This window comes from Lolium perenne, chromosome 1, assembly GCF_019359855.2.
Source record: "Lolium perenne isolate Kyuss_39 chromosome 1, Kyuss_2.0, whole genome shotgun sequence".
Taxonomy (NCBI): domain Eukaryota; kingdom Viridiplantae; phylum Streptophyta; class Magnoliopsida; order Poales; family Poaceae; genus Lolium; species Lolium perenne.
In genome coordinates this window covers 149,198,818-149,270,906 of record NC_067244.2, presented here as the reverse complement: position 1 = coordinate 149,270,906, position 72,089 = coordinate 149,198,818, and the positions used below count along the sequence as shown (strand labels likewise).

Here is a 72,089-nt window from a genome sequence, read left to right as displayed (position 1 = left end):
TAGCACGCGCCAATGCCGCCGCCATGCAGCTTTAGAATCAATTCCACCGCCCAGTTTCCTGCCGCCATCGAACCCAAATTAAACTCCAATCAGTTGAACCCAAACCTCATAGACCCACCCCCTGCCCTACGATGGTGGCATCGAACAAGGAAAATGATGACTCTGAACAGTTTCAGAAGGTCTTTTCCGAAGGTCCCCTTGAAGAACTCGTAACAAGATGCGACGTCATCACCGCCGCGAGCCTCGTCGGTTCGTCCAAACTATTTTTCGACTCTGCAAATGATAGTGCAACTCTATCTGTTTCTCTCCCGTTTGGGCTCCCATGTGTTCTTCATTCTCACCCGACGAAGGTAGCACGGGATTGCAAGCACACGCCGCTCGACAGGTTCTCCTGCGACGCTGTGATGCCAGACGGTACGGGTAAGCAGTGGGTAGGTGCCAATGGAGATTGGGTTGCCATGGTTGACACTGGCTTTCCTGCTTGCAAATGGAAACTTGTCAACGTCTACACTCGCCGTGAAATTCCTCTCCTTGTGCCGTTTGAAACCACCCACATTCCAAATATATACCACCACAACCTTCGTGCTATTATATTTCACAAGATATATATTTGCCAAGTTCCCACAGCTGCTGGGGGGTACACAAATTTCTCTCTTGTTGCTGTTTTTGACATCAGAGTTGCCCTCCTTTACGGCACTGATTCTGAATGGACAGTTCTTACAGAGCCCAGGTCCCACATCTTTTACAATTACAGCGATGCAATTCTCCACAATGGGCTTGTGTTTGCCACAACTCATACTGGCACTGTTCACGCATGGAAACCTCAGCAAGCTGGTAATTTTCCTCCGGACGTGGTGTATGATGAGCTTCATTATTCATGGCTGTAAAGATAATTTTAATGCACAAACTTATTAATTTTCAAACCTGACTGATCTGACTTGGGGCATATTTTCTTCGGATGAAATTTCATTGGTATTTAGACTTTTTATTCGAGATGATTACCATAGAAAAATTTGAGGATTGTATAATTAGGAGTTTTATTCTCATATTGAATTATGTTGGATTTTGACCTCTACTTGAACTTCTTGAAATGAATCCTTTGGTTTCCCATGTGATGTACTCAAATACACCAATATGCTGTATTATTGAATGGAAATGACATTATATCATCCCATCTGAATCCTAATGCGTTTTCCCAATTCTTACGTTTTCAGATTTGTGCAAACCAAACATGCCCTTCTTAACAGTAATTTCGTTTTCAAGCAGGTCCTCCGCTGATTGTAGAGCCACCATCCATTGTGTTTGAATGGCGGTGTGCACTTGATGATGCTCTTGGCCATGATCACGAGGTCGATTATGGTGTGTGGTGGTTAGCAAGATCTATAGATGGTTCTGATCCATACACTGGGCATTGCTGATGAAAGGGAATATTCATGTAAAGTGTGCCATACTGCTTCTGATCGTCATGTTCATCATGGTCGCACTGTTGGCAACTATGCTTCTGGGTTTGGTTGCCTGGTGTTCACGAAGGACACTAGTAAGTTAAATGAAGGTATTCCATGGGAAAAGATGGATGACCTTGGAGAATATTCTCTTTTCCTTGGAGTGAACTATCCGATTATGCTGCCATTAGGCGGTGCAGATGTTGTCCCAGGATGTCTGACGAGAAGAAATTGTGTCTACACCTTGCCGAATGAAGCATGGCTTCGCAATTCGCAGCTGCCTGAAATATGCCGATTCTCGCCCGAATCGTGAAGATTGCGCCGTTGGTTTCCAAACCAACGCCTTGGAGAAAACATGCAAAACAAAAAAAGATAGGTACCTGGTAAAGACACCGCTTTGGTTCATCCCAAACTTCACCAACGCCCCGGATTGGAACAAGTGTGATGTTTAATTATGAAACAGGTCCTGCAGCCATTGTAGCTACTGATAGTATGTAATTTCATAGCTAATGAACGAGGCACTTGTGGTCTACTAATTACAACTGTTTTGTAAAGAGGTGGTCTATAAGTAATACCCCTCTCTTCATTGATGCATTTGTGGTCTACATGATGGTACTCTTAAATATATGGGTGTGGCTCCTCAACACATAATGTGGAGGTATTATTGTGTTAAAGTTGAAGGCTTGATCAACTATAGGTTCACTTCTCTAGTTACACTACTAGGTACTCCGGTTGGCTATGTTGTGATGAACACATTGTGTTCTATTGTTTGGTGAAGACAAAAGTAGAACTATGGTATGATTATGTTTAAGACCAAGCGAGGGTTTTGCTTGAGATGTTAAAAGTCAAATTTGAACTATTTTTTGATATGGAAATTTGAAATATATATGGTACTGCATATGATTATGTATAGCAACAAGAGACGAAAGGGCTGATGCTCCTATTCCTTGTCGGCGGGAGGGTTATGTGTGCGGCGACTTGAGCCAAATTAGAAGGCCATAGCTATGTCGATTGGTCCTTGAAGTTGGAGGGGCTAGGATTTCGGATGAGCGGAGTGGGGGAAGTTGTTGCTCATGGAACAAAAGTCCTTAAAATAATAATATTGGTATATACAAGGTATATACTTGTACTATTTTAGTACTATAATAAGTATATCGGGTTCATCAAAAAGAAAATTATCTCGGGTCACAACCACGTGGGGTCAAGGTGAGGGAAAGTTGGTCAATACCTCGGAATCTGTTACCACTATATCCCCGCCCCAAGTTCTAATGAGCAAGTGCGGTTATTTTTTTTACTCCGTAGAGGGGAAATAGTGGTTCCTCTCCCCCGGAAACATATGCCCCGCATCTCCACCTCCTAGTATCATAGTACTACTGCATCTTCTCCAAAAAAAACCCTCTTCTGTCTCTTTCTCCCATTCACCCCTCTCTCCCTTGCATTAGATTACCGACTCCAATGAAGCAGAAGCATAAGGTTGAGGAGATTCCTGATTGCTACCACCAGTCCATGGGGTGGGGCAACCTCCACTACCCACTGGTGGAGAACATAGCCGAGCGGGCGGATATCCTCAGCACTGGTCGCCTCGCTCGAGGCATGATCGGCATGCGGCATGCCATCCGCGGAGCGCATAAGGTTCCGTTCGGTGTACCGAGCCTGCTCCACTGCGACCCCGAGACATGGCCAGACGACCGCGACAATACTGTAAGAGTATTTATTTATTTACTCATCTCGTTTCAGTTTGTGTTTTTTCAATCAATTTTTCTTACTGCCAAACATCATGCATATATTTAGACTCAACATCATCACCTAATTTGGGAGTACTGTAAGGTTTGCTGCCTTCACTATGCACATGTACTCTTCGGAATTGCTTTATTTATCCATTGCATCTCGTGCGTCGCCTCTGCACAATCCGCTCTTCATTCTCGTCGAATACCTTGCATGCATAGACAATTTTAAAACAAATCCTATTTGCAGGGCATTCACGCGTTGCTGATGCCATTAGACAAGCCGACAGTTCCAGCATTTATCCATACCAAGGAGGAACTGGATGGACATGGACCCATGCACTGGGTGGGTTGTAACGGCGACTGGGTGGCATTTGTCCAGCAGGACGGGCACTTGACGATTCGCAACATATACATATCAGATACTATTATACCTCTTCCATCTCTGCAAGATGCAGGAATTTCTTTGGGCCCTACTCGTGAATGGTGGAATGCCAGCCCACCATTCCTCTTCAAATACAAAATAGATAAAAGTTTGGAACTGCTCAAAGTACGGATCGTCAAGAGGCCGTACAAAGATGATCTAGCAGGGCCATGGCATTACGAGGTAATCGTTGTATTTGACTACTTGATCGCTATCCTACAAGCGCCCCTAGAAAAGGAGTGGAAGATCCTGGGAAACCCCAAATTCTTTGAAGGAACCAGCTATGTCGATGCCATGGGCATTCCTGTATATGGTACAAGTTCACACCTGCATCGTGTATACGCAGTTACATATCCGTATGGAGATGTTCTGGTTTGGGAACCATATACCTGGGGTGAGTCTTTGTTTTATGTCTTAACTAGTAAATGGCATGCTGCACATGTTGGACCAATTACGATTCACAATACTGATGTAAGTTGCGTTCTAAATGTTGTTCAAACTTTCAATACAACTAGTAATTTGGTTATACCATCAAAATAAGTGTGAGCATACAGTTTAGAAATATGAACAAAAAATTGGAACCTTTCTTAATCACTATCAAGTGGGACGTGTGATATCGGTGTGAGACTGCTCTGATTTTTCTTCATAATGGAAACATGACGGTTCTAGAAACACGTGGACACTGGTGTGGTATTTTTTCACGCGAATACCTCTAATCCCAACCGTTAGATTTTGGACACCAACAGTTGGAATTGCTGCTACATGTCTTGTTCAAAACTGGTGCCTTATAGTAGTAGAAGATAGAAGATAGAAGAGAAGAGATAATTTACAGTGTAGTTCCTACTTGCTGCATTGTGGTTGATCTTTGTGCATTGCAGGGACACATGCAGCCCCGCGTCTCATTGACGCCCCTGTCATTGAAGATGAAGAAGCAGAAGCGGCTGCAATTTTGGCTCAAATCGAGGGAGATGCTGTCATGGAAGATGATGAAGAAAATGTGGCTCAAGGCGATGGAGGTGCTGATGAAGATAATGATGCTGATGTAGAAGAATTAGAAGAAGAAGAATTAGAAGAAGAAGAATTAGAAGAAGACGAATTAGATGAAGAAGAATTAGATGATGAAGAATTAGATAATGATGGTGATAATCATAATGATGAAGATGTATTTCTTGGATTTTCTGACCAGCGCACTTGGTTCCTGGCACCAATGAGAGCAGAGTCCATTACTGGTGAATCTGATCTCGCGTGGATTCAGGTTAAGGGTTATCGGCCCATCCTCGGTCCTCCAATATTACATATGGGTAACAAGCTAAGGTCTTATCCTTTGGTACGGTGCTACGTTTTCTTGAGATCTGCCCATATCTTGGACACTGTAGAAGAGGCAAGGTGGGAAAGATTGAACAATTTGAAGGGGCATTCTTTATTTCTTGGACTCAATCACCCAATTTTCATGCTACCCCCGCCAATCGACGCAGAGGCTGCAGAACCAGATTTCCAATTGTTCAAACCTGACTGTGTCTTTGCTACCCACAATCGCGCCCGTGATACATGGATACGTCCAAGGCCAAATTGGTGCAGAATGCACGTCAATGGAGGTCCTGCCATAGGCTCAAGATTGCAGTACAAAAAAAGAGAAGATTGAACATAGAGCTGAAGCACCCATGTGGTTCGTCCCAACACTTCCACCTGTTTTTCCTTGAGAAATAAGAGACGGATGGTGACCTTATTTTATAGAGAAAACATAGTGTTCGTGAGCTTAACCTCATGAACATTCGCTGTTCGGTTTTTGGTGAAATCAAAATTTTGCAGAGATGAAGATCTTTGTTTGAATCCCGTGCTGAACATATTTTTCACAAATTAGCTACCCGTATTGTGATGAATACATGCTGGTCCTATGTTTGGTGGAGTAGCAGACATGAAGATCTTTGTCCTGAATACCACAATGGACATCTTTTTTTCTTAAAAAATTAGCTAAGCTCGCGCTATTAGGCGCAAATGCCTAAGAGATTTGGTGCTCTTGGGCACCAGTGCTCCTGCTATTTTAGAAAAAATAAAAAACATATTTATTTGTTTAAAAAAAATTAGAAAAAATCATGGTGTAGCTAATGAATTGTCCCATAAGCGTGCAAAATTTCAGTTTCAAATACAAAAAATTCTGGGCTACACAAAAATAACAAACGTATGGATCTGGGTATGCATATTTCAGATCTCCAAATTTCAACAGATTTTGTCTTTTTTGTGTAGTCTACAATATAAAGAATTTCATATTAAAATTTTACACGCTTGTAGGTTACTTTATTTATTATGTCTGCATTTATTTCCAGATTTTTTTGAAACAAATATGTATGATTTTTGATTTTTTTTAAACAGCAGGAGCACTGGTGCCCATGAGCCAAAGACACTTTTCGCAGATGCCTTCAGTAAAGGAACGGATGGTGACCTTATTTTATAGAGAAACCATAGTGTTCATGAAGTTAACGTCATGAACACACGCTGTTCGGTTTTTGGTGAAATCAAAATTTAGCAGAGATGAAGATCTTTGTTTGAATCCCGTGATGAACACATTTTTCCTAAATTAGCTACCCGTATTGTGATGAATACATGCTGGTCTGTTTTTTGGTGGAGTAGCAGACATGAAGATCATTGTTTTGAATACCACGTCGGACATCTTTTTTTCTTCAAAAATTAGCTAAGCTCGCGCTATTAGGCGCAAATGACTTCAGTAACGATCAGGGTTCCAGCGCTGCTCCATGTACCACATATTTTTTTTGGTAAGGGTACCCCTAGGTACCACCTTACCAATAAAAAGTTCTCAAAAAAAAAAACCTTACCAATAGAAAAAGGGCACGTCTAGCGAGCACGCGCGTGCTCGTTGGTTAATCTTGGCACACCCTTAAATAAGGAAAATTCATGCCCCATCCTCCAAAAGATATAAAAGAAAAGATTATGTACACGGTGGTAAATGTACCAGAAGGAAAGGCGTGAAATAATTTAGATTAATTTTCCTTTATAAATGTTCAAAATCATATAATTTTGCACAAGATGTCGAAATTAAGATCCGCTTTCACTTTTGAATTTCTTGCGGTGAGCTCTTCAAAACTAGATCTCATTTCTATGTATTTTGATAAAGTTTTTTCTAAAGCAACTTCTACGTGCGACAAAGCAATTATAATGCAAGACGATGCAACTTTAGTGCGGGACGAAGCAACTTTGCTGCACAACGTAAATCTATATTCACAATGAAAGTTGCATCGCTGGATGCCAAAGTTGCTCATCCATACATCAAAATTTATTCGGTGGACACCAAAGTTGCTTTGATGGACGCCAAAATTAGACCATCACAAACCAAATTTGCTCTCTCGAGTACCAAAGTTGCTCTGCAGGACACTAAATTTGCTCGGTCGGACGCCAAAGTTGCTCTGCAAGGTTAAAAAACTACGTCGCCGGGCGCCAAAGTTGCTATGCAGGGCACTTAAGTTCCTTCGTCACACATTGAAAATGCTCCGATTGACACCAAAATTATTGTCGGGCATCAAAGTTGTGACTTCGTGTACCCAAAAGTGCATATGTTAGTTGCTTATCAAAGTTGCTTTGTCACATACCAAAGTTATTTTGCTGCATAACAAAATTGCTTTGTCGCGCATCAAAGTTGCTTGTTTAAAAAATTCGTCGAAACATATGAAAATGTGGTCTAGTTTCGAAGCTCTCGTCGTGGGGATTGTAGAAGTGAAAATGGATTGTAATTCCGCCGCACGGTTTAAAAGTTACATTTTTTCAGAAAACGGCACCTGATATCAGATAGCTTACGCATCAGTTGTGCCCGGGACGTACGTCTGGCACGCGCCCGCCGGATAGATTTCAGGATAGAAAAAAAGTACTCGTACTGTACGGCAATCGACCTGGTAATTTACGTGGGCCTACTAGCTCAGGAGATAACGGCCCAATACCTGCGTCCTCATCATTGAAATGCAGCCAGAGATCGAAAGAAAAAAAAAATCCAAGAAAGGAAACATTTATTCTACATAGAGGATGACATGTGGGACCTATTTTGCAGCAGTGTCCTCAACGTTGACAAGGCGGCAGGGGATCGAAAGAAACGGCAAAGTAGCCCGAAATTAGGGGTCAAATATAAATTCGAGAAAGGAAACGTTTATTCAACAGTCAGGCTGACATGTGGGACCTATCTTGCAGCCGCGGCCACAACATTTATCATTCAGAGAGGATGACATGTGGGACCCACGAACCAGCATCGTTCTCGACGTTTCTCAAAGGGGGCAGGAGATCGAAAGAAAAAGGCAAGTAGCTCGAAATCAGGTGTCCAAAAAAAATCCAAGAAAGGAAAGGTTTATCGCACATAGATGCTGACATATTGGACCCAATTTGCATCAGCGTCATCAACGTTTCAAAGGCGGTGGAGCTCGAAAGAAAAAGGCAAATAGCCAGAAATTAGGGGTCAAAAATAAATCCAGCAAAAGAAACTTTTATCGTACAAAGAGGCTGACATGTGGGACCCATGAGCCAGCAGCGTCCTCAATGTTTCTAAGGCGGCAGGCGATCGAAAATAGGCAAATAGCCAGAAATTAGGGGTCAAAAATAAAGTAGCCAGAAATTAGGGGGAAAAAACTCCAAGAAAAGAAAGTTTATTGTACATAGAGGATGACATGCGGGTCCCAAGGCGGCAGCTTACTCAACGTTTTCAAGGCGGCAGGGGAACAAAAGAAAAAGGAAATAGCCAAAAATCAGAGGGTGAAAAAAAATCCAAGAAAAGAAACTTTTATAGTTCATAGAGGATGACATGCGGGTCCCACGAGGCGGCGTCCTCAACGTTTCCAAGGCGGCACAGACCAAAAGAAAAAGAATGTATCCCTGCTGGGGCTGCATGGCCATCTGGGCTTTCTAACCTGCTGGACGCCTTTTGACTCGTACAATTTCAGCCCACTCCAAAAACAGGAAAGTCCTATGCTTCGCAAAAACAAAACAAAAACAAGGAGATTCAACATATTAGTTTGTTTACGTAAAAATAAAGATATAATTTATCCGTTTGCAATAGCTCAGAGCGAAATACACTTTTTATTGTCTGCAAAATAAACAAGATATCACATGTTTCTTGTACGGGGAGGCTGACATCGGGACCAATGAGCCAGCAGCGTCGTCAAAGTTTTAAAGGCGGCAGGGGATCGAAAGAAAAAATAAATCAAAAATCAGTTGGTAAAAAAATCGAAGAAAAGAAACATTTATCGTTCTGAGGGGATTGACATGCGGGACCCATGTGGCAGCAGCATCCTCAACGTTTCCAAGGTGGCACGGGATCCAAAAAAAGGCAAAATAGCCAGAAATTAGGGGTCAAAATAACTCCAAGAAAAGAATTGTTTATCGTTCATAGAGGCTGACATGCGGGACCCATGAGCCGGCAGCGTCCCCAACGTGTTAAAGGCGGCAGGAGATCGAAAGAAAAAGGCCATAAATCAGTTGGTCAAAAAATCAAAGAAAAGAAACATTTACCGTTACGAGAGGCTGACATGCGGGACCCATGAGGCAGCAGCATCCTCAACGATTCCAAGGCGGCAGGGGATCAAAAGGGGTCAAAAATAAATCCATCATAGGAAACTTTTATTGTTCATAGAGGATGTGGGACCGACCAGCCAGTAGCGTCCTCATCGTTTCAAAGGGGGCAGGGGATCAAAAGAAAACGGCAAATAGCCAGAAATTAGGGGTAAAAAATAAATCCAATTTAGGACACTTTTATTATTCATAGAGTATGACATGCGGGACCCATGAGCCAGTAGCTTCTTCAACGTTTCTAAGGCGGCATGAGATCGAAATGAAAAGGAAAGTGACCAAATATCAGGAGCCAAAAATAATCTAAGGAAAGAAACTTTATTGTGCATAGAGAATGACATGCGGGTCCCATTTTGCAGCACCGGTCTGAAGGTTTCAAAGTCGGCATTAGATCGAAAGAAAAAGACAAGTGCCAAATATCAGGAGCCAAAAATAATCCAAGAAAAGAAACTTCTATTGTACATAGAGGATGACATGCGGGTCCCATTTTGCAGCCGCGGTCTCAATGTTTTCAAGGCGGCACATGACCAAAAGAAAAAGGAAGTAGCCAGAAATAAGGGTGTCAAAAAATCCAAGAAAAGGAATATTTCAATTGGGCTGCTTCTGGCCATCTGGGCCTTCAAACTATCTCGCTGGATGCCTTTTGATTCGTACAATTTCAGCCCATTCCAAAACAGGAAAGTCCTATGCCTCACAAAAACAAAAAAAACAAGGAGATTCAACATATAAGTTTGTTTATGTAAAAATAAAGATTTAATTTATCCCTTTGCAATAGCTCAGAGCAAAATACATTGTTTATTGTCTGCAAAATAATCAAGATATCACATGTTTCTTATACGGGGAGGCTGACATCGGAGACCCATGCGCCAGCAGCGTCATCAACGTTTTAAAGGCGGCAGGGATGGAAAGAAAAAATAAACCAAAAATCTGTTGGTACAAAATCCAAGAAAAGAAACATTTTCGTTCTGAGAGGATAACATGCGGGACCCATGAGGCAGCAGCATCCTCAGCGTTTAATGTTAGAGGCTGACATGTGGGACCTGTGAGCCAGCAGCGTCCTCAACGTTTTAAAGGCGGCAGGAGATCGAAAGAAAAAATAAGCCAAAAATCATTTGCTATTCAAAATCCAAGAAAATAAACATTTACTGTTCTGAGAGGATGACATGCGGGACCCATGAGGCAGCAGCATCCTCAACGATTCCAAGGCTGCAGGGGATCAAAAGAAAAAAAGGAAATATCCAGAAATTAATTAGGGGTTCAAAATAAATCCATCAAAGGAAAGTTTTATTGTTCATAGAGGATGGCATGTGGGACCGACCTGCCAACAACGTTCTCATCGTTTCAAAGGGGGCATGAGATCAAAAGAAAAAGGCAAGTAGCCAGAAATTAGGGGTAAAAAATAACTTCAAGAAAGGAAACTTTTATTGTTCGTAGAGGATGACATGCGGGACCCATGAGCCAGCAGCTTACTTAAATTTTCAAAGGCGGCATGAGATCGAAAGAAAAAGGCAAGTGCCAAAATATCAGGAGCCAAAGATAATCCAAGAAAAGAAACTTTATTTACATAGAGGATGACATGCGGGTCCCATTTTGCAGCAGCGGTCCCAACGTTTCAAATGCGGCTTGAGATCAAAAGAAAAAGAAAGTAGCCAGAAATTAGGGGGTCAAAAAAATCCAAGAAAGTAAAGTTGATGGACATAGAGGATGACATGCGGGTCCCATGTGCTAGCAGCTTACTCAACGTTTCCAAGGCGGCAGGGGATCAAAAGAAAAAGGAAATAGCCAAAAATCAGAGGGTGAAAAAAACAAAGAAAATGAACTTTTATAGTACATAGAGGATGACATGCGGGTCCCATGAGCCAGCAGGTTCCTCAACGTTTCAAACGTGGCATGAGATCGAAAGAAAAAGGCAAGTGACCAAATATGAGGAGCCAAAAATAATTCAAGAAAAGAAAGTTTTATAGTACATAGAGGATGACATGCGGGGTCCCATGATCCCGCAGGTTCCTCAACGTTTCAAACGTGGCATGAGATCGAAAGAAAAAGGCAAGTGACCAAATATCGAGCCAAAAATAATTCAAGAAAAGAAACTTGATTGTACATAGAGGATGACATGCGGGTCCCATTTAGCGACGGTATCACCGTTTGAGAGGCCGCACGGGATCGAAAGAAAAAGGCAAGTGACCAAATATCAGAGCCAAAAAATCCAAGAAAAGAAATTTTATTGTACGTAGAGGATGACATGCGGGTCCCATTTTGCAGCAGCGGTCTCAACGTTTCCAAGGCGGCACAGAACCAAAAGAAAAATGAAGTAGCCAGAAATCAGGGGGTGAAAAAAATCCAAGAAGAAAGATTTCAATTGGGCTGCATCTGGACATCTGGGCCTTCGAACTATCCTGCTTGGCCTTTTGACTCGTACAATTTCAGCCCACTCCAAAACAGGAAAGTTCCGAATTGTCTAAAAAAAACAGGAAAGTCCTATGCTTCGCAAAGACAAAAAAACAAGGAGATTCAACATATAAGTTTGTTTATGTAAAAATAAAGATTTAATTTTCCGTTTGAAATAGCTCAGAGCGCAATACACTGTTTATTGTCTGCAAAATAATCAAGATATCATATGTTTCTTGTACGGGGAGGCTGACATCGGGGACCCATGAGCCAGCAGCGTCGTCAACGTTTTAAAGGCGGCAGGGGATGGAAAGAAAAAATAAACCAAAAATATGTTGGTACAAAATCCAAGAAAAGAAACATTTTCGTTCTAAGAGGATGACATGTGGGACCCATGAGGCAGCAGCATCCTCTGCGTTTATTGTTCATAGAGGTTGACATGTGGGACCCGTGAGCCAGCAGCGTACTCAACGTTTTAAAGGCGGCAGGAGATCGAAAGAAAAATTAGCCAAAAATCATTTGGTAAACAAAATCCAAGAAAAAAAACATTTACCGTTCTGAGAGGATGACATGCGGGACCCATGAGGCAGCAGCATCCTCAACGATTCCAAGGCGGCAGGGGATCGAAGGAAAAAAAAAGGAAATATCCCGAAATTAATTAGGGGTTCAAAATAAATCCATCAAAGGAAACTTTTATTGTTCACAGAGGATGACATGTGGGACCGACCTGCCAACAGCGTCCTCATCGTTTCAAAGGGGGCAGGAGATCAAAAGAAAAAGGCAAATAGCCAGAAATTAGGGGGTCAAAATTAACTCCAAGAAAGGAAACTTTTATTGTTCGTAGAGGATGACATGCGGGACCCATGAGCCAGCAGCTTACTCAACATTGCAAATGCGGCATGAGATCGAAAGAAAAAGGCAAGTGACAAAATATCAGGAGCCAAAGATAATCCAAGAAAAAAAACTTTATTGTACATAGAGGATGACATGCGGGTCCCAATTAGCAGCAGCGGTCTCAACGTTTCAAATGCGGCTTGAGATCAAAAGAAAAAGAAAGTTGATTGTACATAGAGGATGACATGCGGGTCCCATGAGTCAGCATCTTACTCAACGTTTCCAAGGCGGCAGGGGATCAAAAGGAAAAGGAAATAGCCAAAAATCAGAGGGTGAAAAAAAACCTAAGAAAATAAACTTTTATAGCACATAGAGGATGACATGCGGGTCCCACGAGCCAGCAGGTTCCTCAACGTTTCAAACGTGGCATGAGATCGAAAGAAAAAGGCAAGTGACCAAATATCAGGAGCCAAAAATAATTCAAGAAAAGAAACTTGAGTGTACATAGAGGATGACATGCGGGTTCCATTTAGCAAAGAATGTATCACCGTTTGAGAGGCTGCACGGCATCGAAAGAAAAAGCCCTGTCACCAAATATCAGGAGCCAAAAATAATCCAAGAAAAGAAATTTTATTGTACATAGAGGATGACATGCGGGTCCCATGAGCCTGCAGGGTCCTCAACGTGGCATGAGATCGAAAGAAAAATGCAAGTGACCAAATATCAGGAGCCAAAAATAATTCAAGAAAAGAAACTTGATTGTACATAGAGGATGACATGCGGGTCCCATTTAGCAGCAGCGGTATCACCATTTGAGAGGCTGCACGGGATCGAAAGAAAAAGGCAAGTGACCAAATATCAGGAGCCAAAAATAATCCAAGAAAAGAAAGTTTTATTGTACATAGAGGATGACATGCGGGTCCCATGAGCCTGCAGGGTCCTCAACGTGGCATGAGATCGAAAGAAAAATGCAAGTGATCAAATATCAGGAGCCAAAAATAATTCAAGAAAAGAAACTTGATTGTACATAGAGGATGACATGCGGGTCCCATTTAGCAGCAGCGGTCTCACCGTTTGAGAGGTGGCAGGGGATCGAAAGAAAAAGGTAAGTGACCAAATATGAGGTGCCAACAAAATTAAAAAAAAAGAAAGTTTTATAGTACATAGAGGATGACATGCGGGTCCCATTTAGCAGCAGCGGTATCACCGTTTGAGAGGCGGCAGGGGATCGAAAGAAAAAGGCAAGTGACCAAATTTGAGGTGCCAAAAAAAACTCCAAGAAAAGAAAGTTGATTGCTCATAGAGGACGACATGCGGGTCCTAATTAGCAGCAGCGGTGTCAACGTTTCCAAGGCGGCAAGGGATCAAAAGAAAAAGGAAGTAGCCAGAAATCAGGGGTCAAAAAAAATCCAAGAATAGAAAGAATTTTGGTTCATAGAGGATGACATGCGGGACCCATGATCCTGCATCGTAAACGGCTCGATCGGAGAGCGTTGAACGAGATGGCGCGATCGAGAAAAAAACAATGCCAGAGAGGCTGCCATCTGGGCCCTACATCCCTCGGCGGTGCGGATTTGCGTTGACTCGGCCGGCGAACCCGAGAATTCGAGATGCACCACGTCCCGGGCCACCATACGCAATGTTTTGGCCGGTTTCGTCGGGCTAGGTGGCCTCAAAAACGAGAAAAAAAACGTTTTGACATGCACAACGGACAGACCCAAAATCGTCGGCCATGGTACACCAGCAACCACGGCGCGACTTCAACTTCGTCGGCCATGGCAACTTTTCTTGTAGTGCATCCTGTGCAGTCTGGAAGCCGATCTTCAAAAACGTTTTGAGCACCACGATCCTCATGAGTTGGTCAATGAGCTGAAAGCTATATTTGAAACTCATGCGGCCGTGGAATGCTATGAAGCATCGAAACACTTCTTCAGCTGCATGATGGAAGAAGGCAGCTCCGTTAGTGAGCACATGCTCGCCATGACCGGGCATGCGAAGAAACTCAGTGACTTGGGAATAGTGATTCCTAACAGACTGGGGATTAATCGTGTCCTTCAATCACTGCCACCAAGTTACAAGAACTTTGTGATGAACTACAATATGCAGAACATGAACAAAGAGTTACCTGAACTCTTTGGCATGCTAAAAGCTGCTGAGATTGAGATCAAGAAAGAACACCAAGTGTTGATGGTCAACAAGACCACCAGTTTCAAGAAACAGGGCAAGTCTAAGGGAAAATTCAAGAAGGGTGGCAAGAAAGCTGCCACGCCTCCTATGAAACCTAAGAACGGCCCTAAGCCTGATGCTGAGTGCTATTACTGCAAGGAGAAGGGACACTGGAAGCGTAATTGCTCCAAGTATCTGGCTGATCTGAAAAGCGGCCTTGTCAAGAAGAAGAAAGAAGGTATATCTGATATACATGTTATAGATGTTTATCTCACTGGTTCTCGTACTAGTACCTGGGTATTTGATACTGGTTCGGTTGCTCATATTTGTAACTCGAAACAGGAACTAAAGAATAAATGAAGACTACTGAAAGATGAAGTGACGATGCGCGTTGGAAACGGATCCAAAGTCGATGTGATTGCTGTCGGCACACTTTCTCTACATCTACCTTCGGGATTAGTTTTAAGCCTAAATAATTGTTATTTTGTACCCGCGTTGAGCATGAACATTATATCTGGATCTTGTTTAATGCAAGACGGTTATTCATTCAAGTCTGAGAATAATGGTTGTTCTATTTTTATGAATAATATCTTTTATGGTCGAGCACCTGAAAAGAATGGCTTATTTCTGTTAGATCTCTATAGTAGTGATACACATATACATAACATTGATGCTAAGCGAATTAAATTAAATGATAATTCTACTTATATATGGCACTGTCGTCTTGGTCATATTGGAGTGAAACGCATGAAGAAACTCCATACCGATGGATTACTTGAATCACTTGACTTTGAGTCACCTGATAGATGCGAAGCATGTCTAATGGAAAAAATGACTAAGACTCCATTCTCTGGTATGATGGAGCGAGCTACTGACTTATTGGAAATCATACATACCGATGTGTGCGGACCAATTAGTGTAGCATCGCGCGGTGGTTATCGTTATGTTCTAACCTTCACAGATGATCTGAGTAGATATGGGTATATCTATTTCATGAAACATAAATCCGAAACTTTCGAGAAGTTTAAGAAATTCCAAAGTGAAGTAGAAAATCAACATAACAAGAAGATTAAATTTCTACGATCTGATCGCGGAGGTGAATATCTGAGTTATGAGTTTGGCATGCATTTAAAAAAATACGGAATACTTTCACAATTGACACCGCGGGAACACCACAACGAAACGGTGTGTCCGAACGTCGTAATCGAACTCTCGTAGATATGGTTCGTTCTATGATGTCTCTTACTGATTTGTCGTTATCATTTTGGAGTTATGCATTAGAGACAGCCGCATTCACTTTAAATAGAGCACCATCAAAATCCGTAGAAACGACACCGTATGAATTATGGTTTAATAAGAAACCTAAGCTGTCGTTCCTTAAAGTTTGGGGTTGCGAAGCCTATGTAAAGAAGTTACAACCGGACAAGCTAGAACCCAAAGCGGAGAAATACGTCTTCATAGGATACCCTAAGGAAACTATAGGGTACACTTTCTATCACAGATCCGAAGGCAAAATCTTTGTTGCTAAGAACGGAACCTTTCTTGAGAAAGAATTTCTCACTAAAGAAGTGACTGGAAGAAAAGTAGAACTCGATGAGATTGATGAATCTTTACTCATTGATCAGAGTAGCGCAGTACCAGAAACTGTTCCCGTGCCGCCTACACCGGCAACAAAGGAAGCTAATGATAATGATCATGAAACATCGAACGAGGAAACTACTGAACCTCGCAGATCGACAAGGGAACGTGCCACTCCTGATTGATATGATCCTTGTCTAAATGTCATGATTGTGGACAACGACCGCCGGAGCACCGGAACCCCACCAAATCTTGCATGTGGGCCTATGCTATGTGTCAAAGTGTGGTGCAAGGTGTAATGGTGAAAAAGTAGCTCCCCTAAACCCTAGACCCTAGCCCTAACCCTACGCCGAACCCTAACTAGTAGATCAGGCACACCGTCGATCGTGTGATAATGGCTCGAGCTGTGGGTGTATGTGCCAAAGGGTCCCAATCTTTGTTCTCCATGTGTATATGTCCTAAACAAACCTAAAAGAATGAAAAAGTACATTGGTGCACCCTCGCGCGGAGAAATCTAGGGGGGTAGACCCGCCGGGGCACGCATACCGCTGTTTTGGGGGGAGAAGGGGAGAACGACCGCCGGAGCACCGGAACCCCACCAAATCTTGCATGTGGGTCTATGCTATGTGTCAAAGTGTGGTGCAAGGTGTAATGGTGCAAAAGTAGCTCCCCTAAACCCTAGACCCTAGCCCTAACCCTACGCCGAACCCTAACCAGTAGATCAGGCACACCGTCGATCGTGTGATAATGGCTCGAGCTGCGGGTGTATGTGCCAAAGGGTCCCAATCTTGGTTCTCCATGTGTATATGTCCTAAACAAACCTAAAAGAATGAAAATGTACATTTGTGCACCCTCGCGCAGAGAAATCTAGGGGGTAGACCCACCGGGCCACGCATACCGCTGTTTTGGGGGGGGAGGGGGAGAACGACCGTCGGAACACCGGAACCCTGATATATGTGGGGGGATGAACATGGAGAGTAATTTTGTATTGCACATTGTCTTAAGTAACACTAATAAATAGTCATCAAAAAGTAAAACTAATTAAAAAAATAAATAAGAATGTTAGATGAAATAAAATTGAAAGAAAAAAAAATGAATGGTGGCGCACGACAAAGAAAGATTCGGACGGCAAAGGAGCCTTTGCTGTGCATATTGGTTGGCCGCACGGCAAAGGGAGCGCCACGGCAACGTCCAGACCCTTTGCCGTGCAGCGTTTCGTTGCCGTGCGGCCTGCAGGGTCTTTGCCGTGATGTGTTTCTTTGCCGTGCGTTCTGCTCAGACTTTGCCGTGCGCATGTTCTTTGCCGTGCGCCACTGCTGAGTATGCCGTGCTGTTTTTCATTATCGTGCGCTGCTCTAAATCTTTGCCGTGCTTTTTGTGTTTGCCGTGCGTGATGTTTGCTGCGCATGGCAAAGATTTCTTTGCCGTGTAGAGGCTCACGGCAATGATTGCCTGCACGGCAACGACAATTTTTCCCGTAGTGAGTGTACGCCGACGGTCGTCTTCCGGCGGTGCCCTGGCGAGGAGGTAAGCTGATGGCTCCGATAAAAAGCCCTCGGCGTAGAGTCTGGCCGTCGGCGTCTAGCTCCATTCCTATAGTGGTGTGTCGGTGTTCAAAGTGCCGAACCAGGAGGACCTGTTGTGTGGCTGCCTAATTTCGGACACCCACTTGCGGATCGACCTGCGGGACGTCAGGTGCTTCAGGTCCTAGCGCGGCCGCTTCCTGCTGACCACGACGACGCCGTCGTCACCGGAGCTCGGCGTCGAGAGAGCTCGATCGAACACTTATAGAAGATACCCCCACTGCAAGTGTAGCTACCGTTAGAACTTAGCACGTCCTCCTGCTCCATTTGATCGATGCGACAACCCGCAAAGACCACCAAGCTGCTGGCTTGCTAGAAGCTAGCGATGACCACCATCAGCTGGCTAGTACAACGTCTACATGCAAGCTTAGAAGTAAGATCGACTGAATTGGCGAGATGGATAAATGATTGCGAGCCCCGCTTTTCCACGCTGGCAGCCCCGGTGATATACGCTACTCAAATGGATTAGTTTTGTGAAATAGTTTCGAGTAGAGTTCATTTTATGAAGGAAAACGCTCCTATTCGGCCGACCGATCGAAGCGAAAGATCGGTCGTTGATGGCGTGGCTCGCTCGCTCCACGCTGCAGCCCACCAACACCAAGCCCAGCTACCGCACCAACACCAAGCCCAGCTACGTTCAAGCCCACCAACACCCAGAAGCCAAAATACGTATGCGCGTTTTTCTTACAGAAGACATGGGTGGGCCTCAAAAATCCATTGGACCTTTTCTCTTCTGGCTGTGTGTCTATTTGTGCACCATTTTTTTTGTTGTAATTATTTGTGACTTTCGTAAAAAAATAGATGCCGACTTTTATTGTAATTCAATCTATAGCAAATTAATTATTGCTTGACCACTTTTGATTGTTTGCAAACATATGAATTTTTGTTGTATTTGATTCTAACTTTTGTAAAAATAGAGGATGATTTTTGTTGTAATTCAAGTTGTAGCAAATTAAATTATTTCTTAACAACTTTTGAATTATTTGCAAAAATATATATTTTAGTTGTAAATAGTCTGCGGTTTTTGTGGATGATGTTTGCGACTTTTGTTGTAAACACCCAAATTATTTGTGGCATGTGTTGCTAATTATTGTTGTAAATATTTTACTGGTTTGTTCTAAAGATATTTCTGGAACGAAAGCAGACTTTTATTGTAAACATCCAAATAAAATAATGTTGGTTTTTTTTATTAATTATTGTTGTAAGTATGTTTCCGATTTGTTGTAAAGATATTATTGCATGGAAACTGACTATTAGTGTAAACACCCAAATAAAAAATATTGTTTTTGTTCTTAATTATTATTGTAAATATATTGATAATTTGTTTTACATATATGTGAAGATTTACTGTGAAAATTTTGTTGTAATACTTTTATTTTTTGTACACAAAGCGGCGGGTTTTGTTGCTATACTAAACAACGGGTTTTGTTGTAAATATCTGAAAGTTTGGGTGCAAAGGGAAACACGTGTTCGGTTTAAACTGATAGGCTTAGGACCACGGGTTGATTTTCCAAAAACCAGGAGCAAAATGCAAAAATCGAAATGCTGCTAATTCTGCACGCCGGATTACGATGGAACGGCGCAGGAACGACCGATTTCGCCCAGTTATCAGTCGACCGACGCGTAGCGTTCCCCTTTTATGAAATAGTTTGTCGTTTTCGCCTGTTTGCGAGGGCTCCCATGCTTACTAGAGGAATTGTTGATGGCGAGGACGCCGAGCAGAATGCGCTGGATATGTGTTCTCCTCCCGTCCTCCGTCTCTGCCAAACCGGCAGCTACGACGCAAATGACATCGCCGTCCATGTGGGATACGGCGGCTTCCCCTCTGGTGCTACCATGTCTCTCGGTTGTCAAGCCACAAGCCACAGCTCGGAAGGCAAATGGCAAGGCAGTCGGACTGCTGTGTCGATGCGGGGAGGGTGAGATTAAGGTATCAAAGCTGAGTCATTCCACAGAGAGAGCAGACAAGAGGTGGATAAGGTGAATTGGTGGAATAATGGGAGAACCGTGTACGCATCCAACAAGCTTGATCTCAGCTTGTCCAAACAGCACGCGTGCACTTTTTAGCACTTGGGAAAGACAATCACAAATTTCAACCCAGCCTATTTTGTTCTCAAAAATCTTGAAAAGACAAACAACCTACATTCATATGGGATCTACCAGAACGAGCAAACTCATTTCCAAAGAGATGACGATGCTGATAATAGTACCCCAAGACGAGCAAACAACAGGCTGTATAAAATGGTTGCATATGTTCCGTCAAAGTTTAAAATACTGATGACTAAGTCGATTCCGTGCATGATGTAAACATCATTGCACATACTACAAGCAATATATTAGTACCAAAAGTATTTATATATATGCCCTCCATATAGAAGATGCATCAAATAGATCATAGATGTTAGAATGAGAAGCGAATGCAGAAGGCCTTCTCCACGGTCATGCCTTCCTCTCAATCGGAGTCATCCTGAAAATGTGAAATACATTATAGTGCATACTATAGAAAATATCTAAGGCAAAAAGCAGAACAAAAAGATGTCAGCTTGATTTACAATACCTCACTGCTACTCTCCAAAATAAATGGGAACTGGCCCTCCTCATGACCTCCAACATACAGAGCCTCATCAGCTGGATGCCTCATTTTCACATAAGATTGATGATCCTCACAGCTAAGGCAGCGTCCTTCAAAAACGAAACAAATTTTAGATGGTATACGCTTTTGATTTCTAAAAAGTCTAGACTTCCTAATACATATTATTTCCCAAAAAGTAGACTGGGGTGCCTGTGTACATGGGATCCATCCATGGCATACTGATCTTCGAAATAACAGGATAATAGCTCTGGCTTCTCTAGTATGACCAGAATACTAGAACTGAAGTCCTGATTTAGCCAGTCTCGTCAGCTCAGTATATGATTAAAATAATGAAAGTACGAATACATGCCTCCAATGAATACACAAAATATATGGAGACCACGTGATTTACCACATGTGCTTTGTGTGATAACTGAACAATTAGAAATTTGAGAGATTAACATGCCATGAACCTCTATCAAAAACCCTATTATGGTGCTTCAGTAAACAGAATTAATTGCACACTCCTGCTTCTGGTAGGCACCACACAAGCCAACGCTGAGGGGTTTTGGTAGAGGGCCTGTGCCTGGACAGCGGTAATTGGGAGCATGGTGGTGCTGGTGTCATGGTGGGTGGAAATTGGGTGGTCCCGGTGGTGGTTCTGGGTAAGGAAAAGGAGGGATGGATGAACAATGCAGAAATGCTGGCGGACAGCAGGAGGCGGTTGTGGGAGGATGACCAGTGCAAGGTGAGGCCAGAACATCCAGCAATGGGCTCAAAGGGTACCATCTAGGTGGCCCAATAGCCGATGCGCTCCATGACTCCTGCACCTGCTGTTGATTCTGGAGGGCGCTGTTCCTATTGCCTCCTCCAGAACTGCATGCCAGGCATTATCTCATCCATGGCTCCTTGATTTGAGGGCATAGCCCATGCCGGTAGGAGCTTGAGAACCAACAGGATGCTGGCAGGTAAGTGTTATCGCTAGCGAACAGAACCAGGAGGATGATTGTTTGAAAAGCTTGAGAACCAACGCGATTGTGACCTTATATGAAGAATGTCTTTACGCAAGACTATCAGAAAACAAATAGAAGTGTGCCTATAGTTTGATACAGATTCAATCTTATGGAGGACACTTGCTTAAGAACAAATCAAGTTGAGTAGCAATCAGGTATTAATCATGACTAAATATGAACGCAAGGCCTGGGCAAGGTAACGGACCAATGGGGACCTAACCAGGTATGCCACATCAGCTGTAGGTTAATCCCCATATGACAAAAGATCAGTTTACAAGGTTAATTGCCACATGAAAAAACATCAGCTTAGGGTAGTAAATTTACACAAACTTTTCAAACAATTCATATGAGTGGAATTCCTACTTAAGAAGTCATTTTTGTAAGGTTTTACATATTTAAGATTAACAATCCACTCTATAAGCACGGCAGTGGACAGATAAATAGATTAACTATACAAACTAGCCTGCCATTAGTCAAATAAAGTTCCGAACATATTAAAGATAAATCACCTGCCCCGTTCATGCAACAAGTCATTGTATAGCACTACCATACTACTACTAGCCATAGTAAAATTTAGAAACATACCATTGTCATCACAATCCAAAGGCTTGCAGCAGAGAACATTACAAGTGTCTCCGCTGGGGATCACTTCAGCAAAAAATAAAACCATGGAACCAGCCTGCTTAGCTGTGAAGTTGAAATGTTCATAGAATTTCAGGCATTCTTCAATAACGTAAACTTCTCCTTTAATTTCATCGAACACAAAGCGCATCTCCTGAAAACATTTCTCAGATTATAAATGGGAATGTGCTCAAATAAAGAAAAACAAATTAAAAGGAAAAGAGCACAAACCCCAGCAAGATCCTCTTCATCGTTATACTTCTGTAAAGCATATTCCATGAACTTTTGCTTACGATCATTATCAAGCTTTAGTATTTCTTCCTTCGTTTTCTTTTTTACTTCTACCTTCGGTTTACTTGCTTCATCTTCAAGATGTTTTTCGAATGCTGCCTCCAAATCACTCAGCCTCCAAGTTGTTACCTTTCCATAACTATCGGTAAGAAAAGGATTCTCGTCGTCATCACTCTCATCGTTAGAACTGAAACAACAAATTAGGAAACATAATTAATCATATAAGCAACACTAATGATAAATTAGGAAACTTGAAGTGACTTCAAACAAGCCACCATAAAGATTCAACGATTAGTAAATATAACATGCGACAACTAATAATAACTGGCAATTTGATGCTGGAGCTGCAAATCTATGGGAGATTCCCTGTGGTTATCCTCTAGTGGGTATTTGGGGAAGCCTCAGTCAACATTCTCAAGTTGATTCAATGGAGCTATCCTAGACAGATGTTTTACTGGAGTGATGTTGAGCTGGAGTAGAGTGTCACCTAATTCATTATTTCATTTTAATGGAGCTGAAAGAAAAAGATCACAAAATTGCAAATAAATTGTAATACCAAAAGAGAATGATTATTTTGCAGCTATGGATATATTGATGTAAACTGTACAAAAAACTGTATGTCCAGAGAGCAATTGTTAATCTAGTGGTCATAAATGTCTATACAAACTTGACAGAACTTTTACTTCCAGAGAAGAATGGTTCATAAGGTACTTTATGATCATCTGTAATAAACCGGTGCACTAACTCATCTGTGATCCAAACCTGAATTATCATGCCTGAGCGGAGTGGAGAATATTTCTTTGTGTTTACTATTACCATGTGTGTGGGCTTGTAATTTGTGATCTATTGTGTCATAGTAAAAAAATATTTCTTTGCGCTGCATTGTTCACAGAAATCTGAAGGTGAATTGTCCACACATCACTCTGTATGTGTAAAGGCAAGACAGATCGCTGGACAGTGCTGATAGTACAATCAAGTGATTGATCAAGAATAACTTTTCATTTGACACACCAAGATATCAGTTGCAGTTGCTCACTGGTGCAAACAAAGATCTGATCTCATGTTATACCTACAATTCTAATTGCAACATCCAGAATTCCACAAATTCGAAGTAAGTGAATTCAAGCATAGTACTTGTTCCAGTAAACGCATGGGGCGGCATGTTGGTGAAAAGAATTACCTGTGATGACTAACAGCAGCATCTTCACCACGATTTTGCCCATCACTGTTATCAGCGCCGTGCCTGAAATGATCCAGCAACCGTAAAAAATAGCTAGTGACACGCACGAACAGATGGAGAAAATGATAAACACCGCCCATACTGTGGTTTGAGTAAACAAAATCTCGGCCATATCGAGAAAAACTTTATATAATAAGTATTACCCTGCAGATGATTCAGAAACAGAAGGTATATCCTCGTCGCAATCAAGCAGCGATAGTGCCTGGTATCTTCATTGGTCAACACAAACTAGTCATCAGATTGTTATGATGGAAAAAATTGCAAAATATACACAGTATCATTTGATGTCTAAGACTAAGAGGTTTGCTAAATGTTGCTGCATGGGCAAATATACCTATTTACTGAATTCAATGTAAAATGGGGACTTGTGGGACGCGAGCGCCAATAAGTGGGGCGCTCCCTCGCGGACAACTGCAGCAGCGGTGATTGGCGAGAAAGAGGTGGACGGGGATGAGGACGGGGAGGAGGAGGAGGTGGTGGTGGTGGTGGAAAAGAAAGATAAAGAGACGGCGGTAGTGGACGATTAAGAGGAGAGGAAGGTAGTGGACGAAGATCGCGAGGATTTCCCCCTACGACTCGGGCTGGTGCTGTTCGACGACTCCATCGATTGGGAAATCGGAACAGGTGCCGCCGCCCAGAGGGATTGGGAGGGGAGGGCGAGGCGAGGCGGCGGCGGCGGCGGCGGCGAGTGCGAGGCTGGACTCCGGAGAGTAGTTTGGTCGAGTGGGCGCTTTGCGGTATTTTTTATTTATTTATATTACTACTTCTATGATGTGGCTCGGTCGATTTGGTTGGAAATTTGGAACATTTTTTCTTTGAGAAAATTATTACTCAAAACCACACACTTCAGGGACCTTATATCCGTTCAGAGCATCTCCAATACATGTTGCATAGTACAACAGCTAAAGAAAATTTAGGGCACCAAAAAAAAAACGTTAGTTCTCAAGACGGTCAACCGTGGTGTCTTCTCTTTTCGGTGTTCTGTGTATGTCACGTGAGTTGTTAGGGTGGCTCTGTGTGCCACCGTGATTGTCATTGGGGCACTTGTTTAGGTTTTCGGCCAGTTTCATGCTAATAAACCAGCAAATCTCTTTACTTCCACTCTATTAATAAAAATATCTAGTCTTTTACTATGTTTTTTTTAAATTAATTATCAAGACACTACAATATTTTCGGTAGATGATATGAAATATGGCGCCCAACATAAGATTCAATTATGAGAAGAGACGGACGAAGTACCAGTTGGTCGTTCGGTTGTGTGGCTACAAATTTCTTTAATGACATGTGTTTTAGCGCCTGTTTGGTTTGTGTCCCCATCTCACCCTGCCAAAAAAAATTGACGATGCCAAATATCCTCCCACCTATTTGGTTTGTTGCCAATTATTTGGCTGCCTATGGATAATTTCTTGTTTCCTTCATTGATTCCAACCAAAATTTTGGCAGCCTATGGGTGGCATAATCCTGTGCCAAAAAATTGGCTAGGCAGTTTCGGTAAGGCTGGTGTAGGCGTAATCCAAACACACCCTTAGTGCCAAATTTACATCGTTGGAGGATATAATAATAGAATTGCAGATTCTAAATCTCACTCGAGGCTCTATCCATTGGATTTGCTTCGCGATTTGTTCTGATATGATATTTGTGGGTTGCGACTGATATTTTTCTATAGTTACAAATAGGTTGGTTGAACAAAAATATTCAGACAGTTGAATTTGCTTACAGATTTATGCTAGCATATATGAGTCATACTTGAATAACGTCACAATTTAGTTAAATCTAAATTTACTGAGATCTAGACGTGCCCATACGGAACTCACAACCCTGGAAGTGGAAGCTTAGAGCTAAAAATTTACAGCATCAAATAGGGAGACCACATCTATTGAAGCACCCTTTTCTAGAGCCTTCTTATGTCTACGGTGTAATGCTTCCAAAAGAAAAAAAGAGCGAGGAAAAACTGATGTGACCAACTTAGCATCTGCATTTCCCGCAAGAAAACTGTAGCATCTAATTTTGAGGTGCTGGTAGCTTGGATTTTTATGCAAGGTTCCTTCAAGATAAAGTTTACTGAAAAACATGAATGCGGCATGGGGGAACAAGAGATCGTAGATCAGCTTACCTCTGGTTCACCTCTTCATCAGCCATAATCCCGTCACCTCGATTTCACGATGTTTGGAAACAGGATATGATGTCGCTTGTTCAGGCCGGTTGTGTGCTATTGTGATTGTAGAAGAGGCAAAGGCACGTGTATATATATGGCCCGCCGTGGCTATCGAAGTTGCATCTAATCGTATACTGATTCGAGTTTTAGTCGGGCTCTGAGTGCAGTTTGTTTATTGGACGGAAGATATAGCTAGAGCTGAATCGGAGTTGAATCGAAATAACCCAAAGACCATGAGGCTCGCTCAATAGGAAACAACGCCGTGCTGCCGTTCATACCATAGCAGCAAATCCAGAGCCCGACTCGAACCCATTCTCAAATGAGCTTTGCTATACGTACGACAATACGTGTACGATACTTGTACGATCAGCCTGGCAACAAGCTCCCTTCACGCGGGCGAAAGACCATGTGCCTTCCTTTGCTATTTGCCTACTCCTACTCGGAATTAAAGCCGGCCAATCTACACCACCAAGTCTAAGATAAAATCGTGTTCTTTCTTCTCGTCCTCCCCGACGGTTGCCCTCGCCACCACTCGTTGTTCATGTTTGTGACAGATTTGCTCAACATTGAGCATGAAAGTGTCTATATATGCAAAACTTTGTTCATTTGTTCCATGAGATTTCGGTAGCACCTTAATCATCAGCTTCGTAAGGGCATCTTCAGTGGAGCGACCCATAATGTTCTGTGCTTTTCGAATCGGTTCACGCGGACAAGTAGACCGGTCACGCATACGTATTTTAGCGAGGTGACCCAAACGGAATTACCCGTCCGGCGACCTATCGGTTCACCAAATTTAGGAAGCCGATGCGTCTCCATGAACAGGTCGCGGACAACGCGCGTGTCCTCCTACGAGTGATGTGGCCCACATGGAAGCGTCGTGGAGGGAGAGCTCGACGGCGCGAAGAATCTGCGCCTCTTCGCGGGCACGGGCGGCGTCCTGGAGCGTTGAACGCCGCTACATCCGCCGCGTGCGCCGCCTCACGCTGCTGGCGGGCTCGAGTGCCTCCCGCTGCTGCCGACGATGTGCACGCCAGTTCTCCATCCCTCGCCGCCGTCGCTCTTCCCGGGCGGCGACGTCGATGTCGAACTGCGAGTCCGGTGCTGGAGAAGACGACGGTGGAGGGAACTGGCCATCGTCGGGGCGGTTCGCCGTTGCCAACTGGTGGTGGAGGAGACGACGGTGGAGCGACGAGGGCTGTGCTTGTGGCGGATAAAGGGGTGCCGGCGGCTGTGGTGGCTGCCATTGAGTCGGGAGGGCCTTTTATAGATGTCGGCGTCGGGAAGAAAGCGGTGGAAGAGGCGAGAAGAGGCTGGAAGAAAGCGCGGGAATGGACGGTGGCGTGCGAACGCCGGCGACCCGTGGAGGCTCGGCAGCACCGACGAGACGTCTCGCCTGCCCCTCCGTCGCCATTAAGGCAAAGATACCGTCGTGTGTCACTGCGCGCGAATAACTTCCGCCACGAGGTAGGCGACGGTTAGGTCCAAACTTGAATGAGTCGCTGACGCGTCGGGCCCGCGTCGCTTCGCCTCGCTTTTCGTTGTGTCCGGCGTGCCCGGTGCGTCCCCTGTGGGACGGGGACGGGCTCGGGGCGCCGGACACCATACCGAGATGCGCCGAACAAAATTGGGATTTGGGGAACGCGGCTGGAACGGTTTTTTATCCGGCGCGCCCCAAAAAGCTTTGGGGACGGTTTGGGGGACGCGACTGAAGATGCTATTAAATCGCCGGTTTGTGTCGGTCCGCTGAACATACCCTAAAAACCACCCAGATATTTAATGCTCATACCGATTGATCAGACTTGTCGAGCTGGAGCAGGATACAACGATGCTGAAGAAGCCAAGACAGGGATTACTACGAGTGTTGTTTTGTTTCGGGCTGGAACTTGGCGTAGGGCAGTGGGGCTGATGTTGATTAGCTTGGTGGGCCAGAGCAAAATTAGTGCTGTGGAGAAACATCGTACGTGGATCGTACGTGAATTGTCGTGTGTGGAGCAATTCCGTTCTCAAATCCTCAGCCTAGCATAGCAGGTCACGGCGGGGGAAATCTCCAGCGGGCCTATTGGAATCGGTTCGCGTGGATAAACGGATCATCTGCTCACGTTTCAGCTGGGCTACCTACCTAAATGAACGGATCCATTCGCTGCAATCTATTGGCACACCAAATTTAGGGTGTGTATGGTAGCCTCAGAATAACTATCTCCCCTCACACAAGGTGACCTCATACATGCTCAACTGAGATTTGTTACTTGTTTGGTAGTATCAGTTGAGAGATGATGAGTTCAGATGTTGTTTGGCATAGGTTGTATGTGTTGAGACGTGTTGGGCCAGAAAATTTACGCAAAGGTCCTTGAGCAGAAAAAAAAGCAATCAGGTCCTTTCTTCTTCAAGGTGTGATGGCGGAGCATCCTGGCCCGATGCGGGCCGACCTGGCGGCGCGTCCTGGTCCGATGCGCGGCGACCTGACGGCACATCGAGGTGGCGTGCTGGCGGCGCGTTTTGACCGGCGTGCCGCGTCCTGACTGGCGCGTCGAGGCAGGGTCCGGGCGGCGGTTCGAGGCGGTTGGCGGCGCGTCGAGGCGGCGTCCTGGCGGCCCTTCGTCCTGCTCCTGCTCGGCCGATGGGAGAAGAGGACGGGAGGGAGGCGGCGGCGTGGTTCCCTGCTCCTGGAAGGCCGACGGGAGAGGAGAAACCTTGGGCGCGTGAGAAAGGTGGCCGGGGCGGGAGAGGAGGTTGGGGGAAACGAGGGAGAGAGAGAGGTGGGGGTGGGGGTCTGGGGTCCGCCGGGTCGCGCTACAGTGTTCTGCGGGATGTGCTTAGCCTGGTCGAGTTGTGAAGCTCGATTTGAGCTTCGCAACCCGGCCTGGCTGAGAGGCTGTTTTCGTATGAGTTCGGCAGCGCTAAGGTGACCTGACCCAGTCTAACAAACAACATTTTGTTGGTTGGGCTGGGATGAGAGGAGAATATCTGGGTTTGGCCGGGCTACCAAACACACCCTTAGAAAACCAAAGCGTTCACGTGTCCGATGCTTGCGCTCCTGCTCTGGCCGTGCCACCCGCCCACTGTGATAGTCGTATTCCTTCTATCAATGCCGTCGTTTCGTTCTACGCACCGGCATCCAATGCCCTGACCATTTTAAGAAGGCCAGCGACGGCTATTTTCTTCCACAACCTCACTTCTTACATTCCCCACCACCACCAAAGGCATCTCCGCAACAACGGATGGTGGCATAGGCTAAAGGGGAGGGCATCTAGGACGGCCTCCGGGCCGTCGGCCTGGCCGAGGTCGAGGTCGCCGAGGAAGGCGTGGTGGGAGAGACCAGAGTCAGCCACCACTGTCCCCGTCACCACTACAATCGCCACCATCATCTCTCAGCCACATGGCCATTGACCTCTCCGGTTTCGAGTTCGTCGTCACCATCCACGTGGCCACGGACTGGGATAGGATGGTTCGCGTAGATCGTCTATGGGCAAGAGCCCCACCATGTCCTCATGCATGTGTCCAGCGGAGCGATCGGTCTATGGTCCGCGGAGGTATTGTTCGACATTGAAAGGCAGATGTTCGACGGTGAGCGGCCTATGGTCCCACGTCATTAAAGTTGGGCACTTTGTCGTCTTCGATTACGACGGCCACGGTGTCTTCAGCATCAAGGTCTTCGACGAGACCATGTGCCGCCACTACCACATCGACAAGGACAACTAGGAGACAAAAAGATGAAGATGATGTAGTCTTCTACTATGCTTTTATTAAGTTCTACCAATTTGCTTTAAACAATTTTGTCTCCAAATATGTATGTAGTTTCATAATTTTCTATGCAATTTAGATTTGGCCAAACACCGGACCGAATGGCTCAGCCGTTGGGCGCACTGTCCTGGCCGGCCAGACCGATGCCCAAATTTTGTCTACGGGTCAACCTCAATGGACAGAAATGTACCATTTGGGTCATCGTTTTTTGTTGGCCCGCTGAGATGGCCTCAGTACGGACTCAACCCGAATCGAATGGACGGTCCACCCATGATTAGAGCTGCAAACGAGTCGAGTTCGAGCGAGCTACCCTAACCTCAGCTCAGTTCATACCAAAATTCGAGTGCAGTCCACTGCGTCGAATTAAAGGTCGAGCTTTAAAATTGGTTCATATTTGATACATGCATTTTACATCATCATTATTGTTACATATATGTTTAGTTTTCATTGATATATACCATCATATACCATTTTTATGTATTTTTTATTTCTGGGACTTTCCTATAAAGTCCATTTCATTGGTATTTAATTCCTGGGATGCAGAACCTCCTTTTCATTTTTCTATTATTTTAGGGATCTTCTGCACACCTAAACATCGAGGCAAAAATATTTGAACAACGTTTCACCCGAAAAAGCACCGTGGGCGAAAGAATCACGCAAGAGGGGCCACGGAGGCCAAACAAGGGCAGGTGGTGTGCCCTACCTGGCTGGGTGCGCCACCCATGCTTGTTTGAGCCTCAGGCATCGTATTGGGCCCCCCTTTTAACCGAAGCCTCCATTTCTCCCAAAAACCTAAGCCATATTTTTTCGAGATTTATTGAGGTGGTGGCGGAGGCGAAAGTCCTATCCTACTCCAGGAGAGGCGGATCCTGTTGCACTGGTGCCTCGGTGAAGAGGAAATTGACGCCATCGACATCACTGATTTCTACACACGCTTCTATTCTTGTAGACAATGTTGGGCCTCCAAGTGCAGAGATTTATAGAACAGCCGCAAGTTTCTCTTAAGTGGATCACCCAAGGTTTATCAAACTCATGGAGGTAGAGGTCAAAGATATCCCTCTCAAGCAACTCTACAATTACGATACAAGAAGTATTTTGTGTCCCCAATACACTCAGTACACTTGTCAGGTGTATAAGTGCACTAGTTCGGCGAAGAGATAGTGAAATACAAGTAATATGGATGATCATGAGTGGTACTTGCAATCTGAAATAAAATGGCACCAAACAAACATATAGAATTGGTTGTAAACGATGTTTCGATGCTTGGAAAACAAGACCTAGGGATCATACTTTCACTAGTGGACACTCTCAACAATGATACCATAATTAAATACATAGATATTATCACTTCACTATGCTACTCTAAACCACTCTCTGGTTTGATAATAAACACAAATTTATTGCGTAGGGCTGCATAAGCATCTTACGCTGTCACTTTGAGCATACAAAGATGGTACTAACTAGTCACCATGATTCATAAGTATTTCTACAAATTAAGCATAAGAAACAAACACGGTGTGCACACTATCACCTTCACACCGTTGGACAAGGTGTCCCCGGAAATCACATAATAAAACCACTTGAGTAGCACAATAGTTGAAGAATAATATCTACTTATTCAACTAGATTACAAAGCTCATGATCACATAAAGATCATACATGGAGAGATAGATAGACCACATAGATATCGGTAAAGTCATCAGCCTTGGGGGAGAACTACTCACTCCTCATCATGGGAGTCAGCAACGGCGATGAAGATGGTGGTGGAGTCGATGGAGATGGCTCCGGGGGAAATTCACCGTCCCGGCAGGGTGACGGAACAGAGACTTCTATCCCCCGAATCTTGTCTTCGGCGGCGGCGGAGCTACAAAACATTTCATGGGCGGAGCCTGATTGATTTAGGGTTCTCGCGTCGGGAGGCTTCTTATAGGTGGAAGGGCGAGGTCGGTGGAGGCCAGGTGGCCCCACACCACCCCTAGGCCTAGGCCATGGCCAGGCCGCGCCTAGGCATGGTCTGGCCTCCCTGTGGCCCCCCTTCGTCTCTCCTACGAACTTAGTCTTCTTTACGGAAAATAAGATCTTCAGCTTTTCTTTCGTCCATTTCCGACAATATTTTATGTACATTTTTTCTGAAATACAAAACAGCAGAAAACAGGGAATTGGCACTGTGACATCTTGCCAATAGGTTAGTGCCGGAACATTTATAAAATTGCAACAAAGTGTAAGCAAAACATATATAAATTGGTGTAAAACAAGCAAGGAGCATAAAAAATTATAGATACGTTTGCGACGTATCAATCACCACTCCTCCTTGGCTTGGGGGAGGGCATCTCCATTAATATCTTCATCAGGACCATCATCACCACCATCTCCATCTACAAGATTGACTTCATCCCCCTCATGGCTTGTGTAGAATTAAACCCTGGATATTGTTTTGAGGCTAGTTGCATGTTTGTGATTGATACTTTATCTTTATTTGGTGGAGAGATTATATATTCAGATTGTGTTGCCCACGTTCCTGAGGGCATAGGATGATCTGGCTATGATTCTATATCATGTGCAATGTGTATTTGGTCAACAAAATTATCTTTTATGTCGTTCTATGATGGTTTTATGCGAACGTCGACTACATATTATTTCATCTATATGGGCTCATGGGGGTACTTTAATGTAAAGAATGTGTGTTGGCTCAAGATCAACTCATTTTTTGATTGAGCTATAAAATACACTCATACTCGGTTCATTTCTTTTTTGGTCAATCTCAAGTCGAGCTAAAAGACGAGTCAATCTTGTGCCATGCACCAGTCTTGAGCTTCTCTTGCATCCCTAGATACGGTATATAAGCTTGTGTTTTGTTGCTGATCAAAGGATGGATGGGATGGGATCATCTCTGGTTTTTCATTGTGTTTGGGTTTATTTGAGGTTGTTGATCAAAGGATAGATGGGATAGAATCATTTATGTCTACGCACGATTCTATTCTTGTAGATAGTGTTCGGCCTCCAAGTGCAGAGGTTTGTAGAACACCAACAAGTTTCCCTTAAGTGGATCACCCAAGGTTTATCGAATTCGGGGAGGTAGAGGTCAAAGATATCCCTCTCAAACAACCCTGCTATTACGATACAAGAGGTCTCTTGTGTCTCCAATACACTCAATACACTTGTCTGGTGGGTACATTCTGTTTTATCTTAATTCTATTCTTCTTCATAGGACGAGTTACTCAAATCGCATTAGCAGATTAGGTACATTCTGTTTTATCTTGAAGTTTCATTGCTGGCTTTTGCTGCAGGGACGAATTTAGACTGCCTGACAGATTGGAAAGTAGTGGTATGCCTAGTCAGGACTTCTCTTTGTGATCAAGAAAATGAGTCGGCAGAGCACATCTCTGTTCTCTGCCCTTTGGCCAAAGAGGTGTGGCATGCTGCATCAACTGAGTTCAGTCAGATGGCTGTGGCTATGTCTTCTTCCACCTCCCTTTCATCGTCGTGGACTGAGATCTTGAAGCTTAAATGCTTAATAGATCCAAGGAGCTTCGATGCCAGGCATCTGCTGCCATGTATTTTGTTTGGAATGTCTGGAAAGAGCAATAGGCGTATTTTTGAGTCCAAGAGTGCAACTGCCAGTGCTCTTGATGAGTTTAGAGTGTTTTCTCTGCCTTCCAAGGATTGGTCATGTTGCCTCCTTTTTGTTCGTTCTGCAGTTTACTGCATTGTAAAGTTTTTCCTTCTACTTTAATGAATCGGCATTGCCCGTAAAAAAAAAAGGAACTATAAGCTGGCAACAATAGTGTGCTTTCGTTGGTTTATAGATGCTATCAGCTGCCTTGGTGAAGATGGACACAGAGTGATGATAACTGCTCATGATGTAACAACAAGGAACTTCAAACTTCACAGAATGTCCCTTTTTTAGGCGTTCATGTTTTACGCACCTCAGTAGTGCTTTTTCACCTATTCGTATAAGCTCGTCTTCTGACTGGAGCACTGGTTTTTTTTTGGTGTGGTACGTTCAAATACAATGTACTATATTATTTACATCTGCAGTTGGATGGAAAGAATGTTGCAGTACATTTCTTTTAGCTGCAGCTAGATTTGGAACGAAAGGATGAGAACTCTTCCATTTGTTTTACATTCAATTGACGCGGCTTTGTAATATGTATCTTCAGACTTTACAGTGTTTTTTCATGCATTTTGATTGCGGGTACTTTGAATTATTACCGGGAATATGTGTTTTGATTTGCATATTGGAAAAATCTAAGTAAAAAAACCTTGGGGGCGCTCGCCGCTGCAGGAGGCCGTATGGGGCGCGACTGGAGATAAGTAATACCAATAACACAACGAAACTGCTAAGGCAATTCAGTACTGACAACAGCTGTGAGAAACTAGATTGAGCAGAACAAAAGCAGTAACATAAACTGTGATGAGAGCACTGGTTACAGAGGCAAGACGTTCCAAATAACGCAAACAGAAAATCACGAAGCGAAAACAACAGGTGATCTAAAACAAGTAGCCTAGTTCCAAAAGTTGGCAACCCCAGGATTACAGCCTCACGATGTAGTCTTCATGTCATCCCTTTAAGCCCTCTCTGCTCTCCTTGAAGTTTCTTTACCAGAGCATCACAGGTTAGTGGCAGTGTAGTTTCAGAACCACAAAATTACCACCAGCGATCAGAGCAACTAATCAGTGGCTTCCTTGCCCTGCTTTGCCCCGACAGAGAAGAACTCGGTAATGACCTCCAGGGGCATGCCCTTGGTCTCGGGCACCTTCATGTAGACAAATACAAGAGCCAGTATGCAAACGACAGCATATATTCCGAAGACTCCAGCAAGTCCAATCGCGTTAAGCATCACGGGAAGAGTATATGTCACGATAATGTCACCGATCCAGAAGGTTAAGGCACAGATGGCTATGCAGATACCCCGGACGGAGGTGGGGAAAATTTCTGCGCAGAGAATATTTGGGATAGGCCCAAACCCCATGACGAAGAAGCAGAAATATACTATGACGCTGATCGTCGAGAGTGCAGCATGCACCATGGTTCCAACATCCAGAATGTTGACCAGAACCAAGATAGCCAGTGCTACTATCAAGACAGGGATTGTCGAAAGGAGAAGAAACCTGGGTGAGAAACAAATCAGAAGAAAGATTAATATTTTATTTACATTCAACAATATCACATTCTATCAATGGGAAGCAAACTGTGAAGGCTAACCTTCTTCCTGACATATCCATGAGCCTCATGGCAATACCAATGCTAGGAAGCATCAGCAAGGTTGTCAAGGCACTGATAAGAATAGATGCGGACAAAGAGCTTAGTCCAATATTTGATAGAAGAATCCCGACACCTGCTTGCTCAAGTATCTGAGGAGTGTAATAGAGAACTCCATTGATACCTGCAAACTGAAAAAAAAAAGTTGATAATCAGCACATTAACATTTCGTATGCATTGAAAACCATACTAAAACTGGAACATAGAAAAAAGGTAGCATAAGGGGACAGGCGAGGAAACTGAATTCTGTCAGATTTTGAAATGTTGTACTGATCGTTTATTCTATGAAGGCTAGAACCATTTTCAGAAAAAAAAATATTTAAAAAGGCCAGCCTATTGCTTCCATGCTTCTAACTACATACCTATTAAAAAAATTGTGGCCTTACGTCCAGATGTGTATGTACCACAGTCCAGTCCCAGCAGCTCCACTATTATTGTATTCAATAGGATGTTTTAGTGTGTTCTACACTTCTACCACATGATGTTTCTATAAAATTTATGTTGTATACTACATGGCATATCAAAATCGACTTCACTTGTGCAAAGAACTAAAGACTTATTCATAAGGATTGCAGTTCAATAAGCAGAATTATGTTATCCAGATTAGCATTATATCATAATTATAGCGGCATAACACGAGAGAGTTACTTACTACCGTAGGCAGCAAATCGTTCTTTTTTCTTTAGGCCAAAATTAGGAACTTCAAGAAGCAGTCATGGGCAACAATGATGCTTGAATTTAGATTTTTAGTTTGAAGAGAAAGAACTAAGAGCAATAAATACTATTCTATAAGAAACGCTTTTGGTACTTTTGATGTGGTAAATTAGGTGGCAAGTGCACTTAACAATACATGACACAAAGGCATAAACTAGTTTACCTGTTGCAGGATCTGTAATCCTATGCCAACAAAAAGTGCATGTTTCACTCCAGGTTCAAATAGGTCTGCCCACTTAGGGCCCTTAGCAGCTGTCTCAGATGGATGTACCATAGCAGGACCAGCCAGCTGCTGCTCTATTATGTCCTTTGAGTAAAGAGCTGGTTGGCTCACTAGAGCAGCTGCCTGGATATACTCACCACCAGGAGGAACATCGCCTCCTGGCATAGACAATATAGAGCCCCTCCGGTCGCCTTGCACACCCTCTTCATGCAAGTAAATACGTTGGAAACCACCTTCTTTTTGCCCATCTGCACCTTCTCTCTCAGTCCACTTCCAAGCCAACTGCCATCCGCCACCAATGCCCATGCTGCTGACGGCGTCCCCTCCCTGCATACTACTACTTCTACCCACATTACCCATTATGCTTCCATGAGGTGCAGCAATCTCTTTTCCTTCAACGCTTGTCGCTTGACGAGAAATAAGCGGGCTGTTGAGGTTGTCCTCAATGTCATCAGCACCATGATCTGATGCATAGTCCTCATCATCCCTATGACTCTCGGCATCCCAGTCAGCTTTAGCTTGCTGCTGTTCTGCCATGCTGAACATGCTGCCAAAGTTAGGAAACAGCGTGCTCCTCATGCTCCCCATTACCTCAGGCATCTTCTCATGGACACTTCCGAAAAGAGTGACTAGAGGGTCCACGATAGATTTACCCTGACTAACCATACTCCCATGATGAGACATGAGACCCAACGCACTTCCAAGTGCGCTTTGGGCACCACCCCTAACAGGACGGGCGATCCAAGATACGCCTTCTTCCGGTCCGTAGAGTTTCATCTTATCTGGATCTGGAGCCAGCCCATCATCAGCAAGCTCGTCATCGGGGCCAATTATGTATTCCTCGAAGTGTGTATCTTTCCCAACACCCAATCCTTCAACGAGAAGGGCCATTTCTCCTGCACAGTTAATGCAAAATAAGGGAAATCAGCATGGATGTTTTACAGTTACATACAACTCATATTTACGGAAACGACAGACAAACCTGAGACATCTTCCCTTCCCCGCAGTCTCTGCAACACGCGCTTGGCCTCAGCCATTCTTCCTTTGCTCACAAGCCATCTTGGCGATTCAGGCAAGTAGAAGACAGTGAGCGCAAAGTATATGAGCGACGGGATGGACAAGACCCCAAGCATGACCCTCCACTCAGGCTGCGGCATGAGGGACATGGCAAACACCATGCAGTAAGAGAGGAACATCCCTCCGGACCCGCTGAACTGCGGCAGCGTGTTGAGCAGCCCTCTGATGTCGGTCGGGGCGGTCTCCGAGATGTACAGCGGGACAAGGGTGACGGACAGACCGATACCGAACCCGTCGATGAGCCTCGCCAGGAGCAGCACGTAGACGTTGGGCGCCCAGAGCATCACCAGGCCGCTGATGAAGTACAGGACAGCCGACGCGATCAGCAGCGGCCGCCTGCCGAAGGAATCGGCCACCGCCCCGGAGAACGTCGTGATGACCGTCGCGCCGATGAGCGACATGGCCACGATGAGCCCCTCGATCAGCGGCTGCGTCTCCAGGCTGAACTCCTTCTTTATGTACAGGACAGCACCTGGAGAGATCAACAGCAGCAAGTCAAACAAAAAATTTTCCCCATCTGGGACTGCTCCCCTTTCCATTACTTATCATAACGGAAATACAGCATTCGGAGTTTCAGACGATCTACAACAGTAAAGAGAAAGGACCAGCAAGTCAACATGGTCAGCGTGGAGTCAAAACTCTCGGTATCAATTCAGAACACTGATACCCACAAAACAAAAAAAAAATTCAGAACACTGAAACATGTTGGCATATAGGGTATCATCGAATTCAGATGCACCGATCATGTATGGGATCATCCAGAAAACTTGAAACTGGGTGTGAGGATTTTATCTCGGTTGCTTGATCAGTTTTAGCGGATCAAGAGAAAGAATCTTTTTTTTACAACTACATACATGCAGCTCCACCAAATCCGTCATGATCGGAGCCGACAAGATTTCCCAATAATTGCTGTACCTAACACGGCCCCCCTGGTGCAACATAAAGACATGGCATCCAAAACTCTTTGTTCCTGGAGATGAGATGAATTACGATACCTGCTATGGTCGCATTATCCCAGCCCTGCAGCAGGTTGCCGATGGAGGCCGCTATGGCGACGAGCACGGCGCCCGACATGGCCGGCGAATCTTACGGCTGCACAGCACAATCACCACCAACAGAAACAATCGTCAGCACGGCAAACCACGTATAGAGAACAGCAACCGGAAGAACAAATCAGATTCAAGAGAGCCTCGACTCCACAGAAAGAAGAAGAGCAAGAAACAGAGCTTGGCTGGCTTACCCGAGATTGGATCTCCGATCGGGCAGAGGAATCTGGCGAGCTGGCGAGACGGGAGGGGGTGGGGTGGGTGTATAAGAGGGGAATCCCTGCCGATTCCGGAAGGTTTCCGTGACCACGGCGTGAGCGCTGCGGTGTCGATTTCGCCCGGGGGGCGGGGGCGGGCGGAGGAGGGAGATGATGATGAGTGGGCGTGAGTGTGGGCTGGGGACTCTCATCTGCTGGCCGGCTCCGATTTTTTATCATAGCATATTCCATCCCGTGCGACGCCGCTGAGCACCCGCTAGGCTGACGTGTGGGGTCGGTGATGTCTGGGACGAGATGTCAGTGGGTGGGTTTGGACGGGTTGTAAGTGGAGAACGTTTGGGCATTATTGGAGAATTAATTGACAGGTGGGCCAGCAGCTGGCCTCAGGGAGGGGGCAGAGCCGCATATGGGAATTATTGAAGGCGGCAGGCAGGCAAACCCGGATCCAGCCTCGTGTAGGACACCTAGCGGTTTTGTACTTGTCCTATTATTCATTAATTTTGAAAGGTTTTTTGTGCCACATGCTCGCTCACCAAATCAATGCCATGCTCATTTTGAATTGAGGTGATGAGCTTGCAACAGAGTATTCAAAATTACATATACTACATCATGCTGTGGGCAAATACTTTCAGACCAAAAAGAAATTACGGCAAGACGATCCTATCATCTATGTTGTTTAACATAATGGTGGATATGCTTGCTATTATTATTGGGCGTGCAAAAGTGGACGGTCTTATTGAAAGGATAATACAACATCTGGTTGATGGTGGCCTCTCCATACTTCAATATCCTGATGGCACAATTCTCTTCATGAAACATGACCTTGAGAAGGCGATGAACCTTAAGTTGATTCTATCAGCTTTTGAGAAGCTTTCATGTCTTAAAATTAACTTTCATAAAACTTACATCAAAGTGAATAGTTATGTTTCGGCAAAGCCCACGATGAGGCTTCCTTATATGCTGAACTCTTTGCCTGCGGGATTGGTCAGTTTCCTATTAGCTACCTAGGTACACCGATTCATTATCGGCGACTCACTTTAGCTGAGTGGAAACATGTTGAGGAAAGACTTCAAAAACGTCTATCAAGTTGGAAAGGAAAATTGCCATCTATAGGTGGACCTTTGGTTCTCATTAACACAGTACTAAGTAATATGGTGATGTATATGATTTCCTTCTTCCACTTACCTAAAGGTGTCTTGCATTGGTTGGATTACTTCCGATCTAGATTCTTTTGGCAAGAAGATAGTGAGAAAAAAGAAATACCGATTGGCTAAATGGAATATGGTTTGCCGTCCAAAAGACCAGGGAGGACTTGGTATTCATGATATTGAGATAAAAAAAATCGAGCCCTACTTGAAAAATGGTTATTTGAGCTTCTTTCAGAAAAAGGTATATGGCAAACAATTCTCAAAAGAAAGTATGTAGGCTCGAAGGCCTTGTCCCAGGTGGTTTGCAAACCTGGAGACTCGCATTTCTGGGCTAGTCTTATGGCAACAAAGAAATTCTTTTTCCCATACACATCTTTCTCTATTAAGGATGGATCTCAGATACGTTTTTGGGAGGATAAGTGGTTAGAAATACCACTCTTCGGGAACAGTATTCAGCTTTATACAGTATTGTACGTCACAAATCTGTTACCATTGCAACGGTGATGCAAGATACGCCAGTTGAAATGTCATTCAGACGGGATCTTGCAGGTCCTAGGATCGTATCCTGGAATACGTTGCTTCACCGACTCGAAAGGGTTCACTTGACGCATGGGCCTGATGTGGTTAGATGGAATCTAAATGAGAGTGGTAAATTCTCTGTTGATTCAATGTATAATGCGTTGATCCAATCCGATACGTCAGTTTTTAATAATACAAAAAACCGTTCTATGAAGATTCCACTAAAGACGAAGGTCTTTGCTTGGTATCTTCGTAGGGGGTAATTCTTACGAAGGATAATCTTGTAAAGCGTAATTGGCAAGGTAGTAAAAAGTGTGTCTTTTGTCAACAAGATGAGATGATCAATCACCTTTTTTCCCAATGTCAATTTGCGAGATCTATATGGTCAATAACCCAAATAGGTTCTACCTTGTACCCACCTTAGAGCATTGCTAATCTTTTTGGCAGCTGTCTCAATGGGGTGGAACGCAGGTATAAAACTTGTATTCAGGTGGGCGCGATTTCCATTATTTGGTCGCTTTGGCTATGTAGAAATGACAAGATTTTCCATGATATTAACTCTTTTTGTTTGCAGGTTATCTACCGATTCACCGCGTTGCTCTGTTCGTGGGCTTTGATTCAACGCATAGAGAGTCGAGACCTCTTTATGGAGGTATCTACACGGTTGGAGGATGTTGCGAAGGATATTTTTTTCCAACATGGGTGACGGCGTAATCTACGAATAGAGCCTTCCGCGTCTTAGGCGTGTTTCCATGTTGGTGTTTATTCAGTTTTTTATGCTAGACTGATACTATGTGTGTGTGCTAGATTGATACTTGCGTGTGTGCGGTTGTGTGCATCGTGTTATGCAGAGGCCGGATGTAATGCTTTCCTTTAAAATTAATGAAAGCGTCCTTTATCGAAAAGAAAAATCATGCTCTATGGTTGAATCGTGTCTCATTTTGTACGATGGAGGTTCAAGTGGGTCTAGGACATCCTTTCCTTTTTGGATTTGAGGACTTGAAGGAACATTGTAGGTTTCAATATCCAAAATGAGGTTTCCCCATGTTGGATGTAGTTTTTTTTTTGGAGAGGAGGTGTACTAAAAAAGTTCTTTTTTTCCCAAATTCTATAGTTGTCGCATGAAGAAAAATAACTATAAAGAAGAATGTTATAGTCTAGCAAATGTGGGGCGCTTCCCCTTCCACATGGAAAGGATGATGGTTGTCGTTCCATTGGATATACCAACGGTTGTCAGTACCATCATCACGAGGGGAGAGTCGGTAACTACGTGGGTGGGTCATAGAGGATAGAAGATCCCATGTAAGTATTAGCATTGCTCGATTGTCGACATAGCAAATTGACTCTTTGTCGAAAAAAACAAATATTGGTAAGCAATGCATAAATAGGAGAGTTGGGTATATTTATAAGGATCACATGGGTGAAAACATGCACATTTCCTCCTTCTCTTCACAATCTAGTCACATTCAAGGCTTTATTTCGAGGACCAGACCCTCGTGAAAATACAATACAATGGGTGTACAAGTTAGTAGTTGTATTATATGTAACCTCCTACAATGGTTTTGAGTGAACCAAAGCATACTATCTAGCCTCAAATCCCTTAAATCAATGTCAGCACTAAAGGGTACAAAATCATCCTAGCACCGACCACCGTCAAATAGATGGACCAGGTCCCCAAAGGGGATGTCGTCACCTCCCAAACCCTAATTTGTCGTAGTGTAGGCTATACATAGTCTTGGATTCTTTGTTACATATACTTGTTGTGTGACACTTGTCGCATTGAATTCAACATCTTTCGACCATCCTAGCCGCTATGACAAACTCCCTCTACAACCATGACTCGCATGAAAAGAACCCAAACCTCGACGAGAGTATGCATGTCCAACATAAGCAATCTTCCTTTGGACTTCGTTTTGTAGGTGTTTTTCCCTTGGCATAGTGGATCGAATCTCCCTACAGATTTTTATTTATTCTCTTCGCTTCTTTTGAACAAAATCCACAACGAAAATTGTGGAACCACGATCTATACAATATTTTCTAAATTGTTAAGCGCAAGTTTCCTAAGAAAAAAAATGTATCGAGGGAGCTACTGCAATTTACCCCTCACATAGCATCCCATGTTCATGTAAGAATTTAAGATCATACTGTATGCTACTAACAGATATTATTCCGGAGGAGATGGGTACTAGAGTTGCTGAAACGGACAGCTGCGGACTAGGTTGCTCCAAAGATCGAATGGCCCCATCCATCTCTAGACAATTTTCGAAGGAGTACCTCCGAAGAATGGCAGGAAAACAATGGGCCCGAGCTACGTCGGCAACGCTCGAAAGGACAGCGACACATTCAGGTTTCTATAATTCTCTGGTGCAGAATTTTCTCCTTTATTCCAAATGGTGCCGTGTGATTGCTGCAGCGAGAGGCAGACGCCATCCAACCTATCACAATCTTCTTTGCGCCGGGAGAGGTCTATTGATATTATTTTTTTGTGATGGTTTCGATCTAGATGCGCTTGGCGTGGCACCGATCGCGCCCGGTTTAATTATGCTGCTAATTTGGGAGCAAGCAAGACGTCAAATACCACGTAGATCTTTTCTCCAGACACTGGTCGACGAGTAGGTTCTGCGAGCTGAGTTGGACATACCTAATCTGATTTTTTTTATTCGTGGATATGCCACGTTAAGCAAGATTTTTTTATATATACCCCTAAGAATGCTAGTAGGTTTTACTAGTATAGTGCAACGTGAATATATTGAACTTTTCTTCTGATCTTTTCATCAAAAACGAAGATGAGAAGATCGCTTTTGCAATGTAGTTTTGTATTGTACATTAATTGATTAATGTGTGAAAACTACTCCATCAGTTCCAGATTAATTGACCCAACTATATACGAATTATCGAAAATATAGAACCTTAGAATTTGTATGTTGTATTGCAATGACCCTGTGGGGGTATATATAGAGGTACAATGAGGGGAGAAGACTTGGACTACAAGAAGATCTAATCCTAGTCTAATCTCAGATTATACATGTACTCTAACATTCCCCCTCAGTCGTAGCGGGAGGTAAGCGAACGCTTGCGACTGGACAAGTCCTGCGCTCCCGTTGCTTCTCCTCCTTGTCATCACCGGCGTCCCCTTCTGGTTCCTTCTCTTCCCTCCCGCAGTCACAACTGGAGTATCGTGGGCGCAAGTGACGACGCGGACGTTGTTGACTGGAGTTCTTGAGTTGCCATAGACGTTTTGTTGATGTCAATGTCGAGGTAGCCGAGCATGATGTGGTCGAGGTATGGTCGATGTCGTAGTCGTCATATGTGGTGTAGCTATATTCGCCGAAGGCGCAAAAAATTGCGCGTTTTTGGTCGTAGGGTTTCAGGTTTTGCGCGACGGCGGCAGCGGTTCTGCGGCGGCGGCGGGTTTTTGTCATAGCGCGGCGGCGATAGCAGTTCTGCGGCGGCGGCGGGTTTTGTCGTAGTGCGGCGGCAACAGCGGTTCTGCGGCGGCGGCGGGTTTTATCGTAGTGCGGCGCGGCAGCGGTTCTGTGGCAGTGTCGGGGTTTTTGTGTCGTAGGCGGCGACGACAGTGTTGACGAGGATGTCGACGGAGACCAGACCATGTTGACGTAGACCTTGGCGATGTAGAACTCGACGTAGATCTTGGTGTATTCGTACAGTTTGACGTTGTTGTTCAGGTCGGTGTAGTCTAGCTTGTTGCAGTGCAGATCGTCACGTCGTCGACATGGTGGCGCACCTGGGGGCGGTGAGCTCGAGGCGGATCTTGTCCACCGGGCCGCCGAAGTGGTGTGCCGCCTGGATCGATGTGCTGCGAAGGAGTGCATGGCCGTGTGTGTGGGGGGGTGTCGCTCGGCCGGCGACTAGCACTTGAGATCGCATGGAGAGATTTGATCTTTCACAGAACTGCTTGAAGTGTGTAGCTGGAGGCGAGGTAGATTGTTGCGTGACCGGCGGCCGGTAGTGTCGGACGGGGCCGAGGCAGATCCTTGGACTGATTTTCACCGGAACTTTGTGGAGGCTTAGGGATTTTATTTGGCTAATTGAATCTAATCTATAGAATTGGGAAAACGAAAAATTATAAATTTTGATCTAAGATCTAGTCTAAAAAACCGATTCAATCTTTGATCAAGATCGGGTGCCGCGCTCCCGAGGAGAGATCTCCCCGGGAGCGGCGCTATGCGAAAGTGGTGGGAGGACCTAGGATCGGCGCCGTGAGGCTAACCGCTCTGATACCATATTGAAAAATATAGAACCCTAGAATTTGTATGTTGTATTGCAATGACCCTGTGGGGTATATATAGAGGTACAATGAGTCTAATCTCAGATTATACACGTACTCTAACACGAATAAGCATTTATGTACACATCAAAACACGTTTTGATACCTACCTATCTAGATAAAGTTGAGTGAATTAATTTAAAATTTAAAGAATATGAAAAATATCGATTTTCATGGTGTACAAAAATGAGAAATGAGGGCCCATCACAAATAACGTAGGCACATGATAATTTTTACTGTCTTTTTGTAAGACCACGAATGAGCAGATTTTTTGAGAAATAATAATATATATAGCGGCGTACTATTTCTATTTTATGTTAGCTGTCACTGATATATTAAATACGGAAAGAAGGGAGTAGATGTGCTATCAATTTCGAAATCTTAAAATACCGAAGTAGGATCCATCGAGACATATTTGTGCAGTGTGGTTGTACCTTTCCGAGAGTGCGTTCACTCAAACTTAGCTCAGCACCCGGCCTATGTTCAGACATTTATTCGCATACGAGCAAGCTACAAGATAAAAAAAAAAGCTCATTCCATCTAAAAAAATCCGAACTTGAGGGAGGAGGATTTTTCTCTCTTATAAATTGGTCGCGACCCCCTCGAGTAAGCAAGGTGGGACTAAACCGAGTAGCATCCACCGGTCAGCCTAACAATTAAAGGGCTAGTATATGTGCCATTAACATCAGAATCTAGGTGCTTTAAGATCCTGCTCATAATTTAGAGCAAAAGCTTCCACTGCCGAACTGGTTAACATCCACAGCATGACCCACACTACATCATGGTGTTGCTTTCACCAGAAAATTAGCATCATCTTTTTATCTCTTTCCCCGTCCTACTACTGCCAGGTCACTGTAGCTTAAACCGGCCGATCGAATAACACGTCCGCCTCAGCATTCGTAGCAAAACAAGGTCGCCGCCGGGGAGGAAAAACCTCGGTCACCTGATCGTAGCAAAACCGACGTACGTGTTGCGCACGCACGCAGCTTGAGCAGTTGAGCTCGGCCGGCACGGACGCGAATCACCGGCGGACGCGTCGACGCATGGGCACGCGTACAGATGTCGGCACGCCGCCGGTCTCCCCGATGAGTCACCGGGCTGGCGGCGGCGGCGGGCGCCGGACCGTTCCTGTCACGCGTCGCTAGCGGAGTGGCTCGACGAGGCGCCCATGCCAAGCTCGCTAGCGTAGCTCGGTTGAGCTGGCCAGTGGCCAGCGATGTACTCCGAATTGTCTCGACCCTGGGGTATGGAAAGCCTTTCTGATTTCGTGCATACGTGTGCCCCTACGTGGAACGCGAGTCGCTTTCGGATTTCGTTCAGACTTCAGAGAGTTTGTGCGACTTTCAAGTTTTTGGCCCAACAAATTGTTCATTCTACATCCCGTAAAACTCGGCTGATTGTTTTTTTTTTAAGGGGCACCGAGAATCCAGGCTCAGTTTCGGAGGTAATTTTTGCCGGTGCCTTGTAAACCAGTCAACAATTGCGGGAGGGAAGTCTCATGTCGGAATAGTTCTTCCGCCACCCGAGGTTTGCTCAAATTCCAGCGGGCGACACGTGCGACACCGAAAACTAAGGGGAGGGGAAGAAATTAAACGAGAAGCTCACCGTTGTTGTGCCGGAGTAGCCGAGCGAGCCCACACATGGGAGAACGTCGAATGAAGAAAAAGATGATAATAGGTAGCACCCCAATGGTCCACGGAGGAGGAAGAGTAAGACACACGATGATCGGGACGTGCTTGGCGGGGCTCCGGGTGGCATGCTGCAAATTAAACGAAAGAAAGCTAGAAAGCTCAATTCCAAGCAAGTAACCTCCGGTCCAAAGTCGGTGAATTGTATGCATTTTGGGCAATAGATATGCCGAACTAAGAGGGAGGGGAGCATGGGCATGCGGCGCTGCCGGGCAGCGACTAGCCCTCGCTCCACCTGGTGGCGTGAAGCAGAGGGGCATGGGGCTGCGGCCGAACCTTGCGGGCACGCCTGGCCATTGGCAGCCCGACCCGAAAACTCGGACCTGGGCCTGACAATGTTGGCCCAACAACCCGGCCCGAGGTCAGGCCCGAAAAACTTGGGCCTGGGCCTGACAATGTTGGCCCGACAGCTGGGCCGGGCCTGGGTAGCCTGAAAATGGTGTTTAACAAAGTGTCCTGGCCCGTGGCCTGACGGGCTTTGTGGGTATTTGGCCGGGCTGGCCGCGCTTGTGCCTGATTTTTCAGCGCCGGGCTTTTCTCGGCCCGGACGGACACATGGCCATGTATACTTGCGGGCAGGGTGGCGATAGCGAGTGGTCTACGTGGTGGTGGATAGGGGAGGATGCGACAAGTGAGGGAGGCAGGGACTGCGAGTAGAGGTTAGAGGAGACCACGCTGGGAAAAGGATATGGAAAAAAGAGAAAGAAAAGAGAATATCCACTTTTTATGATTTTAATCTGAGGATATGTTCAGCGGGAGCCCGGGAGCCCACACGAGAACGTAACGCGTGCTCCTCTGAGCATATGAACCGTTGGCCCCAATATCGACCCCAATAGCCTTATTGGGGCTGACGTGTGTTTTTTGGGCTCACACCGGGAGCCCTATTACCCGTCGGCGTGTTCTCGAGCTTAATAAAACCATCGTCACACCATTGCCGGCCCCTACAGACGGGTGTGAATCGGCCGCACCGACGGCTCGTGGCATGCAGGATGTGAATCGAGCTCGAGATCCAGGCGGCGCACCGCGCTCCGGACGACCTCACCGACGCTTTGGGCCTGGTGGCGCTACTCAATCGCTCCCACAACACCGTCCCCACATCCGGCGACTGGTTCACGGAGTGGTGGTCGGTGGCATATAGCGGCAACATGTCGAAGACGCGCCAACTCCGATGCCAAACGAGGAGGCCTACGACAGCCTCAACGAGGCGTTCGCCTCCTCCGGCGACAACGGCGGCGATGTCGCGGAGAGGAGGAACCACCCCAGGTTCTATTATTTTACCTTCTTTATGTTTTATTTCAAATTCCACAAAACTGTTTTTACAAATTTGAATGAACTTCAGTGTTCTTGTTAAATATATGAATTGAAAAATTAAAGTTTTTTAGGCGGTGTGGAACGGTCTTCCCCATTTGTAGGCGGTGCTGCTGACGCCCCAACCGTATTTCGCCGGTGCACCTGTTGGTGTCTATTTGCAAGTGCCGGTGGAGATAATCTTGTACCGATGTGAAGGGATATTGAGTTATTTTTGCAGGCGGAAATGACTGCTAGGATGCGTGAGAGTTCTTGCCGCGCGCACAGGGCGTTATCCTGTGCTGTGCAGAAGTGCACGTCGATCGGTGGGGAAATCTTAACCTAGTTGAAGCTTTTGTCAGCCGACGAATTAATGCCATGTTAATAGCGCCGTGTGATCGGCAATTAAGGGTTGTATTAATGAGGTTTACTACACAAAGCTTATTGCCGGCTAGACTTCTGAATGCATCATGGTACAGTAACATAGGACCCGCAGTGTGGAATGTCGGTCTCTCGGACCTGCTACACATGAATATCTTCGCATAAACGTCACAGCAGAGAAGAGACGCGGACGGCGATGCTCTGCGTGCAGTTAGGCCAGAGGTCACTTTCTGGGAGCCGTACGCATGATCAAGACGCCGTAATTTTGTTTGGGTTCTCAGCGGTGAGCCATGCATGCGAAGGCAACGTATCTGTTCCATATGGTTTTGGACTTTCAGAGTTTCAGGGTACTGCTACAACTGTACAAGCAGGGAGCAGATGAAACACACTTTGTCCTGTCTTATAAATAAATCAAAGTTGCCGACATCTTTTAGGCTACATCGACGATTTTCCAGCGCTGCTCATACAAGAGTTTTTTAAAGATTTTTTTTGACACGAGCTTTGCTACGCCAAAGGTCTAGAGGCAGCATCATGCTTTGCTCACGGCGCGCTGTTGAGGGGTGCAACAAAGGAAAACGGTGCTGAGCTTTCCAAAGACTTGTGTTTTATTTCTTTTTGTAAGGGCTGGTTTCAGATATTATATGGCTTTATACATTCTCTGCAAAAGAAAAATCTAACACGGTAATATAAGATAGTTGTGGTAGCTCGCTTAAAAATTAGATCCCCTTGATAATCAGACAACAAAAGTCACACAAAAATGCCAAGAAATGAAAAGACAACAAGACCGCAAGGCCAAGCATGCACTCCAGGCACCTAAGCTCCACGCCAACGCCTCCCGGAGGCCAAGGGCGCACGGCGTTGTCGTCGACTTGTCCAAAAGGATATGAGTTTTCACACGAGAAATAGCACCTCGGCGACGTTCTCAGGAGGAAGGAAATGTGAACCTATGGACCTCGCAATCTGCAAATCCTTTAGTTTGAAGCACGGGGATTTCCCTTCGTTCCCAGGGGGACTCGACCGTCTAGTGGCCACTCGTAGTTCACTGGAGCATTTCTTTTGCGACATGCTATTTAGTCGCCCTTCCACGATATGTTGCCAGGTTTTGTTTCAGGGGTGGCCTTCAAGAGAACATTAGATACGGGGAGTTGCTGTCCGCCGACCTGATCTGCAGGGCAGAAACACCGCACATCCAGGCGGGCAATGTTGGGCTGGCCTTGTTTCTCTTTTGTTTTTTTCCTTTTTCATTTTTCTATCCATTTCTCTGTTATTTCTCAAATCCGAATAATTACGAATTTGAACAATTTTTGAACCTAAACAATCTTTGAATTAGAATATTTCCAAATTTGAACAATTTTAGAATTTGAACACTTTTCGGATATGAATATTTTTAAAATTTGAACAATTTTCAAATTTAAATTTTTTTCCATATTTGACCATTTTTCGGATTTGAACATTTTATAGTAATTGAACATTTTTTTAAGATTATTTTTTCAAATTTTGTTTTTCTAAATTTAAAAAAATTTATATCTACATATTTTTCAAATATATGAATTTTAAAAAGTTGTCCAAATTTTAATTTTTTAAATCTTAAAAAGAAGAAAAAATAAACAGAAAAGAAAAGGAAACAGAAAATAGAAATAGAAAAAAAATTATAAAAGAAAACGTCCTGCACCTAACTGGGCTGGCCCGTACCGCACAGGGGTGTGCGGTGCGCAGTACGCGCCGACCTGGTCGGTATATAGGATCCGCCTGAGATATAGAACCTCTGTTCTTTGGGGGCTGTGAGGCCCAGTGGCAAATGCAACTGAGAAACCTGGAGTAAGCCTTGAAACGTTGAAGCCTTTTCACCATCCAGTTCGTTTTTCTTTTCCAATCGGGCCCATTAACTTGTTCTTTTCTGTTTTTCGATCACGCCACCACCTCCTTACGAGCTGAACACGTTTGGGAAATTGACGAGTGTTTCTAAGTTTCCGATTTGATAGAGCCAATTAAAGGTACATGGTGTCCAGAACCGACCCGGGATAATTTTTTGGGGAAATTATGCGGACAAAATGCTGGGAATCCCAGATCTTGTTGCATGACATCTTACAAGACCCAGATCTTTACCGTTCGATCGGCATACCACGGGGAATACCAGTATGGTGGAGGTGAACACAATGTTTTCTAATTCAAATGACCAGAGGGGAACTGCATGCGAAAGAAGCTTTCAGGAAATTTGCAAATTTCATTAAAGACTACAATCTTTCGATGGTCTGCACTCCATGATCTGGTACCTCGTGTGGGAATTCTAGCAAACAGACACATCGCAGCTAGCAGCCAATGCCCAATCCGTAGTGTCGGATGTGAGGGAGTATGTTGTTTAAGTGCTCTAGAAGTCCAGAGGTTTGGTCTGAGCTATGGGCTACTTGATCAGTGATATTGTCCAAATAGATCAGTGTGTTCGATGTCTTTGGAGCATATCATTCTGAATATAGGGCCGTGGGCACCTATGAATGGCATCGGTCTATCAGATGTTACACTTACACATGCATGGTACATTTGGTGGGAAGAGGCCCATGTGTACATGGTGAAAATTTTCAAATAGAACAGCGGAGTGGCGACTGCCATGGCCTTCGGAGTTCGTGCTAGTGACTATTGGAGGTCTAGGAAGAAGCCAATGTGGTAGTGTTCCAGCGGAAGGTATGCTTAAAAACAATGTTGATGCTTCCTATTGACACTTACCAACAAAAAGAATGTCTAGGTGTAACAATAAGACATGCTTTTTGGAAGCTTTGTTGCCATAAGTTGCAATGAGGTTCACTTTGTCGTTGTCGTGCATCTTTGTATGCTTAAAAAGTGGAAAAAAGATCGAGATAAACTAGACCTAAAAACCATACATATGATGCCATTTGGCTTACAACACACAACCTCACAAACACAAGACAAGCACACCTCTTGCCCACCCACCGGCCAGCAATGGCGCGAGATGAGGACACAAGGTCTCACAACAGGTACAGATCATCTCGAAAGGACCCTAACCAGTGAACCAAGTATGTTACACGTCGGCAAATACAATCCACCCATAGTGCCTAGAAGAAGTCAGCGAGCGGGCAGCAGATCTAACCAGACCCGAAGGAATCATTATCCACAGGACATTGCGACTAGTGTACATTACGCCCGAAGGCCCATGCTCTGAGTAGCGGCTACCCCAGACTCCAATTGTGGTCTTGGTACTCCACGAGCAATCTCGATAGTGCCTCCAACGAGGGGAACACATCGAAGCACCACCAGTGCCTGATTTCGCCCCATCGTCCGAGAGGGGCGCAAAATGAAAATGATGTCGAAGACGCCTTCAAGAAGGTAACCACACCCGCAGATATCATTGTGGTCCGCATCCGCACAAGATTTCTCCCACACCTAATGTGGATATACTTCTTCCTATAATGGCCATTGGCGTAGGGGATGTCATTTGTAGGTCCATTGGGCATGGACCGGCCTTTTCCATCATGGGCTTTGGACCAACTGGGTTGGGCTGCAGGACAACATCACTAAAAAAAGAAGGGATGGAATAAGAAATGAACTGAACTCTCGTCTCCTTCGTATGTCCACTCCTTTCTTCTCTTTGAGTCCTCTGGATTCCCTCCTTCTCCGGGTCTAGGAGCTCTCTGCTATTGTATCCAACTCACTTCACGGCGCTCGTCGGTGGCCACGGGATAGAACAGTTGGTATCAGAGCCAACGATTCCTCCAAAAAAATCCCGTCAAAATTCAAAAAAAATCCCATAGCTTTTCCCCAATTCTATTTGGTTTAGTTGACGTTGTGGATGCAATGGATGAGGAGGAAGCAACGATGGAAGCGAGACCAACGAAAATCACGGCGAGCCTTAATGAGCCGCAGACGTTGCTCACTTCTTGTGCGCGGCGATTGGGCGTCATGGAGCAGAAACGGCAGGCGGCCACCACGCCTTTGTTTGCCACCACTGCCGCATCATTATCTGCACCAGATCAAGTACGCAAGCAGCTGGAGACAAAGCATTCATCTCCCTTGCTTATTTATCCCTTCAGCAGGTTGTTGCTGGTGGTGCTCTACACATTGACGCAGTTTTCAACCTCACCATGCCCACAAGGTGTTCAACATCTCGCTCGGCTGTCAACTTTGGCAACAATCTCGCCACGGTCATGTTCCTGACCCGTGTAAAGACACATCTCCCTACTACTGTTAGGTTGATCTCTTTCCGATGTGGGCCCAACGGCCCACCGGGCCCCTTGTGACTTGTGCCCTGATCGGGGGCGCCCAACCGCATCTGGTTGGTGGGGCACTGGGCCCTGTCGCATGCGCTATATAGATAGGTGGGGCCGGTGGCACTCGGTACGAGGTTCCCCGAGCTGCCAGACACCCCACCGATTAGGGTTTTGCGCAGTGCCGACGGGAAGCGCCACCACTGATGCCACTCTCACCCATGCCACCGCCATCTCCACCTTGTCGAAGTCTGAAGGTTCATCCTCAAAGGGAGAAGGTATGTCACTGTCTCTCTCGTTCTCTCTCTTACGTATAGTACCACCCTGATGTCTACGCACGCTTCTTTTCCTGTAGACAGTGTTGGGCCTCCAAGAGCAGAGGTTTGTATAACAGAAGCAAGTTTCCCTTAAGTGAATCACCCAAGGTTTATCGAACTCAGGGAGGTAGAAGTCAAAGATATTCCTCTCAAGCAATCCTGCAATTAAGATACAAGAAGTCTCTTGTGTCCCCAACACACCTAATACACTTGTCAGATGTATAGGCGCACTAGTTCGGCGAAGAGATAGTAAAACGCAGATGGTATAGATGGTAGTAAACGGTAATTGCGATCTGAAGTAAATATTGCAGGAAGTAAAGATGCAGTAAAACATGCCCCTGCAAGAAACCAAGGGCGAAACACCTCTCATGGTGACGTGGCGACTCACCCTCCTCCTAAACCCTAGTCCTTGCCGTCGGTGATCGCCGGAGAGTCTTTGGTGATCGGATCCATCTGATCCGATCATTAGGTTCCTCTCTCTCCCCGCATCAAGGTAATCGGCCCCTTTCCCGTCTTTTGCCATGTCTTCTCCTGCATGGATCTGGAACGTGTCCTACATGTCGGTCGACGACATGGATTCTGGTGTTCGCAACCTTTTGGATGGTGAGCTGCATATCTGGATGGCCAAGCGGTGGATCGCGTTGGTTGATGCGGAAGGCACCCCTATCATTGGTAAGTTCCTGAGGAAGGAAGAGGATGCCCTGGAAGTTGGATCTGTCGTGGAATTCTCTACATTTCATGCACTGGTGGATCACTGCATTCTATCCCCCCTGAGGATAATGGATCCGGTGATGATCTGAACATTGATAAGTCTAGTGCTCACGATCTCACAAATTTGGTGAAGTTGTGGAAAATCTCTTATTCCACAATTAAGGATCTTGATCGAGGGCGTATGAAAGCCTATGATGGTTCTCTCAGTTTGTCCAATGATAATTTTCTGAGGTTATTTAATGCAAAGAGTGCATCCATTGGATGTCAACGCATGTCGTCTAGGGATATGTTCCATGATGGGGCGAAAATTCATTTCACAAAGCATGTGGTCCGAATGGGCAAATTAATTAAATCTGGTCCGGTAGTGGATGTGATCATGTCTGAGGGGGCTCTTAATGATATTCCTCATGGAGTCAGCAACTCCGAGTCTTTGCATGATACAGTAATGCCTTTACTCACGAAGACAACTGAGAATGAAATTAAAGGACAAGAGGATTCCTCTTCGGCAAGCTCAGTTCATGCAGCTCTTTTTAAGGGTTTGGATTTCTCACATGGCATTAATTTTGCTAAGGATAATCTCTCTAAATTCAATAAAGAGGTTCACCCTAGAGCTCGATCTGGTAATTTTATCATGGTGGTTTCTTTTGGACGTGCCTCTTTTAAATTGGAAGATGATTCGGTTGGTATAGCTTTGGAGGCAGTTATTGGTGGGTTCTGTGGACAGCTAAAGGCTTCTATGATACGAGATCGAGTTTTCTCCTTCTGTGTGTCCTGTAAAGATGTGGGTTTTCATATTCTGAAATTGAGGAAATTCTCTTGTGAGCAATTTAAATGTTTCTTCCATCTTTGGGGTCGTGGTGGACCTAATTGGAAGTGGGAATTTCAGAGATGGCAGAAGGAATGTGATGAGGAGTGGACCATGGTTAGTCCTTCGAGGAAAATTTTGCAACATGGCCTAGCTGCTTTAAAGAAACCTACGTCTAAGCCAATTTTGGGGAAATCTAATGGGCTTGGTAAGAAACTGTCTTTTGCTCCTTCCATTGATTATGAAGCATGTTTGGGTTATCAGGATCCAAAGTTAGTAAGGGAAAAGGAAAAGGCTCCTGTTGAAGAATTTGTGACATCATCTGTGCCAAATATAACTTTTGTACCAGCGAATCCATACCCTTTCAAGCAGCAGCGGGTGGGGGTTGGGGAGGAAAGCTCATCTAGTGGTACGGTGGGTACTCAAGGTAATGTGCAGGCAGAGGTGGATGATTTTGAAAGTATGATTGATGATATGGCATATAAAGTATGGTCCTGTGGTAAATGTCTAAATATGGGTCATCTTACTAAAGATTGTACAAATGAGGTAAGATGTAGATCGTGTTACAGCTACGGTCATGTCAGGAAAAATTGCTTAGCTATTCGCTCAAAAGGGAAGGTTTGGGTCCCAAAGGAAAAGCAATCTAACACGACGCCACGGGTTATAGTTGATAAGGAGGTGCGCTTATCAGGAGCTGCCGATTCGACTTCTATTCTGGTTAATAAGCCCGTGGAGCCCTTACAGCAACCCCCCGACCACATTAATACTAATCTCTCCTCTGTCTCGGCTGCTCCGTCTTCTTCCCAGGCGATGGCGGTTTTTGAGGTCGATCCAACCCCATGGCTGCCATGGGGGCATGAGATCATCGATGGAGGTCCAACTCGATTGCCGCGCACGTTCTACTACCCGGCGCAAGATCCTCCGGCGCGGCACCTCTCTTACTGCATCGCCTTGGTGGAGCCGACGCCACCGCCGGCGGCATTGGCGCTCTGGAGAGAGCAAGTACGTGACTTCCTCATCGGCCCGCTGCAACGCAATGTGGTAACTTCTCAGCCTAGCTTGTTTGGTGTGGGACTCTACGAGATGAGCAGCCCAAACTCTGTCAATGTGTTGGTTCAGCACGGACAGTACCAGATTCAGAATAGGCTGCTTAGGTTTGTGCATGTTGGTGAGGCTCCACATAATCATCGCGCAACACTAGGTTTTCGTCGTGGATGGCTGATGATGCTTGGTGTGCATCCAGATTATCGCAATGACTATGATATTGCGCATGCTGTTGCTACTTTTGGGCAGTTTCATACCTGGAACAGCAATGATCCTGTCAAGGATAGAGTGCTAGTCTATGCATCCTTCCCCTCCCCTCAATTGGTGCCTCGAGATGTTGTTTTTAACAAGTTTGCAACAGTTGGAGGGGTCAAGGAGTCTTGGACTGCACTTGTTTACATCTTGTCTGCTGACTTTGCGGATGCTTTGCCCGCTGATGAGGATCAGATGCCTCCTGATGGGAATCCTCACCCTTTCCCAGGAGAGCTGCAGCAGCACAATAACAATATGTTTGTTAATCCTCAATTCCCAGAAATTGGATGGGATGCAGTGGAGAATCTGGTTCAGGGCATGCAAGGTGAGTAAGGAGGTGGTTTGGGGCAGCAAGGTGGCTGGCATCAGGAGAATCTGCTGAATCAGGTGGAGGAACAGGTGTTGGATGTGCAAGAAGACCAGGGAGTGCTGCAAGAGATGCAGGAATCGATGGTGATCAACCTCTCAGATAGTTCCAGTTCTTCTATCAATATGATGGAGGTGCAGCCACAACAGCAGTATAATAATATGCAGGTTTTCTATAATGAGCTGAATATTGGAATGGTCCAGACAGTTTTTGGACCTGTCTTGCCTCCTGAGATGTTGTGTGCATGTGCTCTTCAATTGGTGCTACCCTACTTGTGCAACAGGTCTGTTCTAGAGGCTATGAAGAGGGCACCTTTTGGGTTTCTTGCAAAGTTGTCTGGTACTGCTTTGTCAGTTGTTGAGCTGCAGAAAGAAGGTAGTATGGTGGCATGCTTTAAACAACCATGGAGTTCATCTTGGCATAGTGGAGGGAAGGTGGGTGTGATAGAAGAGATGGAAGAGCAAACCCCTGTAAAATCTAGGTATGTGGTTGTCAAGAGTAGGGGTAGGAAAAAATATGCTACACCACTAGTGCAGTCATCTGAGAGAAGATTCACTAGGAGCTGCCTTAAATTGGATGGTTATAGACCAGCCCCAATACTGTCTGTTCAGCCAAAGATCAAGAAGAAGTCTAGGGCAAGGAACCTGCTAGTGACAGAAGAGGAGAAGGATCAGTCTCCAGGGCAGGATGAGCCAACAGAAACCTATGATGAGGAGAGTCAAGCATAGGCACCAGCCATTCCTATTGCAGTGCTTCAAAGAGTTGGGCTGGCATTGGGAATTGCTGCAGACAAGCTAAGCAAGGAGCAGCTTGAAGCTGCACCTGGAAAGGAGAAGAAGAAGAAGCAGTCTGATGCATAAGTTGTGGTGCATGTTATATATATGGGTTCATTGGTGGTCTCTATGTAATGCTTTTGATGTATCAGGTGAATCTAGACTGTGGAGTGTGGTGTGGGGCCTGCTGTGGGGTCTAGTGTGGGTGCTGGTTATTGCTTTTGCTAAAGCTCTTGCTTCTCCTGTCAGTAATATGGCTAGCTGTCATGATTTGGGTGTGTCGAATGATATTTTTGTTAAAGATCTTAATGCTTTTGTCAGAAATATGGCTAGCTTTCCTGGGTTATTTCTGTGGTATGTGCTTATGGCTGTGATTGGCATTATGTGTCAGTCTTATATGCTCTGCTTTTTTATTGCCTGTGAATAAGTTGTCTCGAAGGAAATGGCGTGTGTTATGTTGGAATGTTCGTGGTTTAAATTCTGAAAACAGACAAAGGGAAGTAAGAGCAAAAATTGAGGAAAGTGAGTGTGATATCATATGTTTGCAAGAAACAAAATGTGAGTCTTTTGACTGGAAGTTGATTAGGCAATTCTGTCCTAAGAGGTTTGATAATTTTGTTTTCTCACCTTCGGTGGGAGCTTCTGGGGGTATTATTGTCATATGGAACTCTTCAGTTTTCTCAGGGTTATTGGTGCAGTCTGTGAAATATGGTGTGCAAGTTAATTTCACCTCAAAACATAACAATACCTCTTGGAGTTTGGTTTGTGTGTATGGACCTTGTCAAGGTGAAGAGAGAGATAATTTTGTGTCATGGCTGTATAATTTGCACATACCTGCTGATGATAACTGGATTATCTTGGGGGATTTTAATTTTATGAGATCACAAGATAATAGGAATAAACCTGGTGGTGATGTCAATGACATGTTCTTGTTTAATGAAGTAATTGGGCATTTAGGCCTCTTGGAACTGCCCATCAAAGGCAGAGTGTATACTTGGTCTAATATGCAGAAGGATCCACTCTTGGAGCAGCTGGATTGGTTTTTCACCAGTGCTAATTGGATTGCTGATTATCCAAATACTATGGTACTGCCTTTGGCCAAAATTGGATCTGACCATGTGCCTTGTGTGTTGAATGTTGACACTGATATACCTAAAGCCTCAATCTTTAGATTTGATAATTATTGGGTTAGCATGCCAGGGTTTATAGAGTGTGTCAAAAATTCTTGGGACAAAGGGTCTGTAAAGAAATATAGTTCTGCTATTCTAGCTGATAAACTGAAAACATTGAGACATGAATTGAAAAAATGGCATGTCAGCTTGGCTCAGTTAAAGCAGCTGATAAAAAATTGTAATCATGTCATTCTAACCATGGATTCTTTAGAAGAACAGAGGCCATTGTATATAGTTGAATTCAACTTCAGGAATGTTGTGAAGATCCATTTGGATGGTTTGCTTTTGGCAGAGTGTAATTATTGGAAAAAAAAGATGTACCATATGTTGGATACAGCAGGGTGAAGATAACAAAAAAAAATTCATGCCATGGCTACAGAGAGGTATAGGAAAAATGCTATTGCTATGCTGAAAGATGTGGATGGAAATGAAGTAACAGATCATCAGGGTATGGCTGGTTTGCTTTGGAGAGAATATAAAGACAGAATGGGTAGATCTGAGCCAATCTCTATGCAATTTGATTTGCCTAGAATTTTGCAGGTTGTGGATGGTTTGCATGAGTTAACTAGGCCTTTTGAGGAAAAAGAAATGGATGAAGTTATAAAGAATATGCCTGTGGATAGAGCACCTGGACCTGATGGATTTAATGGTCTCTTTCTGAAAAAATGCTGGCCCATTATAAAGCAGGATTTCTATAAGTTAGCTGCTGATTTTCATGATGAGACCATACAATTGAAGAATATAAATGGATCTTTTATTACCTTGGTGCCAAAAAAGCAAGCCCCTGTGCAAGTTAATGATTTTAGACCCATTTCCTTAACCAATGTGTGTGTCAAATTTTTGACAAAGCTGGCTGCTAACAGACTACAGGATAAGATCCTTGCTTGTGTTCATAAGAATCAATATGGGTTCTTGAGAAATAGGTCTATACAGGATTGTTTGGCATGGTCGTTTGAATATTTGTTTTTATGCCATGCATCTAAGAAACCAATTATCCTACTCAAGTTGGATTTTGCTAAGGCCTTTGACACTATTGAGCATGAGGCAATTTTGCAAGTAACGCAGTATAAGGGGTTTAATGCCAAGTGGATTCATTGGGCCAGAATTATTTTATCTACTGGGACATCATCTATTCTGTTGAATGGAATACCTGGAAAGCAATTTGAGTGCAAAAGGGGTGTAAGGCAGGGTGACCCAATATCTCCTTTGTTTTATTTGTTTGGCTCTGACCTTCTACAGTCTGTGCTAAATGATTTAGTAATGCAAGGATTATTATCTCTACCAATTATCACTAATGATCCAGACTTTCCTGTTGTGCAATATGTTGATGATACTTTGCTGATACTTCCTGCTGATAAGGACCAATTAATGCTGGTTAAGGAGGTTTTAAGGAAGTTCTCTATGTCCACTGGTTTAAAGATCAATTTTGATAAGTCTCAAATGCTTCCCATCAATGTGCCAGATGATTTGCTACAGGAGTTAGCTGCTGTGTTTGATTGTCAAATAGGTAAGATGCCTTTTACTTACCTTGGTTTACCTGTGGGTACTACCAAACCAACCATTACTGAACTATCCCCTTTAGTATGTCGATTGAAGAGGAAGTTGACCTCTAGTTCAAGTTTTTTATCACAAGGAGCTCGTTTGCAGTTAATCAATTCTGCCTTGGCTTCTATGCCTTTGCACTTTTTGTGCTCATTGCAATTACCAGTGGGGCTAACCAATCAGTTGGATAGAATCTTGAGACAGTGCTTGTGGAGAGATAAAGATGGTATGCCTAAGCAATCCCTGGCAGCATGGGATATGATTTGTAAGCCAAAGCTCAAGGGAGGCTTAGGGATAGTAAATTTCCAGAAACAAAATGCTGCTTTGTTACTGAAGTTTCTGGATAAGTTCTATAATAAAAAGGAGTTGCCATGGGTGAATCTAGTTTGGTTTGCATATTATGGAGGGAAAATACCTCATGAAGAGAAATTATGTGGATCTTTTTGGTGGAAAGATGTTATGATACATGTTGATAATTATAGAGGGGTGGCTGCTATCACTCATGGTAAAGGGGATACTATGCTATTCTGGTCTGATAATTGGAAGGTGAATGGATCATCTGTGCCTATGGGCCAGAGATATCCCAGATTATTTTCTTATGCTTTATTCCCCAACAATTCAGTAGCCCAGGTGTATCAGGAGGAGGACATTACCTCTTTGTTTTATTTTCCCTTGTCTGCTCTGGCTTACCAGGAGCTAGTTCAACTTAAGCAATTAATGCAGGATAATCCTTTGACACAAGGAAATGATCAGTGGGCTTATAGTTGGGGAGATAAATATTCCTCAACTAATTTTTACAGACACATCCATAGTCATCTTCAGGTACCCAATGTGTATAAATGGATTTGGAAGTCTAGCTGTGTGATGAAACACAAGGTATTTGCTTGGTTGCTTATGTCAGACAGATTGAATACAAGGGATTTGTTAAAAAGGAGGCATTGGAGAGTGACTGAGGATGAGCATTGTGTGTTGTGTCCAGGAAGAAGGTATGAGGATCGGATACATTTGTTTTTTGAATGCAATTTTAGTTCCAGAATATGGAATTATCTACAGATTACCTGGGATGCTGATGATGATATGCAAGTAGTGCTGAATAAGGCCAGAAGAAGTTTTCTCAACCTTTCTTCATGGAAGTCGTGATTCTGGCTTGTTGGAAAATATGGCTGATCAGGAATGGGAAAATATTCAGTACTGAGAGAAGTTTTTTCATTAAGTGGAAGACAAAGTTCATACATGACATATTTTTGCTGCAATATAGGATTAAACTGAAGCATAAGGATATACTTCTTTCTTGGATTAGGTCTCTGCCTTAGAGCCTTATTCTTGTAGGTTTTGTACAGTTTCTTTTTCTTTGTACATAACTTTGGACTTTTTTGAGATTTAAATAAAAAGGAAAATTGATGTGGGGCTTTTTGCCTCACAGTCTTGCGTGTCAAAAAAAAAAGATGCAGTAAAACAGTAAATAAGCGATGTTTGCAGTATTTGGAAACAAGTCCTAGGGATCCTACTTTCACTAGTGGCCACTCTCAACATTGCAATCATAATTGAATATAAATATAAGCACTTCATCATACTACTCTCCTGTTGGATAAAGAACTCAAATTCATTGGGCAAGTGTGCAAAAGCACACCTCAAAGGCGTATTCCCAAGTACTAATAAACACCCCACACTGTCACCGTGAGCATTCATAGGAGGTACTAACACACCACAATTCATAAGGGAGTTACACACGGCGCACACACTGTCACCATTACACCGAGGTCACAGTAACTCCAAAGTTCACATAATAAAAAACTTGAATAGCATATGACATCTAGATTGCAAAGCCTACGATCACATAGATGAACAAATAAGTGCTACTCTCAAACACTCTCTTGTTGGATAACAAACACCATTCATTGTGTAGGGCTAAAAGAGCACACCTCAAGCTGGAGTAAACCAGCTCCACAACATCCGGAGTTCATATTAAAGTAACCTCTAGAGTGCATAATAGACAAGAGTAACATCTACATATTCATAAAGATCACACCATGGGAGAGAGAGATGAACCACATAGCTACCGGTAGAGCCCTCAGCCTCGGGGCAGAACTACTCCCTCCTCATCATAGGAGACAACAACGGCGATGAAGATGGTGGTGGTGTCGATGGAGATGACTCCGGGGGCAATTCCCCGTCCTGGCGGAGTGCCGGAACAAAGATTCTGTCCCCCGAAACTTGTCTTCGCGATGGCAGCGGCTACGGAACTCTTCGTGGAATATGACTTCGTTTTTTAGGTTTTTCGCGACGGAGAGTATATATAGGCGAAGGGGCGATGTCGGTGGAGTCCCGAGGGGCCCACACCCTAGGGGGCGCCCCCCCCTCTTGGCCGCGCCGCCAGGTGGTGTGGCCACCTCGTGGGCCCTCTCCGTCTCTCCTTCGGTGTTCTGGAACCCTCCGAGGAAAATAGGAAGTTCGGCTTTTGTTTCGTCCAATTCCGAGAATATTTCCTGTGTAAGATTTCTGAAACCAAAAACAGCAGAAAACAGGAACTGGCGCTTCGGCATCTTGTTAATAGGTTAGTGCCGGAAAATGCATAAAAATGATATAAAGTGTGAACAAAACATGTAGGTATTGTCATAAAACTAACATGGAACATAAGAAATTATAGATACGTTGGAGACGTATCAAGCATCCCCAAGCTTAGTTCCTACTCGCCCTCGAGTAGGTAAACGATAACAAGGATAATTTCTGAAGTGACATGCTACTATCATAATCTTGATCAATACTATTGTAAAGCATATGAGATGAATGAAGTGATTCAAAGCAATGGTAAAGATGATGATTAAACAACTGAATCATATAGCAAAGACTTTTCATGAATAGTACTTCCAAGACAAGCATCAAAAAGTCTTGCATAAGAGTTAACTCATAAAGCAATAGATTCTTAATAGAAGGTTTTGAAGCAACACAAAGGATGATTAAGTTTCAGCAATTGCTTTCAACTTGTAACATGTATATCTCATGGATAGTTGTCAACATAAAGCAATATAACAAGTGCAATAGGTAAACATGTAAGAATCAATGCACACAGTTGACACAAGTGTTTGCTTCTAAGATAGAAAGAAGTAGGTAAACTGACTCAACATAAAGTAAAAGAAAGGCCCTTCACAGAGGGAAGCATGGATTACTCATGTGCTAGAGCTTTTTATTTTGAAAACATGGAAACAATTTTATCAACGGTAGTAATAATTCATATGTGTTATGCATAAGACCTCCTATAAGTTGCAAGCCTCATGCATCGAATACCAATAGTGCCCGCACCTTGTCCTAATTAGCTCGGATTTCCATGGATTATCATTGCATTACATATGTTTCAACCAAGTGTCACAAAGGGGTACCTCTATGCCACCTGTACATGTAGGATAACGTTGCATAGAAAACAAAAATTTTCCTACGGCGAACACGCAATCCAAGCCAAGATGCAATCTAGAAGACGGTAGCAACGAGGGGGTATCGAGTCTCACCCTTGAAGAGATTCCAAAGCCTACAAGATGAGGCTCTTGTTGCTGCGGTAGACGATCACTTGCCGCTTGCAAAAGCGCGTAGAAGATCTTGATCACGATCGGTTCCGGCGCCACGAACGGGCAGCACCTCCGTACTCGGTCACACGTTCGGTTGTTGATGAAGACGACGTCCACCTCCCCGTTCCAGCGGGCAGCGGAAGTAGTAGCTCCTCTTGAATCCGACAGCACGACGGCGTGGTGTCGGTGGCGGTGAAGAAGTCCGACGGAGCTTCGCTAAGCTACGCGGGCTATATGGAGGAGAAGGGGGCGGCTAGGGTTTGGGAGGGGGTGGCCGGCCACTCAAGGGGGGCGGCCAGCTTGTAGTCTTGGGGTGGCCGGCCCCCTCCCTTGGCCCCTCATTATATAGGTGGATCCCAAGTGTTGGTGTCCAAGTCTTCGAATAAGACCCGAAACCAAAACCTTCCATAAGAGGGGGAAACCTAGCCCAACTAGGACTCCCACCCAAAGGTGGGATTTCCACCTCCCATGTGGGGGGTGGCCGGCCCCCTATGGTGGAGTCCACTTGGGACTCCACCCCATCTAGGGCTGGCCGGCCATGGAGGTGGAGTCCCTTGTGGACTCCACCTTCCTTGGTGGTTTCTTCCGGACTTTTCTAGAACCTTCTAGAACCTTCCATAGAACCTTCCGCGACATTTTATTTCACATAAAATGACATCCTATATATGAATCTTATTCCCCGGACCATTCCGGAACTCCTCGTGATGTCCGGGATCTCATCCGGGACTCCGAACAAATATTCGAACTCCATTCCATATTCAAGTACTACCATTTCAACATCCAACTTTAAGTGTGTCACCCTACGGTTCGAGAACTATGCGGACATGGTTGAGTACTCACTCCGACCAATAACCAATAGCGGGATCTGGAGATCCATAATGGCTCCCACATATTCAACGATGACTTTAGTGATCGAATGAACCATTCACATACATTACCAATTCCCTTTGTCTCGCGATATTTTACTTGTCCGAGGTTTGATCTTCGGTATCACTCTATACCTTGTTCAACCTCGTCTCCTGACAAGTACTCTTTACTCGTACCGTGGTATGTGGTCTCTTATGAACTCATTCATATGCTTGCAAGACATCAGACGACATTCCACCGAGAGGGCCCAGAGTATATCTATCCGTCATCGGGATGGACAAATCCCACTGTTGATCCATATGCCTCAACTCATACTTTCCGGATACTTAATCCCACCTTTATAGCCACCCATTTACGCAGTGGTGTTTGGTGTAATCAAAGTACCTTTCCGGTATAAGTGATTTACATGATCTCATGGTCATAAGGACTAGGTAACTATGTATCGAAAGCTTTATAGCAAATAACTTAATGACGAGATCTTATGCTATGCTTAATTGGGTGTGTCCATTACATCATTCATATAATGATATAACCTTGTTATTAATAACATCCAATGTTCATGATTATGAAACTAATCATCTATTAATCAACAAGCTAGTTAAGAGGCATACTAGGGACTTCATTGTTGTCTACATATCACACATGTACTAATGTTTCGGTTAAAACAATTATAGCATGATATATAAACATTTATCATAAACATAAAGATATAAATAATAACCACTTTATTATTGCCTCTAGGGCATATTTCCTTCAGTCTCCCACTTGCACTAGAGTCAATAATCTAGATTACATTGTAATGTACCTAACACCCATGGCATTCTGGTGTTGGTCATACTTTGCCCTAGGGAGAGCTTTAGTCAACGGTTCTGACACACTCAGAAACGTATGTATTTTGCAATTCATTTGCGTCTTCACGCATCACTCATTTTCCAAATGAGTCGGCATTAAATATGTTTGGTCTTCTGGTGGAACCTTAATTCCGCGGTCTGAAATATGTCACTAATATTGTCATACACAATATAGCTTCAAAGTTCTGACACTATCGGAACTACACCAAGTTCTCAAAGAACCTCTTGACTTTAACATCCTCAGTCATTGTCAAAACAATGACATATTCTGCCTTTGTTTGTAGAATCCGTCACAATATTTAGAACTCTTCTAAATCTAGCATTGTGCTACCTTTTAATCAACACTTAGCCTAATTTTGAGATTGAAATTTTATTTTTATATGTGACAAAACCAATATCGGTGCAACACCTTACAGCGATTTGTTTGTCATTTCTTCATACAAAACTATTTATATATCCTTGGTTCTTCTAAAGTACACAGGGATATTCTTACTGTTTGTCCAATGATCATCACATGAATCATTCTGGTATATGCTCCTAACATTTTAGAGCACATGATATCTGATTGTGTACATATTATTCGTGATCTATAATCACTCATGTGTTTTTACTCATTGAGTGTCAGATACACTCAAGTCTTGTTAAAACTTTAACATGACAAGAACATTTTCTTAATATTTCTATATTGAACTATTTCAATATCCATTCTATGTACTTTGACTTAAACTTATTTTGTGTTTCAATCTATCTTCATAGATCTTGACACTAGATATGTTTCAGTCCATATCCTTTCATTGAAATTAATTTCTCAATGAAACCTTTTAATCAAGTATATAATTACATCATTTATAACCAACTATATGTCACCTACATAAAGTGTAATAAATGTGTCTTAGCGCTCCCACTTAATTTCTTGCAAATGCAAGCCTCTTCATTGTCTCTGATGAAATCAAAAACTCTTTGACTATTTCATCTGGTGAAGATTCCAACTCCGTGATACTTACTTCATCTAATTTGAAGTCGTATACCTATCTAGTATTCCACGGACCAGCAAAACTCTTGGTTGTATCTTGTATACACCTTTTAATACACACTTCTGATAAGTAATGTATTTTGCCATCCTACTAGCATATCTCATAAAAGAAATATGTAGTGATTACTAGAATAATCCACATAGACTATAAGCATTGCTACGGAAGATCTAATCTTATCGTAGTCAACTCTTTGAACTTTGTCGTAAACAATTTTTCGACAAGTCGAGCTTCTTTAAGGATATTTTATCCAAGTCCATAAATTGTATAGATCCATTTACTTTCAAAAAGTATTTATCTATCTTGGATTTCATGGCATATAGCCATTTTAACGGAGTCATGGCCCATCATAACTTCTTTGTTTGTAGTTGGTTTATCATTGTTCAAAATCAATCCTTTGTTCACAAATCATTTATTTGATCACAAAGTAAACCATACCTATAAGGTTCAATATGTACTTCGATCTCCATGGCTAAAACACTTTTGTAGTCATGGGAGCCATGATCATCGTGGCCGCTTCCGAAACCAATTCCGATGCTGCGCTACTCTGATCATTATGCTCAGGTTCATAAACCTTATCAAAATATATTGTCCTCCCACTCAAATACTTCACTAGAAACAATTTCTAGGAAATAAGAAACATTGACAAACACTTTTGTCTTTGTCTTGTGGGAAGAATTCCCAATTAAATCTCTGGGATAACCAACAAAGACATTCATCCGATTTTGGTTTGTAAACTCTTAGACCAAAATTTAAAGAAAGGACTATTAGGGTTTATACCCATGCCATAACTCGTATGGTGTCATTTCAACGGATCATGATGATGCTCTATTTAGTGTAAAAGCGGTAGTCACTAAAGCATAATCCACAAAAATATAATGGCATCATAATATTTTATCTCATCATTAATCCAACAAGGTTTGGATACATCTCTCGGATACTATATCATCATTATGATACTCCAAGAAATGTGAGTTGTAGAACAATTTCATGACTCTCTTAGATGTTCGCTAAAACTTGTAATTCAAATATTTCCACCATGATCCAATCATAGATATTTGACTTTTCTATTACGTTGATTTCCACTTCATGTTGAAATTTATTTGAACCCATTCAAATGTTTCAAACTTCTTCCTTATCGAATATATCCATATATATACTCAATTCATTGTTGAAAGTTTTCATGAAGTAGAAGAATCTCCCGCACACAACTATGCTCAGTGAACCATATACATCATTATGTATTTTTCCACTAAGTTTGTTGCCCGTTCAACTCTTGGCCTATGAACGGTATTTTAATCATTCTCTTTAGAAAAGATTTGCAAGCGTCAAATGATTCAAAAATCAAATGACTCCAAAAATCCATTTGCATGGAGTTCCTTCATGCGTTCCTTTCTAACATGACCTAAATGGCGGTTCCACAAATAAGTGGAATTCAAATCATTTGCCTTATGGCATTTTAGCGTCAGTTTTATGTATGTGTGTTTCACCATTAAGATTTATAATAACTTATCCATCGTACATGGAGTAATGTCATAATTTGAACAACTCATTGTTTTCATTTGACCAGAGCAAAATAACAATTATTAAGTTCTTTATTATAAATTCTAAGGGCTAGATAGAATGCCAACGACGAACATAATAACACTTTATTTTGTTCCAGACGTGCTTTTCTATCATATTCCTTGTCAGTCACTTAGGCTATTGTATTCTTGTATTGCGTTGTTTTGTATGACACTTCATACCAACCAATATGGTACTAATACCCAAGAATTTCATTGTGTGACTTAACTAGGAATACAACCATAACATGTATATCATTTATATACACCTGAGCTAGACTTTCTAGTCTTTTCTTTTCTTTTTGCCAAAATATCTTTTGCAGTTTCTCTTTTAGCTTTCCTCATTATTCAGAAAAACACTTCAATATTAATAACTTCTAGGTTTGTTGGTCAAATACCAATAACCTTGAGGTTCTTACTTTGAAGTTGATCATCATATGACAAGTGTTCCAGATTTCACTATTAGTAACTTTGTAATATGATGAACAATTTCACTCATAATTTTATCCATCATATCATGACGACTTTTCGAGACCATGTCTGTACATGCTAGGCTCGTAAAGTTTTAACCTTGGTATTTGCATGTGCAAATCTAGCTTGCACCCGTTGTATGCACACGTAGAATCTATCACACCCGATCATCACGTGATGCTTCGAAACGACGAGTTTTAGTAACGGTGCATATTAAGGATGGTCACTTCATGGATATGCAAATATCGTTAGTGCCCCAATGGTTGGAGGATTGTGACGCCTTGCGTCTTCAACCTTCATACATTCCCATAAAACTTATGAGTTTATGTAGTCTCACCAAATTTATATTCTATCATCTTGCAATAAGGTCTTAGATATCACATATATCTCATACCTTGATTATTTCTGAAAACTAAATTTTCAGCTCCTTACTTTTCAAACAGATTTGAACTTCAAGTTTCACGGAGACAAGATAACTTTAGGTACTAATTGAAACCATAGCTCTTTGAATCAACAATGTGAGGTTTACTAAAAATTTGCAATAGGACTTAATTAATTCTTGATTCTTTAACAATACGGTACTAATCCGTAAAGTTTCTTATCAGATTTTAACAGTATTTCTATCTCAATAACAAGACTAACGCATGGTAGAAAACGGATGCCAACACTACAAAATTAATTCAAAATACTACTCAGACTATGTTTATGATAATTAGTTCATGTTTTAATCTAATTACTAATGAACTCCCACTTAATACAACATCCCTCATAGTTGTTAAGTGGTACACGATCCAAATCCACTACACCAAAACCGATCATCACGTGAGATGATGTAGCTTCAATGGTGAACATCAACATGTTGATCATATCATCCATATGACTCGTGTTCAACCTTTCGGTTTCCGTTGTCCCGAGGCCATGTATGTACATGCTAGGCTCGTCAAGCAAACCCAAGTATTCCGCGTGTGCAACATGGCTTACACCCGTTGTATGTGAATCGTTGAATCTATCACATCCGATCATCACGAGATGCTTTGAAACGACGAACTGTTACAACGGTGCATACGAGGGGAGAACACTTTATTATCTTGATATTAATGTGAGGGATCATCTTATAATGCTACCATCGCGATCTAAGCAAAATAAGATGCATAAAGGATTAACATCACATGCAGTTCATATGTGATATGATATGGCCCTTTTGTCTTTGCGCCTTTGATCTTCATCTCCAAAGCACGGGCATGATCTCCATCATCAACGGGCATGATCTCCATCATCGTCGGCGTAGCGTCAAGGTTCATGGCGCCGTCTTCATGGTTGTTCACCTCATGTAGCAACTATTACAACTACTTTGAAATACTACTCAACATGAAAATTAAAGACAACCATAAGGCTCCTGCCGGTTGCCATAATACAATAATGATCATCTCATACATATTCATCATCATATCATGGCCATATCACATCACCAAACCCTGCAAAAACAAGTTAGACGTCTCTAATTTGGTTTGCATATTTTACGTGGTTTAGGGTTTTCGTGTAAGATCTAATCTACCTACGAACATGAACCACAACGGTGATACTAGTGTTGTCAATAGAAGAGTAAATTGAATCTTCACTATAGTAGGAGAGACAGACACCCGCAAAGCCTCTTATGCAATACAAGTTGCATGTCGAACGAGGAACAAGTCTCATGAACGCGGTCATGTAAAGTTAGTCCGAGCCGCTTCATCCCACTATGCCACAAAGATGCAAAGTACTCCAACTAAAGATAACAAGAGCATCAACGCCCACAAAACCATTGTGTTCTACTCGTGCAACCATCTATGCATAGACACGGCTCTGATACCACTGTAGGATAACGTTGCATAGAAAACAAAAATTTTCCTACGGCGAACACGCAATCCAAGCCAAGATGCAATCTAGAAGACGGTAGCAACGAGGGGGTATCGAGTCTCACCCTTGAAGAGATTCCAAAGCCTACAAGATGAGGCTCTTGTTGCTGCGGTAGACGATCACTTGCCGCTTGCAAAAGCGCGTAGAAGATCTTGATCACGATCGGTTCCGGCGCCACGAACGGGCAGCACCTCCGTACTCGGTCACACGTTCGGTTGTTGATGAAGACGACGTCCACCTCCCCGTTCCAGCGGGCAGCGGAAGTAGTAGCTCCTCTTGAATCCGACAGCACGACGGCGTGGTGTCGGTGGCGGTGAAGAAGTCCGACGGAGCTTCGCTAAGCTACGCGGGCTATATGGAGGAGAAGGGGGCGGCTAGGGTTTGGGAGGGGGTGGCCGGCCACTCAAGGGGGGCGGCCAGCTTGTAGTCTTGGGGTGGCCGGCCCCCTCCCTTGGCCCCTCATTATATAGGTGGATCCCAAGTGTTGGTGTCCAAGTCTTCGAATAAGACCCGAAACCAAAACCTTCCATAAGAGGGGGAAACCTAGCCCAACTAGGACTCCCACCCAAAGGTGGGATTTCCACCTCCCATGTGGGGGGTGGCCGGCCCCCTATGGTGGAGTCCACTTGGGACTCCACCCCATCTAGGGCTGGCCGGCCATGGAGGTGGAGTCCCTTGTGGACTCCACCTTCCTTGGTGGTTTCTTCCGGACTTTTCTAGAACCTTCTAGAACCTTCCATAGAACCTTTCGCGACATTTTATTTCACATAAAATGACATCCTATATATGAATCTTATTCCCCGGACCATTCCGGAACTCCTCGTGATGTCCGGGATCTCATCCGGGACTCCGAACAAATATTCGAACTCCATTCCATATTCAAGTACTACCATTTCAACATCCAACTTTAAGTGTGTCACCCTACGGTTCGAGAACTATGCGGACATGGTTGAGTACTCACTCCGACCAATAACCAATAGCGGGATCTGGAGATCCATAATGGCTCCCACATATTCAACGATGACTTTAGTGATCGAATGAACCATTCACATACATTACCAATTCCCTTTGTCTCGCGATATTTTACTTGTCCGAGGTTTGATCTTCGGTATCACTCTATACCTTGTTCAACCTCGTCTCCTGACAAGTACTCTTTACTCGTACCGTGGTATGTGGTCTCTTATGAACTCATTCATATGCTTGCAAGACATCAGACGACATTCCACCGAGAGGGCCCAGAGTATATCTATCCGTCATCGGGATGGACAAATCCCACTGTTGATCCATATGCCTCAACTCATACTTTCCGGATACTTAATCCCACCTTTATAGCCACCCATTTACGCAGTGGTGTTTGGTGTAATCAAAGTACCTTTCCGGTATAAGTGATTTACATGATCTCATGGTCATAAGGACTAGGTAACTATGTATCGAAAGCTTTATAGCAAATAACTTAATGACGAGATCTTATGCTATGCTTAATTGGGTGTGTCCATTACATCATTCATATAATGATATAACCTTGTTATTAATAACATCCAATGTTCATGATTATGAAACTAATCATCTATTAATCAACAAGCTAGTTAAGAGGCATACTAGGGACTTCATTGTTGTCTACATATCACACATGTACTAATGTTTCGGTTAATACAATTATAGCATGATATATAAACATTTATCATAAACATAAAGATATAAATAATAACCACTTTATTATTGCCTCTAGGGCATATTTCCTTCAGTACAAAGGTCCAAGGAGATAGATCGCATTTGATTTCTCAACTTTGATAGATCTCAACTTGAGGACATCCATACCGGGACAACATAGAAAACAGATAATGGACTCCTCTTTTTAATGCTTAAGCATTCAACAACAGATAATATTCTCATAAGATATTGAGGATTAATGTCCAAACAAAAACTTCCACCATGATACATGGCTTTGGTTGGCGGCCCAATGTTCTTCTCTAACAATATGCATACTCAAACCATTTAATCATGATAAATCGCCCTTACTTCAGACAAGACGAACATGCATAGCAACTCACATGATATTCAACAAAGGTGTAAAGTTGATGGCGTCTGATACGTCTCCGACGTATCGATAATTTCTTGTGTTCCATGCCACATTATTGATGATATCTACATGTTTTATGCACACTTTATGTCATATTCGTGCATTTTCTGGAACTAACCTATTAACAAGATGCCGAAGTGCCGATTCTTTGTTTCTGCTGTTTTTGGTTTCAGAAATTCTAGTAAAGAAATATTCTCGAAATTGGACGAAATCAACGCCCAGGGTCCTATTTTGCCACGAAGCTTCCAGAAGACCGAAGAGGAGACGAAGTGGGGCCACGAGGTGGCCAAACCATAGGGCGGCGCGGCCCAGGCCTTGGCCGCGCCGACCTATAGTGTGGGCCCCTCGTGTGGCCCCCTGACCTGCCCTTCCGCCTACAAATAGCCTTCGTCGCGAAACCCCCAGTACCGAGAGCCACGATACGGAAAACCTTACTGAGACGCCGCCGCCGCCAATCCCATCTCGGGGGATTCTGGAGATCTCCTCCGGCACCCTGCCGGAGAGGGGATTCATCTCTCGGAGGACTCTTCACCGCCATGGTCGCCTCCGGAGTGATGAGTGAGTAGTTCACCCCTGGACTATGGGTCCATAGCAGTAGCTAGATGGTTGTCTTCTCCTCATTGTGCTTCATTGTTGAATCTTGTGAGCTGCCTAACATGATCAAGATCATCTATCTGTAATACTATATGTTGTGTTTGTCGGGATCCGATGGATAGAGAATACTATGTTATGTTAATTATCAAGTTATTACCTATGTGTTGTTTATGATCTTGCATGCTCTCCGTTATTAGTAGAGGCTCTGGCCAAGTTTTTGCTCTTAACTCCAAGAGGGAGTATTTATGCTCGATAGTGGGTTCATGCCTCCATTGAATCTGGGACAGTGATAGAAAGTTCTAAGGTTGTGGATGTGCTGTTGCTACTAGGGATAAAACATTGATGCTATGTCTAAGGATGTAGTTATTGATTACATTACGCACCATACTTAATGCAATTGTCTGTTGTTTTGCAACTTAATACTGGAAGGGGTTCGGATGATAACCTGAAGGTGGACTTTTTAGGCATAGATGCATGCTGGATAGCGGTCTATGTACTTTGTCGTAATGCCCAATTAAATCTCACTATATTTATCATGACATGTATGTGCATTGTTATGCCCTCTCTATTTGTCAATTGCCCGACTGTAATTTGTTCACCCAACATGCTTTTTATCTTATGGGAGAGACACCTCTAGTGAACTGTGGACCCCGGTCCTATTCTTTACATCGCATACAATCTACTGCAATACTTGTTTTACTGTTTTCTGCAAACAATCATCTTCCACACAATACGGTTAATCCTTTGTTACAGCAAGCCGGTGAGATTGACAACCTCACTGTTTCGTTGGGGCA

At 43.9% G+C, this 72,089-nt stretch overlaps 2 protein-coding genes across 3 annotated transcripts; both read right to left on the bottom strand.

The window, feature by feature from the left end:
• Window positions 1-19,875: 19,875 nt before the first annotated feature.
• On the bottom strand, window positions 19,876-25,677 carry LOC127307383 (uncharacterized). Its single transcript, XM_051338114.2, has 7 exons — window positions 25,549-25,677; window positions 23,579-23,644; window positions 23,376-23,438; window positions 22,136-22,382; window positions 21,869-22,058; window positions 20,256-20,380; window positions 19,876-20,165 (listed from the first exon to the last, which is right to left on the bottom strand). Exons 1-7 carry the CDS (start codon window positions 25,572-25,574, stop codon window positions 20,151-20,153), a joined length of 732 nt encoding a protein of 243 aa, XP_051194074.1. The 5' UTR covers window positions 25,575-25,677; the 3' UTR covers window positions 19,876-20,150.
• An 8,035-nt stretch (window positions 25,678-33,712) lies between these two features.
• LOC127307381 (monosaccharide-sensing protein 2) lies at window positions 33,713-38,052 on the bottom strand. Of its 2 annotated transcripts, none has more exons than XM_051338112.1 (6): window positions 37,849-38,052; window positions 37,604-37,700; window positions 36,514-37,080; window positions 35,472-36,427; window positions 34,538-34,725; window positions 33,713-34,443 (listed from the first exon to the last, which is right to left on the bottom strand). In XM_051338112.1, the coding sequence occupies exons 2-6, from the start codon at window positions 37,680-37,682 to the stop codon at window positions 34,002-34,004; spliced, it is 2,232 nt and encodes a 743-aa protein (XP_051194072.1). In that variant the 5' UTR covers window positions 37,683-37,700; window positions 37,849-38,052; the 3' UTR covers window positions 33,713-34,001. The 2 variants fall into 2 exon arrangements, with proteins under 2 accessions (XP_051194072.1, XP_051194073.1); XM_051338113.1 differs by having other exon boundaries at window positions 37,604-37,721; window positions 37,851-38,052.
• Window positions 38,053-72,089: the final 34,037 nt, after the last annotated feature.

What these genes read in the sequence shown, in the direction of transcription:
- LOC127307383 (XM_051338114.2), bottom strand. Translation starts at nt 25,574, where the DNA reads ATGGCTGATGAAGAGGTGAACCAGAG. An exon ending in GATGAAGAGGTGAACCAGAG is followed by an intron (nt 23,645 to 25,548) that starts GTAAGCTGATCT and finishes TGACCAATGAAG; the next exon opens with ATACCAGGCACTATCGCTGC. An exon ending in ATGAAGAGGATCTTGCTGGG is followed by an intron (nt 22,059 to 22,135) that starts GTTTGTGCTCTT and finishes AAATGTTTTCAG; the next exon opens with GAGATGCGCTTTGTGTTCGA.
- LOC127307381 (XM_051338112.1), bottom strand. Translation starts at nt 37,682, where the DNA reads ATGTCGGGCGCCGTGCTCGTCGCCATAGCGGCCTCCATCGGCAACCTG. An exon ending in GGGAAGGGAAGATGTCTCAG is followed by an intron (nt 36,428 to 36,513) that starts GTTTGTCTGTCG and finishes TTAACTGTGCAG; the next exon opens with GAGAAATGGCCCTTCTCGTT. An exon ending in ATGGATATGTCAGGAAGAAG is followed by an intron (nt 34,444 to 34,537) that starts GTTAGCCTTCAC and finishes TTTCTCACCCAG; the next exon opens with GTTTCTTCTCCTTTCGACAA.